This window comes from Daucus carota, chromosome 4 (genome assembly GCF_001625215.2).
Source record: "Daucus carota subsp. sativus chromosome 4, DH1 v3.0, whole genome shotgun sequence".
NCBI classification, from domain to species: domain Eukaryota; kingdom Viridiplantae; phylum Streptophyta; class Magnoliopsida; order Apiales; family Apiaceae; genus Daucus; species Daucus carota.
This window is the reverse complement of record NC_030384.2, coordinates 20,635,222-20,707,310: the sequence shown is the minus strand read 5'-3', so window position 1 is coordinate 20,707,310 and position 72,089 is coordinate 20,635,222. Positions and strand designations below refer to the sequence as shown.

The 72,089-nt window shown below is 35.3% G+C and overlaps 1 protein-coding gene across 4 annotated transcripts; it reads right to left on the bottom strand.

Moving 5' to 3' along the window:
* Window positions 1-42,111: 42,111 nt before the first annotated feature.
* LOC108216842 (MADS-box protein SOC1) lies at window positions 42,112-50,453 on the bottom strand. Of its 4 annotated transcripts, none has more exons than XM_064091107.1 (8): window positions 50,389-50,453; window positions 49,538-49,744; window positions 45,108-45,189; window positions 44,688-44,749; window positions 44,486-44,585; window positions 43,951-43,992; window positions 43,714-43,755; window positions 42,112-42,459 (listed from the first exon to the last, which is right to left on the bottom strand). In XM_064091107.1, the coding sequence occupies exons 2-8, from the start codon at window positions 49,717-49,719 to the stop codon at window positions 42,334-42,336; spliced, it is 636 nt and encodes a 211-aa protein (XP_063947177.1). In that variant the 5' UTR covers window positions 49,720-49,744; window positions 50,389-50,453; the 3' UTR covers window positions 42,112-42,333. The 4 variants fall into 4 exon arrangements, with proteins under 4 accessions (XP_063947177.1, XP_063947179.1, XP_063947176.1 ...); XM_064091109.1 differs by lacking the exon at window positions 50,389-50,453 and adding an exon at window positions 50,048-50,296; XM_064091106.1 differs by lacking the exon at window positions 50,389-50,453 and adding an exon at window positions 49,898-50,041.
* Between the last annotated feature and the right edge of the window lie 21,636 nt (window positions 50,454-72,089).

The following is a 72,089-nucleotide window of genomic DNA, read 5'->3' as shown; positions in this document are numbered from 1 at the left end:
TTCTAAACTATACGAACATCATATAAAAATTATATAATTTACAACAGTTTTGACTATGTTTATTGGGTTGTTTATATATGGATTTATAGGTCTCCTTTAATTATAATATGTAAAAAAATATATATTTTTTAACATTCTCATTAAAACATATATATTTGACCTAATTTAAAATTAACTATTTGAAGAATTTATTCAGCTGCTAAATAATTTTTTTATTTAATCACGTTATTCTATCATAATTTTACTTTCAATAAAAATTAGTTAAATCTAAAATATAAATCTTTATTTGACTGAAAAATTTTAATTTATTCTTTGTAAATTAAATTATTTCACACCATCTAAAATATATTCAAAAATTCATAACTAATTAAAAAGCACCCGTGCAAGGCACGGGCTATAAGCTAGTATTATCAATTAGCACAGTACTGCAATCTCGTCCAACTCGTACTCGATGGCCACTTTCCTAAAACATAGATGCAATGCGTTCGAAGTCCATCTTCTTTAATAATAGACACAATTTTTTATCTTACAAAATAAATCAAACCACACTTATTAAAAATAAATCAAATCAAACCACAAAAATTGTTACTCATTGTTTAATACGTATATCCGGGAGTTTGAATTTATATTAAAAAATTATATATATTGAGCATTAATAATTTAAAAGAACGGTCCTAGATTCTGATCATGAATGCGTGAGACTCTTAGACTGTTGGATGAAATAGCATGAGAGAAGAATGAATTGAAAAATTATATAGAAATATTATGGAGAAATAACGTTCAGATTTCTTGCCATCAAACTTACAACAAAATATGATATAGAAATAAAATTGAGCATTATTTTCAAAACATCTTGATTAGAATTCTAGTTAAAATAGTAGAAATAAATGAATGAAGAAATAAAAATTATATACATTTTTTATAATCAGCACCATATTAAAATATAAAATTCATTTCATTCTATGTGCATTCTATTTTATCCGAGTGGACACAACATCTTGTACTTGTAATTTGTCCCCATAGCAACTTGAGAAACTTTAATCTGATAAAATTGTGAAAACAAATGAGAGTGAGAGGAGCAGGACCCTCAAAAGAAACCCTAAGTAGAATAACAAAGTATTTGTTTATTGTTAAAAAGTAAAAGCATACATAAATCAAGGTTGGATTTGATAAATGTAACTCAAAGTTGGCGCTGACACATTCTACTAGCACTTAAGCAAGTGGGTATAATTTTCAATTGCTCCCTTTTATGTGCCTCGACCTAGGTTTCTCCGGTTACGCATCTCCACTTCCTTGCTATATATACTTGATTATTATCGATTATTATGAATTTCAATTTTAGCCAATCATTGCTAGCCTTTGTTCCCTTGCATGTATCTATAAATACATGCTTACATAATTTAATACAACTATGATCCCTGTATCAGGGGTAGATATCATGCTGCTGTTACCTCCATCTGTTTCACCTTTGCCTTTCTAGCGGGGTGTTATTTAGCGTGCGTTCAAAATATAATTTGATATGAAGAAAGGATATATATAGAACCCCACTTATCTTATACTCCATAACCCGTGTAGTTCTTGTGCGAGCTCGAAAGGCCATGGTGCCATATTACACTCCCAGTGTACCTCAAAATTTTATTTTGATAACCATCAAAATATAACTAAAGTTCTTACCCTTAGCTCTACCTCTCTTTTTCTCCCTTCCTCCCTCTTCCCTCTTTCCTATTTTCTTTGGCTCCAATCTTCTCCGTGACCGTAATCTCGATCTGTATAAGGTACATATAAATAATAGAGTCAGTTTTCATATTTATTTGCCGATTCATGGCCACGTTTTTCACCGTCAGAATCATCTGCCGTCACCGCCGCCAAGCTCTACTTCCGGTCTATCACCGCTCTACCGCTTAAACGAGTCAGGTCATTGATCTTTCAGTTGCCATACTTTATTCTGATTTGGGGTTCTTTCAATATTTATTCTCCAACGACCATGATAAACACGTCCTCTGATCGTACTGCTATGACTCATTTATGTGTCAAGATTTCGACATTCAAAACAAAGGTGTATCCCTGATTCTTAACTTATATGTTTATGTGACTTATTTTTTTTCAGTATATTCAATATATTGTATGTTTTTGAAAATGTTGATGTATATACTCGGATTTTTTCATTAGTTTTGTTTTTATGCTCGATAATCAATTATTGTAGGTGTTGTTCTGTGTTTTTATTTTATATTTTTTGTTTTATCTAGAAGATGAGAAAGTTGGTGAGGTGTGGTCAAACTTATATTGTATATTTTGTTCATGATATGTTGTGAGTCACAAGTTTTACATGCAATCGTGTTTCTGAGTTTGTAGGGGTTATAAAGTTTGTTCATCGTTATTGCTAGCGATAATGACGAGATTGGGACGGTTCAATGTCGGTGATGATGAGATATCACTATCAATTAGTGTGATTTTGAACATGAATTTTCTTGAATAATGTTCTTGCATGATTAAAGATTTTCTTGTTTAATTGGTAAGTTTATTGCCTAACTTTATTTTATTGTATTGGCTTTAATAGTAGTAATGATTATTTAAATTTTCTTTATTTTCAAATGGTAAGTTGACTCGCTTGATTGAAGCTCATTTTGAATTTTATTTTGTTTCTCGAGTAATTGCTTATATATGCTCTAAATGCTTTAATCATGTTTAATGCTGATTAATGACTTTTATTGTACCATTTTTGGATGACCATGATTGATGGCGTATAGTCTTGGCCTAGTATACGGCAATTTGGTGCCATTTTGTTGGCTTGTTTATTATATTTAATCTGTTTCTTACATTTTTAGATATTATTTTCAAGATGTTTTATATTTCAACATTTGTATTTTAATACTTATATTATTAACTATATTCTTAGTATTTATTTAGCTTGTTATATATCTAGCCAAAGGGTCCCTTTGGTTAGATATAATTTTTCTATTTTCTTTTTTATTTATCTTCTTTTGATAAATTATTTTGGATTTATCTTATTTTGAGAATCTATACTGATTTTAATAGTTAAATTAATTATTATTATTTCCTTGTTATTAATGGATTGTATTTGTTTCAGGTAGCGTGGTCTTACAAGTTGAGATGTTTTCTTTTCGGACATTAAGTTTTATTGTCTAAACTTCCGGACACATTTTCATGTCTTTTGGTCAGATAATAAGCTTTTTGAATAAATGAAAATCCTCAGAGTATTGGTGTATCTCGTTACGGGCAAGTGCAATTCTTTTAAAAAAAACTTATACCCCGTGCAATGACCGGAAACTTTTTAATTATTATATAAATTTTTATATTTAATGTATTTAGAAAGAAGAAAAAATTATTTATCAATAATAAATTATATAATTAAATAAAAACAAAATATTGAATAATATTTTTTAAGTCAGCACTACTTGTGAAGTACTAAGCTCTTGTCTAGTCCTTGGTCATGCTTTTTATTTTTTATGTTTAATTTCGTGCTTATTTAGTAGCATTATTGTATTATTCACGACATCATTTTTTACGACAATTTCTTTATTGATCATCTTATATATCTTTGACATATTCTTAATCACATATCACATGTTTTTTTATCTCTCTAACACATTCATATTTTGATATTAACAAAATTTTATATAATAATTTTTACAGATGAGGAGGAAAGTTGGTGAGCCTGATGTGGAGTATGAGATGGTTTTATATATTTGTATTTGTGTCAAATTATCTATCGGTAGTTGGAGCTGACCTATTTGCTGTATCACTTTGAGATACAGGTTCTTATGTGACTAGAGGCTTCTCAGTAGCAACTGCCTCATTTTGAGAGACATGTTCTTGTGGGCTGGCCTCAGCAACTGCAGGATTTGCTACATCCCTTTAAGATGCAGGTACTTGTATAATCCCAGACTGTGTAAAATCTTCTTCATCCCTTTGAGATGAAGGTTCTTGCAGGATAGATTATTCTGCAGTTGGCTTCTGATCATGTTGAAGACCTTGTGATTTAAGCTTAGCAAGCAGGTCTGCTACATTTTTTTTATTCAGATAATTGTAGTGGCATGTGTAGATTGCTTGTCAGGAACTGATGGTGAGAGAAAAATCACATCAGTATTTAGTTGTGCATCAAAAGACAACTTTTCAGATTTGAGTGGAGATGAAGATTGATCTACAGAATGTTTCCTCTTTCGAAGTGCAGAGAGTTTAGCTGCAGACTTCCCAATTGCTCTTGAAATTATAGATGACGGGGTGGCATTTTCATCACCATCATCATAAATAGTGATAGGATGAGTGATCATCCTGCGCAGTCCATCCTTGCATGTGACTTCTTTCGATCGTGAAGAGGTGTCTGTAGGGGCCTTTGATCCTGATACATGATGAGTATCAAATCGATAAGCCTTTTTAGATTTTACAACTGATGACTTTTAAGAGACATCAGAGGTGGATAAGTGTTTAGTTGACTGTTTATGTGGGATGCTTGGGTTGGACATTGGAGGTGTGGAGTCCAATGTGCTAGCATCAGGAGCTGATGGAAAGGCATTAGAGGTAGCCAAACCATATTGGTTAGGCAATCTTGACTGTAAAAGATGCCTAATGTGTTAGGAACGACACACTGGTATTTAAAACAAGTTTTATTTTCCCCACTAACTAAAGCCTTAGTGCTTGTATCAACAATTTTAAAAACTAGCAATAATTCATCATTTTGAAAACAGCATTTGGACAAAAATGATCAAAAATGAGTTGCAAAAACCAAGTATAACAAATATTTCCAGTTTTATCCTCCTTTTCTGACTGCCAGGAGCTCAACCAAAAAGGTATCATAATCAAAAGGAGTGTTATGAATAAGAGAGTACCCAATTTGAAGAGATCCTGATGGTAGAGCATCAAAGTTGGAAACTTTATTTAAGAAGCAGTAACTGATGTAGTCAAAGAAAAAGTTCCATTCTTTCTTTACGAGCGATCTTTGCAATTAGCCAATTTCGGCAGCATCTCCAGCATAACCTAGAGTTTCTAGAAATCTAGCAGTTTATCATTGGTTAGCTTAGTAGGAGTAACTATACCAAGTTGGTGAAGGTGAAGGAAATCAGTAGGAACATCAATAGATTCTACTCTTACCCTTGTTGAGAGTTTTATAGTTTTCAGTAAAATGACATTTATTCTCTCGGTTCTTACTGTTCAAAAATCATTAGGTTTGTTGAATTTTACCTTTTTAGAGTTGACACCTAAACCAGCTTTTGGCAACCTATCATTGCCCTTCACTTTTATTGTTCAAGAGGTGTCAGGTTCTCATATCTATTCTCAATACTCATTTCCTTTTTGAAAGGCATATGTTCAGCCTATTTGTATTTAAAGAGCTACAACTCAACTCAGATAAGAAAGCTCTGTAAATAGCAATTCATCGGAATCCGTACGAAGAACGTCAAATGATTTATGGGAATTATATGTCAGATAAATTCCAGGATGCTGCTGCACGCCACTGAAAGAAGTTCATTAATATGTTCAAGCCTCAGTGCACAAATAATCTTTTGTGGCACGTCCAGGAGTTCAGAAGACATAAAGTTTCTATACTTTATTTTATCAGAAGATTCCATTTAATGAAGAAGTACTTACAAGACGAAGACTCGACGAACAAATCAAATTCTTATTGTTTATTTGACGAAGAATATTTGATTTAACTAGATACAGATGAACCAGACAGTACATCTGTGTATCAGTTGTTCAAATTAAATATTTGAAGTCATGCAGAAGTGGTAGTTCGTTCGTTCGACAAATCAAGAAGAAGTTATTAAAGTTTAAAGAAGACAGGAAGCAGTTCTACTGAAGATTGGGTGATTAAATATTTAATAGACTATTATTTCACTTCTCAAATAATTATATTAATTATGTAATTTATTTATTAAATTAATTCACTCTCGAATTAATTTAATTTATGAATTTATATGATTAACTTAATTAAGTGAATAATTTTCTATTTTATATATTCTACAATATTACATTCTTTATCACCAAAACAAGCCCAGCAAGACAATCAGTGATTGTCTTACTGATCTGGCCACATGGGATGAAGTCAGTGTGCAAGACAATTCAATTGTCTTGTCTTGCCGAGTGATCTATGGTGTGCAAGACAATTCAACTGAATTGTCTTGCCGAATGACTTAGTTTGGCAGCAAGACAATTGGTTTATCTTGCCGAAGTTATCACCTCTGCCAAGACAATTGGTTTGTCTTGCCGAGAGTTTCTTCTCTGCCAAGACAATCCTTTTGTCTTGCCGAATGCTTGAAGGTGTGCAAGACAATCTTGAATTGTCTTGCCGATTCTAGTGATTGTCTTTCTGTCAATAGGATTGTCATACCTTCCCTTCTAATTGTCTTTCTGACTTGGTTAAAGCTTGGTAGATAATCTGTAATTGTCTTTCCTTGCCTTGAATTGTCTTGCCCAAGCCTAGATTGTCATACCCTCTTTGTATTTGTCTTTCCTAGCTTGTAATTGTCTTGTCTAGTGATTGTCTTTCATGTACAAAGCTTTGCCTATAAATATGGCTTAGTTTCTTCATTTGAAAGTGTTCATCACTTTGATATTCAAAGCATTTGTAAAGCTTTCAAGTTGTTCGTAACTTGCTTGATCGTTATATCCACAGTTTTCTGTGCTTTGATAAACCGGTTGTTTTAATCACTAAATCTAGAATATACCCTGTCGAATTTATTCTACGAACTTTAGTGGACATTAAAACTGAACCATATTAATTATATAACGACTTCAAACATTGTTATATTAATTAATTATAATCTGATTAACAAGTTATATTCAATCAGATTCACTTCCGCGATTATTTTGTATCGATTGTATTCAACCCCCCCCTTTACAATCGTATCTGGACCTAACAATTGGCATCAGAGCGGTTGATACCATTTTTCCGTATCAGATCCTATACACACTCTGTAACGTTCAAATATTTTTTATTCAAATTAATTTTATTTCAAAAATTAATTTTAATTAAAAATATTTTTCATTCAAAAATCCAAATCTCATCCAAACACTATTCACTTCAAATCTAAATATTTTAATTCGAATTAATTTTTGATTTAAAATATTTTTCTTTCAGTAATCCAAATCTCATCCAAATACTATTCACTTTAAATCATTAAAAATGAGTACACAAAAGATTAGTAGCATTAAAATCCCACCGTTCAGCAAAGAACACTTCGGCCTATGGAAGAGGCACATGTTACTATTCCTCCGCACTGCGAACAGGAAATACATCGGGATTTTGAACAAGGGTGTTTCAACTCCGATGAAGCTTATAATAGCACACGAAGAGGATGGTGTGTTAATGCCTCATAAAACTGTTCCGAAAGAACTTTCTGAGTACACGGATGAAGAGAGTGAACAGATGAACCTTGATGACACTCTTCAACTGATCTTAGTTGAATCCCTAGATCCTGTCATGTACAATGCTGTTGTTAATTGTACGAATGCGAAGCAAATCTGGGATACGCTAGAAATCATCAATGAAGGCTCAGAAGAAGTAAGAGAGAACAAGAAAGAAATACTGATGGCTCAGTATGAACAGTTTGGTTCCAATCCCGGAGAAGGGATTTCAGATGTATTTATCAGACTTAATAATCTGATTAACAACTTAAATCTGAATGGAAAATACTACTGAAAGGCATATGTTAAGCCTATTTGTATTTAAGAGGAATCAACTCAACTCTGATAAGAAAGCAAGTAAATAGCAAGTACTGTTATCCGGAATCCATACGAAGAACGTCAAATGATTTATTGAAGATTTTATGTCAGAAGAATTTCAGGATGCTGCTGCAAACCACTGGAAGAAGTTCATTAATATGATCAAGCCTCAGTGTACAAATAATCTTTTGTAGCACGTCCAGAAGATCAAAAGGTATAAAGTTTCAATACTTTATTTATTCAGAAGATTCCATCATTGTGTCTACAAATGAAGAAGAACTAAGAAGACGAAGAATCGACGAACAAGTCACAGCTTAATTGTTTAAATGACAAGGAATATTTAATTGAGCTAGTTACAGATGAACCAGACAGTACATTTGTGTATCAGCTCATCTGATTAAATATTCTACGTCAAAAGAAAGTGGTCGTTCACTCAAGTCGAAGATCTTAATTGTCTACAGAAGACTGAAGACTCTGAAGAAGAAGAAAAGGGATAATTGATTATCTAATTATTTAATCCACTTCTCAAAATAATTATATATGATGTGTAATTTATTTATTAAATTAATTCTACCTCAAATTAATTTAATTTATGAATTTATGCATTTAATATAATTAAGTGGATGTTAATTGGTTAATTAATTAAAGGAATATAAGCAATTGTCTTGTTGGTTCAAAAGGAAAGACAATTACTATGATTGTCTTAAGAAATAACAAGGTAAGACAATCAAACAGATTGTCTTACCGTGCCATTTCCTTCCTCCAACACACGGTAAGACAATCCCACAGATTGTCTTACCGTCCCATGCAATTGTCTTACCGTGCAGATGGCAAGACAATCATTCTGATTGTCTTACCGTGTGGCTACCATGGCAATCAGGATGATTGTCTTACCGTTTGGAGTGTAAGACAATCCTACAGATTGTCTTACCGTGCCCTGATTGTCTTACCGTGTCCCTGAGATTGTCTTACCGCTTCTGATTGTCTTACTAAGCTATAGACAATGCTTACGATTGTCTTACCTTATGTTTTTCAGCAAGACAAAGTGCCAAATTGTCATAGCAACCACTAGATTGTCTTTGCCACCATTGTCTTGCCTAGTTCTTGAGATTTGCCTATAAATATGGTTCATTCTCATTCATTTGTAAGTGTTCAAAGTGCTTGTAAGCTTTCAAGTTGTGCTAAACTTGCTATTCGTTAAAACCACAGTTTACTGTGCTTTGATCATTCGGTTGTTTTGTTCCACTGAGTTAGAATACTTTCTGTCAAATTTATTCTACGAACTAGTGGACATTAAAACGAACCATATTAATTATATAACGACTTAAAACATTGTTATATTAATTAATCTTAATCTGATTAACAAGTTACATTCCAATCAGATTTATTCCGCCGCGATTATTTTTAGTGACGATTGTATTCAATCCCCCCCCGCTTCTACAATCGTTCCAGGACCTAACAACTACGACAATAAAGAGGTCAACATGAAGTTTCTCTTAACCCTTCCTGAACATCTGGAACACAGGATCACTACAATCAGGGAAAGCAGAGATCTGAATGAGATATCTCTGGAAAGACTCTACGGAGTCCTGAAGACTTATGACCTGGAACAAGCTCAGACAAAGCAGAGATATGGATGGGGTAAAACACAGAACCATTCAAGAGCTCTAGTTGTTGAATCACCTACACCGGAAGAAACGAAGGATGTTGTTGTTCCTTCTAAAACCACTCAGGAGTTTGTTGTACCTGAGATGGGTCAGACTGCTTCTTCCAGTGGTGATGATGAGTTCTATACAATGGAAGAGTTAGAACTATTAGAAGATCAATCTTTGTCACTGTTTGCCAAGAAGTTTGGAAACATGAGATTCCGGAAGAACCCTTCCTACAAATACAAACCTACTGCTAGTAAGTTTCAGAAGGGAGGTTATTCATCTTCTACAAGCAAAGGAGGATACAAGACTGGGATGGTGGATAGAAGTAAATTTAAATGTTTCAACTGTGGTGAACCTGGACACTTTCCAACTGAGTGCAAGCAGCCCAAGGTTCAAGGAAAGAGAAAGGATTCCTACGATGAGCTGAAACAGAAGTATGATGCCTTAGTGAGAAAGCATCAGGGAACTTCTGGAGGTCAAAACTTCAAAAGCAAATCTTATCTGGCAGAAGGCAAAAGCTGGGATGATACAGATAGTGATGAAGAGGAGCAGCTAGGGAATAGAACTTTGATCAACAAGGATCATATGAAAACTCCATTTCAGCTGTATGACAACAAGAAACCATATGTTAAACATCTTCATGTCTTTGGAGCCAAGTGTTATGTTCTCAAGGATGGTGAAGAGAACTTGAACAAGTTTGAACCAAAGGCATCTGAAGCAATTTTTGTTGGTTATACTAATAATGCTTATAGAGTTTTTGTAATTGATACTCTGTCAGTGAAAGTTAGTGTCAATGTTACATTTGATGACACTAAACTTCCAAGTATACAATCTGCTGATCCATCTGAAACTCTGAAGTTTGACAACTATCCAGATTCTGATTCAGATGATTATGTGCCACCTGAGGTTGCAACAGGTGATGACAACAATGATGATAATGATCCAGGCAATGGTGGAGGAAATGGCAATAATGCTGGAGATTCCACTGATGCTAGTGGTGGATCATCAAGTCAACCTGGCAACAACTCAGGGGGAGCTGGTGGATCAACTAGTCATACACTTCAGCTTACTGACAATACAGCTGAATCATCTAGGACACAACTTCCAAGGGAAAGGATTTGGAGCAGAGATCATCCCTTTGATCTTATAATTGGTGACCCTGATGTTGGTGTAAGGACTAGAAGTGCTACGACAAATGAATGTCTATTCTCTGGTTTTCTATCACAATTAGAACCAAAGAAAATAGATGAAGCACTTGCTGATCCTGATTGGGTTCTTGCCATGCAAGAAGAACTCAATCAATTTGAGAGACAAGAAGTCTGGTCCCTAGTTCCAAGGCCAAAAGGAAAGTCTACAATTGGAGCTAGATGGGTCTTCCGTAACAAGTTAGATGGTGATGGCATTGTTGTGAGAAACAAAGCCAGACTGGTCGCAAAGGGTTATTCTCAAGAAGAAGGAATTGATTACGATGAAACCTATGCTCCAGTTGCTCGTCTTGAAGCCATCAGAATATTCCTTGCATTTGCTGCACACTCCAACTTTAAAGTTTATCAGATGGATGTGAAAAGTGCATTTCTGAATGGAAAGCTGGAAGAAGAAGTATATCTGGAACAACCCCCTGGCTTTGAAAATCCAGAATTTGTTGATTTTGTTTACTTCTTATTCAAAGCTGTCTATGGGCTCAAGCAGTCACCAAGAACATGGTATGACACTCTCTCTGAGTTTTTAATTGAAAACAATTTCACTAGAGGTGTCATAGACAAAACTCTCTTTTACAAATTGCATGATAATAATATGATATTTGTTCAAATATATGTTGATGATATTATATTTGGTTCTACTAACGATAACTTGTGCAAGAGGTTTGCTAAGTTAATGCAGAGCAATTATGAAATGAGTATGATGGGTGAGCTGTCCTACTTTCTTGGTCTTCAAGTAAGCCAAAAGGAAGATGGCATCTTCATTTGCCAGTCAAAGTATGTCAGAGATCTTCTGCGAAAGTACAATCTAGAAGACTCTTCTCCAGCAAAGACACCCATGGCCACTGCCACAAAGCTTGACCAGGATAAATCTGGTAAGAAAGTTGATATCTCAAGCTATCGAGGTATGATTGGCTCTTTACTCTATCTCACTGCTAGTAGACCAGATATTATGTTTGCAACATGTTTGTGTGCTAGGTTCCAAGCTGATCCTAAAGAATCACATCTTATAGCCGTCAAAAGAATCTTTAGATATCTTAAGGGTACACCTGGTTTAGGTATTTGGTACCCTAAGAACACTGGTTTTGACTTAACCGGCTATACAGATTCTGATTATGCAGGATGCAGGATTGATAGGAAAAGTACGTCTGGAAGCTGTCAATTTCTGGGACGTCGATTGGTTTCCTGGTACAGCAAGAAGCAGCATTCAGTGTCTACTTGCTGAGTATATAGCTGCTGGAAGCTGCTGTGCTCAGATACTGTGGATCAGAAACCAATTGAATGATGATGGGATTTCTGTCGACAAAATTCCAATATTCTGTGACAACACAAGTGCCATAGCCATTTCCAACAATCCGGTTCAACATTTCAGAACCAAGCACATAGATATCAGGTATCATTTTATTCGAGAACATGTCATGAATGGTACGGTGGTGTTACATTTTGTGCCCACGGCTGATCAAATCGCTGACATCTTCACTAAACCACTTGATGAATCCACTTTCTCTAAGTTGGTTTGTGAGCTAGGGATGTTAAATATGACATGATTCTCTTTATAAATATTTTTAATATGCTTTATATATTTTTTATATAATTTTATGAATTTTCTGTGTATTTATAGATATTTTATTAGATTTTATATGATTGTCTGTATATTATTTGATAATTATCTGTGTAATAATGCATTTTTATATGTTTACCTGTAATTTTCTAAATGCCTGATTACTCCCCTGTATTATTCTCTAAGCATTTAGATAATTATTTGTATTTATTTTGTATTTTTCAAAATTAATTAAGCATAAATATTTGAATTTAAGTTAATTCATTTTCATGGATTAAAGTTAAGTTCATAAGTATTTATATTTAATTAAAGTTGAATTTTACAAAATATTTGTGTATTATATAATATTGTTCTTAAATTAGATTTTTGATTTAATGTGTAAAACATTTTATCTTTTAAAATAAATCAAAAATCATAATTTTACTATTTTTTCTTTAATTTTCTGGATGAAAAACGCGGCAAGACAATTCGATTAATTGTCTTACCGTGTTTTTAATACCATTTTCCTTTTATTTTCGTTTTTAGTTACACGGCAAGATAATTTCTCAAATTGTCTTACCGTGTTTATACTAGCTTCTTGTGTACGCTTCAACGAAACGGCAAGACAATCTCACGGATTGTCTTACCGTCCCATTCACCACTCCACTACCGTTTTTCGGCAAGACAATCTCGCTGATTGTCTTACCGAGTTTTGAATCGGCAAGACAATCAGCCAGATTGTCTTACCGAGATTCAAAACGGCAAGACAATCATATATATATATTGTCTTACCCACCTCCATTCTCATCTTCTTCAACTGCCAAACACTTATACACGCACATATACACGCACGAGCTCGAGTTTTTCAAGTTTTGCTTCATAAACTTGCGATTCCTTGTTTTCAAGTGTCATACAACTTGCTGGTTACGATTTATCTCTGAAATAAGTCGAAGTGCTGCTCGTTTTTTTTTACCGTTTTTTCGACTCGATTTCTCGAAATCGAACTGGGTTTTTCTCGAAGCTTTAGAGTCGCGATCGAACTGAAGTGTTGTGTGTTTACAGTCGATTTGGGGGGACTTAACTGCTGTTTGGAGTTCGAATTAAGATTTCAAACCCTCAATTTTGATTTTTGGGACTTTTCGAAATTAGGGTTCTTGAGTTTGATTTGGATTTCGAATTTTGTGGAGTTGTGGGAGACTATTGGACTGTTTAGGACCCTTGCATTGCATTTTGGATTAAACTTTGATTTACAACCGTTATAAATTAATTAAATTTTAATTCGGAATTACTTAATATTTCGAATTATTAATTAATTAATTAATCGTTAAATTAATTATTACGTGAAATTTGCGAGACATTTGAGAATTATTATTTTATTTGAAAAATTCTCGCTTAATTCACCTTTTAATTAACAAAATGGTTGGTAAATTCAAAATTATGGAGACGAACTACAACGGATTTCAAGACCCTGAAGCAGTTGCTGCCCGATTCAGACCATGGGTTACATTTCTGAACGAGCAATGTCTTGCTAGTACTGCTATCACGGCCTCAGCAGAATTACAAATCCAACCGTTGTATGACTTCTACTCCACGGCTCTAAATACTACTCTTCTGGACAATCATAGAGTTACGGGAGATATAAGGGTAGGTGACGTGAATGGACGAAGGACGATCACAATCTCTACTGATGATGTGAATCGTGTTTTGGGTTTCCCCCGTGCTAATTTTGTTAATCCTCCTGAAGAACCTGAGTTGATGCAGTTCTTCGAAACTATTCAATATCAAGGGGAAATTCCCTTGTCAAAGATGACGAAGGGAAAACTGAAGCCAGAATGGGAGATCTTCTTCGACACGCTTGCTAAGGTGTTCTCTCCCACTGACAGGAGAAATTTTCACAACATATCCAACATACTGCAAGTATTTGGAGTATGTATTGCTTTTACTCGTCAAATTGACTTTGGCACAACTATTCTGAAGGAGATTCTGAGGAAGATGGGACCACTTGGAAGTCGGAACGTGGAAACTAATGATAAAGTTGAATGCTTTTATCCACGATTCCTGATGTTGCTGTTAAATGATAAGATGACTGAAGCCGACAAGAACTTCTACTTCAATGCTGAGAGACTCAATGTCAAACAGACAAGTCTCAAGCTGATCAACAAATTGGCCAAAGGCAATAAGTACAACGAGGTTCCACTTATTGTTACTCCTTTCATGTCGGAAAGCTTTAATGCTCAACGTGTTCCCTACCAAGTGCAAGTTGCTCAACCACAACAACATCAACAACAACAACAGCAAGATCAGCAACTTCAACTCCAACAACCACCTCAACCTCAAGTTCAACAACAACAATCACCAGATCAATCACCTGACCAATCACCAGTTCAATCACCCATCCCCCAACGACAGTTTCCATCATATGAAGATGAGCCTCTACCTTTTGACTTCTTCGAAGCTCAACCATCTTCATCTGCACCCACAAAACCTACTGCTCAACCACAATACTCTCCACAAACACAATCAACCTCACAACCACTGCCATCAGATTCAGCTATCAATCCTGATCTTCAGGAATTCAGAGATAACTTACAGGTAGCTCAGGTACTTACTGACTTCTCATCTAACTTTAATGTTGATATATCTGATTATGGTTGTAACTTGACTTGTTTTGTCAGCCTGCCAGCAATGAACCTGACAACACACAGGTTCATAACCCTGCTGATGATTCATTTCAACCAACTATCTCTTCTCCAAACACTTCAACCAACACTACTTCAAAACCTGTTAAGAAGGTTGCCAGAAAGAGGAGTTTGAGTAGTTTAATGGATCAACCCGCAGCTCTGTCTTCTCAAAAGAAACAAAGAGTAGAAGCCTCGGAGACAACTGCAGCCACATCCTCGCCTTCCCAAAAGGGCTTGGACACTGATATGGCAATACAGTCTCTAGATTCATTCTCTCAACAGAATGAAGCCATTGAAGTTGACCGTCCAGCCACGGTATCCTGTACAGAGTCTAGCACTGCTCTAGCACTCACGCTAGTGCAAAATCAAGCCAATACACAGGTTACTACACTTTCTGAGAGCACAGTTTTTCAAAATCAAGTTACTATGCATGAAAACTTTGCTGATCACCCTTTCTTTCATGATCAGGAACTGCTTGGCAATGTGCAAGTAGATTTGCCGTCATTGGCTTCCGGAGGATAATTTGTTCCTCCACTACCTTTGAACCCATTTCAGGGAACATTGGTAGTATACACAGGTACAGCTGGAAGTGTGAATGAAACGAGTGACGTGAGGCAAACACCGAGCGATACACATGCACGTGAGGCTAGTGAAACAGCTTTGAGTGTACGTGAGGTGAGTGCACACACTAACCCAGCTCTGTTCGAGGAACAAATTGCTAAGTTACAAGCTGAACTTGCCCGGATGATTGCGGAGAATGAGAAATTGAAAGGTGCACAACTGGTCACCTTAGAAAAGAAAGCAGAGGAGGAGCCATCCAGTTCTTACAGGGATGAGCTCAAAGCTGATATTCATTGTTTGACTGTCGAAATGAGATCCAACCATCAGATTTACATGTCTAAATTTGATGAGATCGACAGCAAACAGGATCACCTTCTCAGGAACTCCAAGTCTGATGCTCCAACCTCCGGAGAGGATCCCTCAACTAAGGGGGAGAATAGAGACAAGGGAGGAGAAGACAAAGGAAACAGCTCCAACCAGAGTAACAAAGGGAACACAAACACCAACACTTCTGATTCTGCACCTGGCAGAGAAACTGAAAAGTCAAAAGGCAAGCAACCCATGCATCAACAAGAAGACAATTATGATGTCTTTCCTAAGGAAATGGATGATGATGATGTGTTTGATGCCACTTACTGCCAAAATCATGAAGATGGTGCATTTTATGAAGCTTATGTGTTCCAGACTGAAGAGGAAGCTGTGGATCAAGAACATGAGGAGCTTGTGAGAAAGTTTAAGCAGGAGAATGAAGCTATAAAGAGAAAGCTCAGGGACTTTCAAAAGCTTCTGGAGGACAAGCTCATTACAGAAGAGGAAATCAAGAAGGAAAAGCAAAAGATCTATGATGCTGCCTGTGTGCAGAAGAATCTTGATGTGAAGCATAAAGTTGGTAAGAGTTGGGACATTGCTCGCAGAATTTTCAATGGACCTCAGAGGGAACCCTTCGATGACAGGAAGTTCATGTCTCTTATCTATGATCTAAGGGAGATAAACCCTGATGAGGATTTATTCATGCATGCCCTTTCTCTGGAGTTGTGGTACATTACTGTTGCAGTCAGGAATCTGCTAGATCAATGGGAACTCATCATATACACAAGGAGAAACGGGACATTCAGACTCTCAGTTGAATTCTTAAAGTCATTTACAGTAACTGAGCTCTGGGTGCTTCGTAACAAAGTCAAGCGAAGCTCTAATTTGAATGAACTCCTTCGAGACAAGCTGATGGAACATGCTGATTTCAATAGCCCTCAGATTGCCAAGAATCCTTACTGTCTGAAGTTCATCAATGACGACGTCTTAAACACCTTGTATCTGAATGATGAGTCCTTTCCCAAGTACCCTGTGAACCAACTGATCCTTGCATCTACTCTCCTGAGAACCAAGGGATTCGCTTCAAAAGAAAAGGCTGATGCTGATAGTGTAATAGCTGACTACTGTCTTCGGAATGGTATTTCTAAATACACAAGGAAGATGAAGCAAGTCAAGAAGACTCAGCCTGCTGACTTTCAGGAGGACCCTGTGGATTTGGAAGTTATGCACCAACTGGCTCTGTCTAATGAAAGGAAGAAACGTGGTGAAGCCACTACTGCTGCTCAGCCATCCAGGGAAGAACCTTCAACTCCTATTCTTCACAGTTCTGATACTGAAGAAGGAGAAGTTGATCTGTAGATTTATGTAGGGTATTGTAATATATGTTCTAAATGAACACCCCTTTTGTAATCTACTTATTATGTTTGAATCTGGTAAATGTTTAATGAATACCAGAAACTTTTGCTATTTATCTTTCAATGTTTAATCCTTTGTCTTATCAGTTAGTTGAGTTATCCTCTCGATAATTTGCATGTTATATTAACAAACAAATAGGGGGAGATTGAAAGGCATATGTTAAGCCTATTTGTATTTAAGAGGAATCAACTCAACTCTGATAAGAAAGCAAGTAAATAGCAAGTACTGTTATCCGGAATCCGTACGAAGAACGTCAAATGATTTATTGAAGATTTTATGTCAGAAGAATTTCAGGATGCTGCTGCAAACCACTGGAAGAAGTTCATTAATATGATCAAGCCTCAGTGTACAAATAATCTTTTGTAGCACGTCCAGAAGATCAGAAGGTATAAAGTTTCAATACTTTATTTATTCAGAAGATTCCATCATTGTGTCTACAAATGAAGAAGAACTAAGAAGACGAAGAATCGACGAACAAGTCACAGCTTAATTGTTTAAATGACAAGGAATATTTAATTGAGCTAGTTACAGATGAACCAGACAGTACATTTGTGTATCAGCTCATCTGATTAAATATTCAACGTCAAAAGAAAGTGGCCGTTCACTCAAGTCGAAGATCTTAATTGTCTACAGAGGACTGAAGACTCTGAAGAAGAAGAAAAGGGATAATTGATTATCTAATAATTTAATCACTTCTCAAAATAATTATATATGATGTTTAATTTATTTATTAAATTAATTCTACCTCAAATTAATTTAATTTATGAATTTATGCATTTAATATAATTAAGTGGATGTTAATTGGTTAATTAATTAAAGGAATATAAGCAATTGTCTTGTTGGTTCAAAAGGAAAGACAATTACTATGATTGTCTTAAGAAATAACAAGGTAAGACAATCAAACAGATTGTCTTACCGTGCCATTTCCTTCCTCCAACACACGGTAAGACAATCCCACAGATTGTCTTACCGTCCCATGCAATTGTCTTACCGTGCAGATGGCAAGACAATCATTCTGATTGTCTTACCGTGTGGCTACCATGACAATCAGGATGATTGTCTTACCGTTTGGAGTGTAAGACAATCCTACAGATTGTCTTACCGTGCCCTGATTGTCTTACCGTGTCCCTGAGATTGTCTTACCGCTTCTGATTGTCTTACTAAGCTATAGACAATGCTTATGATTGTCTTACCTTATGTTTTTCAGCAAGACAAAGTGCCAAATTGTCATAGCAACCACTAGATTGTCTTTACCACCATTGTCTAGCCTAGTTCTTGAGATTTGCCTATAAATATGGTTCATTCTCATTCATTTGTAAGTGTTCAAAGTGCTTGTAAGCTTTCAAGTTGTGCTAAACTTGCTATTCGTTAAAACCACAGTTTACTGTGCTTTGATCATTCGGTTGTTTTGTTCCACTGAGTTAGAATACTTTCTGTCAAATTTATTCTACGAACTAGTGGACATTAAAACGAACCATATTAATTATATAACGACTTAAAACATTGTTATATTAATTAATCTTAATCTGATTAACAAGTTACATTCCAATCAGATTTATTCCGCCGCGATTATTTTTAGTGACGATTGTATTCAACCCCCCCCCCCCCTTCTACAATCGTTCCAGGACCTAACAACTACGACAATAAAGAGGTCAACATGAAGTTTCTCTTAACCCTTCCTGAACATCTGGAACACAGGATCACTACAATCAGGGAAAGCAGAGATCTGAATGAGATATCTCTGGAAAGACTCTACGGAGTCCTGAAAACTTATGAACTGGAACAAGCTTAGACAAAGCAGAGATATGGATGGGGTAAAACACAGAACCATTCAAGAGCTCTAGTTGTTGAATCACCTACACCGGAAGAAACGAAGGATGTTGTTGTTCCTTCTAAAACCACTCAGGAGTTTGTTGTACCTGAGATGGGTCAGACTGCTTCTTCCAGTGGTGATGATGAGTTCTATACAATGGAAGAGTTAGAACTATTAGAAGATCAATCTTTGTCACTGTTTGCCAAGAAGTTTGGAAACATGAGATTCCGGAAGAACCCTTCCTACAAATACAAACCTACTGCTAGTAAGTTTCAGAAGGGAGGTTATTCATCTTCTACAAGCAAAGGAGGATACAAGACTGGGATGGTGGATAGAAGTAAATTTAAATGTTTCAACTGTGGTGAACCTGGACACTTTCCAACTGAGTGCAAGCAGCCCAAGGTTCAAGGAAAGAGAAATGATTCCTACGATGAGCTGAAACAGAAGTATGATGCCTTAGTGAGAAAGCATCAGGGAACTTCTGGAGGTCAAAACTTCAAAAGCAAATCTTATCTGGCAGAAGGCAAAAGCTGGGATGATACAGATAGTGATGAAGAGGAGCAGCTAGGGAATGTTGCTTTCATGGCTAATACTGGATCATCTTCACCTCCTCCTGCTGGAAGCTTTCAGGTAGATCCTACATGCCCTAAACTGTTTATGCAATTAGGACTTGAAAGAGATGATGCTATTAAGAAGTTGAAAGCTGCCAATCTTAAAATTGATACGTTAGTCTTAGATATTCATGCTTATAAAATGAATGAGATGAATGTATTGAAACCTAAAATTGAACAACTGACTATGGATTTAGGATTACAAGTTGCTAAAGTCAGAGTTCTAGAAAAAGGTGAGATTGCTTTAAGACTTCAGCTAGACGAAGGGAAAGTAAAATGTAAAGCCTTTAAGGATGCCTCCACTATAGTTAAAAAGCTTAATGATAAACAAGAGATCAAGATAACTGTTGGAATAGGCTTTGACTATAACAAATCTGTAGGTAAGGCTAGTAACATTACTCCCTTTAAGAAGAGTGCTGAGGAGAGAGGAATTCCTTTTGTTTTGAAAAATTCCCCTCATCCTTTGTTTAAATCCTCAGTAGCTGAACCTCTGTTAGAAACTCCTGTTGTCATTAAATATGAACTCAAACAGGAAGACCTTAAAATGAAAGAGGGTAATGAGATGAGAGATGAGATTCTGACAAACCTGAAACCAATCAAAGTGAAAGGCAATGTTAGGTTGCCTAAAGCTGGTTTAGGTGTCAATTCAGAAAGAACTAAGTTCAACAAGCCTAATAACTTTGTGAATAGTAAAAACAGAAACAATAGATGCCATTCTACTGAGAACTTTAAAACTGTTAACAATGTTAGAGTAGAATCTGTTGATGTTCCTGCTATTGTGACTGATATTCCTGTTGCTCCTGTATTTGATGCATGCCATAAATTTTGTGGTGTTGATAATTGTATGCTATGTGCTTTCAATACTATGTCTCCTTATTTTAAGAATTTACATGCTAAAAATGAAAACACATCACCAAGACAACACAAAAACAAGAAGTATGTTAGGGCAAAGACTGCTAGTCCTCCTCGTGTTAGGAAGGAGACTTATGTTCCAAAGCCTAAAACTAAGGTTTATAAAGCTGTTGTTAAGGAAGTAAGTTCAGTCAAGTCTGAACCAAGTATCAGTCCAAGAGGCTCTGTTGTTACACCTGATAGAAATCAGTTCTTTAAGTTTGCTGGACCCAATCAAGTGTGGGTCCCAAAGAATGTTTAATCAAGTTGTCTTTTGCAGGGTGCCAGTGGAGTTGTTCGAGTTGTTTGGGTGCTTGACAGTGGAGCGTCAAGGCACATGACTGGCAATAGATCCCTGCTGATTGAAGTGAGAGAGGCAACTAGACCTACAGTAACTTTTGCTGATAATAGCAAGGGTCGTACTATTGGATATGGCAAGTATAAAGTTGGAAGGATCATCATAGAAAGAATTGCACTAGTTGAAGGACTTCAACATAATCTCCTTAGTGTCAGTTAGTTTTGTGACAATGGTTATTATGTTCACTTTGAAATGGAAATATGTATAATCAAGCATACCAAGGATAAACGTCCTTCACTATGTGGCATCAGGAAAGGCAACATATTTGTAGCTGATCTATCTACTGGACCAGGAAATGAATATCACTGTTTCTATGCAAAAGCATCTTCTGAAGATAGTCAGTTATGGCATAAGAAACTCTCACATCTAAATTTCAAAACTATAAACTCTCTGGTCAAGAGAGATTTGGTGAGAGGTTTGCCTTCCCTTGAATTTACATCTGATGATCTCTGTGAAGCTTGTTAGAAAGGAAAAGCGAAGAGAGCATCTCACAAAAGCAAGACCATCAATAGTATCACTGAACCATTGCACCTGTTGCACATGGATTTATTTGGCCCAGTGAATATTACTTCAATTGATGGAGGAAGATATGCTTTGGTCATTGTGGATGACTTCTCAAAGTTTACTTGGGTTTACTTCCTAGCTTCCAAGGATGAAAACTTCTCAAAGTTTTCTGTGTAATTATAAGTATTTTATTAGATTTTACATGATTGTCTGTATATTATTTGATAATTATCTATGTAATTATGCATGTCTATATGTTTATCTATAATTTTCTAAATGCCTGCATACTCCCCTGTATTATTCTCTAAGCATTTAGATAATTATTTGTATTTATTTTGTATTTTTCAAAATTAATTAAGCATAAATATTTGAATTTAAGTTAATTCATTTTTATGAATTAAAGTTAAGTTCATAAGTATTTATATTTAATTAAAGTTGAATTTTACAAAATATATGTGTAATATTTAATATTGTTTTTATATTAGATTTTTGATTTAATGTGCAAAACATTTTATTTCTTAAACTAAATCAAAAATCACATATTATATAATTTTTCTTTTATTTTTCGGTTGAAAAACGCGGCAAGACAATCACTTAGATTGTCGTACCGATTATTTCTTCAAGACTTTTTGAGTTTTTGTTTATTTAATTAACTCGGCTAGACAATCATATAGATTGTCTTACCGAGTTCTGTAGCTTCCCTGATAAGCTAAAATCAGCAAGACAATCTATACGATTGTCTTACCGAGATTTTGACTCTTCTCTTTTCAGATTCTCGGCAAGACAATCTATACGATTGTCTTACCGAGATTTGAACTATTAAGACAATCTTTTATATTATCTTTCTAGCCTCCATTATCATCTCCTTCGACTACACACACATATACACGCATTGCTCTTCGTTTTCAAGTTCGTAAAATTTGCTGATCTGTTTTCAAGTGTCATATAACTTGCTGGTTTGCTTAAAATATGTGATTTCTAACCATTACGCTGTCGAAATTTTTACTCGAAATCGCCGGAATTTCAAACCGGTTTTTGCTTGAATCGTGAGTTCATCGAACTGGAGCTTTGGGATAGTGTTTTCACTGGAATTCATGTGTATACAGTCGAGTTGTCTGGACTAATTTGCTGTTTGAGTTCGAATCAGGGATTGGAATCGGTTTTTCGAATTGGGGTTTTCGAATTTAGGGTTCTTGATCTTGTAATTGGGGATTTTCGAAATTAGTGGGGTTATTTGGAGATATTGAACTAATTTGGGATTTTTGGTTCAAGTTGGATTGAATTTTCACACCATTAAATTAATTAAATTTTAATTCGAGATTAAATCAATATTTCGAATTCTTAATTAATTAATTAATTATTAAGTGAAATTTGCGAGAATTTTGAAAAGTATCGTTTAATTTGATAAATTCTCGCTTAATTTATTTTTTAATTATAAAAATGGTTGGGAAATTTGTAATCCAAGAGACCAACTACAACGCGTGTTTGGACCCTGAAGTCTGCCTGAGCCGGTTCAAGCACTGGGTGAGATTTCTCAACGAACAATGTATAGCCAACACTGCCCTCACCGCATCTGCAGATCTACAGATTCAGCCACTCTATGACTTCTACTCAACCGCATTGAACTCTACACTGCTAGAAGAATACAGGTTGATCGGAGACATAAGGCTTGGTGATGTGAACGGTCGGAATAGTATCTTGATTACATCTGATGATGTTAATCGTGTTTTGGGTTTTCCTAGGGGCAACTTTGCTGAAGTTCCCGAAGAACAAGAGTTGGTACAGTTCTTTGAGACCATACAGTACCAGGGAGATATCAATCTGCCCAAGATGTCTAAGGGTCATTTGAAGCCTGAATGGGAGATTTTCTTTGACACCTTGGCTAAGGTGTTCTCCTACCGATCGTCGGAACTTCCACAACATCTCCAACATCCTTCAGGTTTTTGGACTTTGCATTACTTATAATCGTCCAATTGACATTGGAAAGATTATCCTCAAGGAGATTCTGAGGAAAATAGGACCACTGATGAGTCGATCAGTGGAGAATAATGATAAAGTTGAATGCTTCTACCCTCGGTTTCTGATGCTGCTTCTGAATAACAAGATGACGGAAGCTGATGAAAACTTCTATTTCAACTCTGAACGAGCTTTGGTTAAGAGGGCCAGTACTAAGTTTGTGAATAAGCTCGCAAAATCTACAAAGCACAACCAAGTTCCACTTGTAGTCACTCCATTCATGTCTGAGATGTTCAACGCTCCGTTGGCACCTCTTCAGTTCAATGTGGCTCAACCTGAACCTCTGCAACAACAACAACCTCAACAACAGCAACAACCCCTGCAACAGCTACTTCCACAACAACAACAACAACCTGAACAACAACAATCACCTCAACCATCACCTCAACAATCTGTTACATATTTGATGATGTCACGGGTATTTAACTTGTTTAGTGTGCAGAAATGAAGATCAGAGTTTAATCTAGAATCAGAGTTTAACGACTGCCAGCTGGATCAGAGTTTGTATGATGATCAGAGTTTGCAGGCGGCTGATTTCTAGGAGAAGATCTGGATAAGCAAGGAAAGAGAATATCAAGGAAGATATGCAAATCAGAACAGGGAAAAGGATAGCTACTGATTAGATTATTTTAGGAAGCAGATAAGTGTAAATCAATCAGTAGATATCATGTAACTGTGTATATAAACACAGCTTAGGGTTTACTCTAGATGAGTTAATCAATTGAATATCATTCGTGTAACCTAGCAGCTCTTAGTTATAAAATATAAATCACTAAGAGATTATTTGTAAGCTACTGTGATTTGTGAATAAGAGTTTAGTTGAATTATTCTCTTATACTGGTGTTCTGTTATTGATTGTGTTCACTATATTATCTTATATACTGAGTTTATTTGGCCTAACAAGTGGTATCAGAGCCAGCTCTGTTGATATACCTACAGTGAGATCTTAATCACACAATCATGTCTGAGATATCACAAACCAGTAGATATGAGTCACTTAGGGTTCCGATCCTCAAGGCATCTGAGTATCCTATCTGGAAGGTCAGAATGACTATGTTTTTGGAATCTACAGATCCAGAATACCTGGACAGGATTTATGATGGTCCACACATGCCAACAAAGCTTTCTGTTGCAGTTGGAGATGAACCTCAGAAGATGATCCCCAAAGAGAAGAAAGACTATACTCCTGAGGACATCTTATCAATCAGTAAAGATGCAAAAGTGAAGCACTTGTTGCACAGTGCTCTTGATAATGCTATGTCAAATAGGGTGATTGGCTGTAAAACTGCAAAAGAAATATGGGATGCTTTGGAAGTCAGATGTCAGGGAACCAAAGCCATCAAGAAAAACAGAAGAACCATACTTACTCAAGAGTATGAACACTTTGATGCAAAATCTGGTGAATCACTGACTGATCTTTATGACAGATTTGTCAAGCTGCTGAATGATCTGTCTCTAGTGGATAAAGAGTATGATTTAGAAGATTCAAATCTTAAATTTCTGCTTTCTCTTCCTGAAAAGTGGGATTTAAAAGTAACCACTATAAGAGACAATCATGATCTTGAAGACATGTCTCTGGATGACATCTTTGGAAGACTGAAAACTTATGAACTTGAAATGGAGCAAAGGAACAAACGACATGGTGGAAAACCCAAACCAGTTGCTCTAAAAGTTCAAGAAGAAACAGCTGTGAAAAACAAGGGAAAAGAACATGTCAAAAAGTCTGAAATTGTGTCATCAAACTCTGAGGATGACTCAGACTCTGATATACCTTCAGACTCTGATGACAGTGAAACTGAGATGATGCAGCTGGCAGCACTGATAGTGAAAAGCTTCAAGAAGATGGCTTATAAGAACTTCAACAAAGGGAAGAAGTTCTCAAAGAAAGACAGAAACTCTGATAGGAAGGTCTTCAAAAGGAATGAAGGCAAAGAAGAAAAATCTGGAAAATCTGATAAGTCTAAATACACCTGCTTCAATTGTGGAGAGAAAGGCCATTTTGCAACTGAGTGCAAGAAAGCTAAGAAAGAAAAAGAACAAGCCTTTATCACAAAGAAAGGAAGCTGGGCAGACTCATCAGAATCAGAGGAAGAAGTCAACTATGCTTTGATGGCAAACATGGACAACAGCACTGAGACTGTTGAAACTAAGGTACCTCATTCCACTCTTGCTTTTGATACTGAGGATATAACTGAGTTAAGATTGTTTCTTAAAACTCTGCATGTTAGTTATAGAGATCAGACTTTAGAAAATGAAAGACTAAAATCTGAGAACTTAGATGTCAAGAAAAGGAATGATTATCTTGAAAAGGAACTAGTTCAGATGCTAGAAGTTCAGAAGGAAAGAGATGACTCTATCTTTGTTAAAAATGAACTCTTAAAGAAAAATGCTTCTCTTGAATCAGAACTAGTTAAGGAAAGAGAGATAATCAGAACTTGGACTAACTCAGGGAAGACTACTCAGAATATTATAGAAAGTGGAAACTGGAAGAAAGGGTTAGGTTACTCTGATAAAAATGAAGCTGAGTCATATAAACAAGAAACCATTAAAATTGAAAAACCTAGGGTAGTTCCAGTAAGATTTGTTGCAGAATCAAAGACTCAGGACAAATCAAAGACTGATATACCTAAACAGGTTAACATTGGTTTGATGACTCAGAAAAAGCTTAAGCATAAGCTAAAGGAGGTTAAGAAAGAAAACAGGATTATGGAACCTAGGAAAAATAGGAATGTAAAGGTTGGAATAAATAAAAGCAACAGTTATATGCCTATTCCAAATGCTCCTAGAAAAACTTGTCATAATTGTGGTAATCCTAATCATCTTGCTTCTTTTTGCAGGAAAAATAAGGACATAAATGCTATGTCTCCAAAATCAGAAGTTAAGACTAGGAATACTAGATTTAGACCAGAAAATCCTTGTTTTCATTGTGGTAGTTTATGGCATTCCATTTACACTTGTAAGGAATACCATAGTTTATATTATGACTATTATGAATTGAAACCTTCTTTGAAGAAAAAGATTGATTCTTCTAGTTCAACATCTGTTAAAAAGTCTGTTAGCACAAACTCTGATTTAAACTCTGATAAATCTTCCGCTGCTAGTGTTAACAAACTTAACAAGAACAAAGGATCCAAGCAAGTCTGGGTCCTTAAAACTAACCATTAGTTGTATATGTGATTGCAGGGCAACAGGGAGAACATCCTAGTTCTGGACAGTGGATGCTCAGGACATATGACAGGAAATAAAGCCCTGCTATCAGACTTTGTGGAGAAGGCTGACCCAAATGTTTCTTATGGAGATGGCAACATAGGGAAAACTTTGGGATATGGCAATATCAATCTTGGAAATGTCATCATTCAATCTGTAGCTCTGGTCTCAGGACTTAAGCACAATCTGCTGAGCATAAGTCAAATCTGTGACAGAGGATATCATGTTGATTTCCTGGAGGAACACTGTGAGGTTATCAGTAAAACCACTGGAAAAGTTGTTGTAAAAGGATATAGACATGGGAACATCTATGAAGCCAAGCTATCTTTAAACTCTGAAAGCTCTGCAATCTGTCTACTTGGCAGAGCCAGTATTGAAGAAAGCTGGAACTGGCACAAGAAATTATCTCACCTGAACTTCAATAATATAAATGAGCTTGTGAAGAAAGATCTTGTGAAAGGACTTCCAAAATCAGTTTTTACTCCAGATGGACTCTGTGATTCCTGTCAGAAAGCAAAACAGAGGAAGTCTTCATTTAAAAGTAAAACTGAGTCCTCAATTCTTGAGCCATATCATCTGCTTCATGTTGATCTTTTTGGACCAGTAAATATAATGTCCATTGCAAAGAAGAGATATACTCTGGTCATTGTTGATGAATTTACCAGATATACATGGGTATATTTTCTACACAGCAAGGATGAGACACCATCTTTATTGATTGAGCATGTCAGACAGCTGGACAAAATCTCTAAAGATGCAGTAAAGATCATCAGAAGTGATAATGGCACTGAGTTCAAGAATTTCAAAATGGAGGAGTTCTGTAAAGCAAATGGCATTAAACAGGAATTTTCAGCACCTGGAACACCTCAACAAAATGGTGTTGTAGAAAGAAAGAACAGAACTCTGATTGAAGCTGCTAGAACCATGTTGGAGGAAGCAAAGTTACCAACCTACTTCTGGGCTGAAGCTGTGCAATCTGCCTGTTTCACACAGAATGCAACTCTGATTAACAAGCATGGAAAAACTCCATTTGAAATGGTCAAAGGCAGAAAACCAAATCTCAAATACTTCCATATTTTTGGATGTAAATGTTTTGTTCTGAAAAATCATCCTGAACAGCTAACCAAATTTGATTTAAAAGCTGATGAAGGAATTTTTGTTGGTTATCCTTTATCAACAAAAGCCTTCAGAGTTTACAATCTGAGAACAAGGGTAATCATGGAATCCATTCATGTGTCCTTTGATGATAAGAAAATTACTGGAATGGAAGATTTTGAAGATCATGAGCAACTGAGATTTGAAGATGAAGATGCATTCTCTGATTCCATAAACTCTGACTCTGAGACAATATCAGAACATGTCACTTCAACTCATCAACCTCAAGCACATGTTGAGGGAGAGCACTTTCAAAATCAAAATCTGGATGAAAATGTTGCAGACTCGGCAGAAAACTCAAACTCTGATTCTGACTCCTCAAACTCTGATCATTCTGCATCAGAGAATCATGAGAACACATCTTCAGGGGGAGCATCAGAAACTCAGAATGCTCATGGAGATAACATGAATAATGGGCGAGAGGCATCAGAAGAGAATCAGAATGATACTGGCATGGATTATGGGGGAGGATCTAGTTCCAGAAATCAACTGCCACATGAAAGGAAGTGGACAAAGTCTCACACACCAGATCTGATCATTGGAGATCCAGATGCTGGAGTACAAACCAGAACTGCAACAGCAAATGAGTGTTTATTCCATTCATTCCTATCTCAGACAGAACCAAAGAAAGTGGAAGAAGCTTTAAAGGATGCAGACTGGGTAACAACAATGCAGGAGGAGTTAAATGAATTTGAGAGAAATAAAGTCTGGACGCTTGTACCAAGACCAAAGAACAGATCAATAGTTGGTACTAAATGGGTGTTCAGAAACAAAACAAACAGTGATGGAGTAATCACAAGAAATAAAGCCAGACTGGTAGCCAAGGGATATTCTCAACAGCAAGGAATTGACTATGATGAGACCTTTGCTCCAGTTGCCAGATTGGAAGCAATCAGAATTTTCTTGGCTTATGCAGCACACAAGAAATTCAGAGTTTATCAGATGGATGTAAAGAGTGCTTTTCTCAATGGGGAGCTGGAGGAAGAAGTATATGTTGAACAACCTCCAGGATTTGTGGACACAAAATTTCCAGATCATGTCTACAGATTGGATAAAGCACTGTATGGACTAAAGCAAGCACCAAGAGCATGGTATGAAACTCTGGCTCAATTTCTTTTGGACAGTGGTTTCAACAGAGGTACAATTGACAAAACTTTATTCTATCTCAACCATGGTAATGATCTGCTTTTAGTTCAAGTTTATGTAGATGATATCATTTTTGGATCTACTAATCCTAAACTCTGTGAGAGATTCTCAAAGCTTATGCAGTCCAGATATCAGATGAGCATGATGGGAGAGATGAGCTATTTTCTGGGACTTCAAGTCAAACAGACTGATGAGGGTATTTTCATTAATCAGTCTAAATATACCAGAAACTTGCTAAAGAAATTTGGCATGCAGGATAGCTCAGCTGCTACCACTCCAATGGCAACTGCCACTAAGTTAGATAAAGATACTGGTTCACCAGTAGAAATTACTAACTACAGAGGTATGATAGGCTCACTACTATATCTGACTGCTAGCAGACCTGATATCATGTTTGCAACCTGTCTCTGTGCAAGATTTCAAGCAGATCCAAGAGAACCACACCTTGTAGCAGTCAAAAGGATTTTCAAATATCTCAAAGGAACAGTTGAGATGGGACTCTGGTATCCCAGAGAATCAGACTTTACACTGATTGGTTACTCTGATGCAGATTTTGCAGGATGCAAAATAGACAGAAAAAGCACAAGTGGAAGCTTTCAATTTCTTGGAGGAAGACTGGTTTCCTGGTTCAGTAAGAAACAAAAGTCAATTTCTACATCCACTGCAGAAGCAGAGTATATTGCTGCAGGAAGCTGCTGTGCTCAGATTTTATGGATGAAGAATCAACTACTGGACTATGGGTTAACTCTGACTCAAATTCCTATTTATTGTGATAACCAAAGTGCTATTGCTATGACAGGAAATCCAGTACAGCATTCCATGACCAAGCATATCAACATAAGATATCATTTTATCAGAGAGCATGTGATGGAAGGGACAGTAGAACTTCATTTTGTCCCAACAGATCAGTAGTTGGCAGATATCTTCACTAAAGCTCTGGCTGAAGCAACATTAACAAGACTTGTAAACGAATTAGGGATGATTACTGGTTCTCTCTAAACTCTGATACATTGCATGATATTATATCTGTTAGTAATTGTTGTTAATATCTTGATATGCAACTGCCTCTGTTATTCTCTGATCTAAATTCTGATGATTATGCACTGATATGACAAACTCTGATAGTTAATCTCTGACCCGACAAACTCTGATGGTTTGAATTTTTACTGATATGAGATATTCTTGTGCAAAATGTTTTGCAAATATTTGAATTAAATCATGAAAAACTCTGAAGTCTGACTTTTGGGACATTACATATGTGGAAATTCTTGTTACACAAATCATGATTTAAACTTGTTACCTAGACTGCCTTACTTCTTAAATATTAGATAAGTATTCAGTGAAGAACTTGTTTTATTCCTCTTATGAGCTAAGAGTAATCAGGTCTCAGATATGGATCACATATTGGTTTTCTCTCAGAAAAGAAAAGAAAAGAAAAAGAAAAGAAAAGAAAAATAGAAAAAGAAAGAAAATTATTTCAGGTACTCCTTTGAGATCTTAGAAATTCTGTGAAAGGAAAGAACCATGTGCAATGCTGGTATTAAGCAAAATGCATCAGAAAATTATTTTTCTTGGTGACCTTTTACATTCTCTGATTACTGGAGAAATACTCTGATAAATAAAATCTGATAAAGGTTATAACTCACTTACCCTGAGAAGTTTCCTTTCAGAAGATACTTGTCTTACAAAAGAAGAGAAATCCTAAACTCTGATCCTTATTATGAGACACTCGGCTTATGAGATGGTTAAATCATTTTCTGTACATCTGATTCTTTATAATTTTATTTGAGAAATTTGTCAATCTCTGTTACAATTAGAATAATCATGACAACACACACCTCTCACTCCACATCTGTGATTAACAAAAATTTATGACATTGAGTGATTTTTGATTAAATTCAAATAATTGTTTGCAAACTCTGAGGAAAAATTGGTTGCCAGATTTTCCTTATCTCTAATCAATGCAAAATTTTATGACTAATCGTTGTTTGGTCTTATAATCTGCCATTTATTTAAACTCTGGTCAATAGTCAAATCTCTGATTCAAGTCGGAGTTTAAAATAAATATATTTTGGTCAGATAAATATCAGATTTACTGTCAAACGGTACAAAATCCTCCAATTCCAACATTCTCTCCAATCAGAGATTCTTCACCTGTCAAAGTTCCTTCACCTGTCAGAGATTCTTCACCAGCTCCTGATTCTACAATTCCTCACTCTGTGTCTACAAAGAGCAAGGTCTGTACATTAACTTACTCCAGGAATATGCACAGAGCCCCATCCTCTTCTGTGGAAGCCAGGCTGTCTTCTATTGAATCCACTCAGAGATCAATGCAGCAAACTCTGGCTGATTTGAGCTCCTCTGTGGCTCAGCTGGTCCAATTTCTCAACTCTAATGCTTTGAACTCTAATGATGTCAAAAAGGGGGAGAAAGTGCTTAAAGACAAATGCAAGATTGATCAGCAACAGAGAAAGCCAGATGATGAGGAGGAGGATGAAGAAAAGAAGAAAGCTGAAAAGTCTGAAAATACAAACTCTGACATGGTCTTACACACTCAGACTGAGGGAAATAGGAGAGATAAGGTTGGAAGCAGCTCAGCTACTCAAACTCAGACTACCAAATCTCAACCTCTAATACCAGCTGACAGTAAATCAAGAGCTCTCTCTGAGCAACTAATTGAGCTTGGTAATCCTGAATCTAAGATTTTGAGTCACATAGTGAAGATTCAGGGAGAGGAAACAACCTTATTCTACAAAGCTCCTACACAACTGGATTTTGATGAAGCAGTTGCAAAGAATATATTTGAACAAGAAAATCCAGGGGTGTCAATTGAAGATATTAGAAATGAAGAAGAAAGGTTGGCTGCTGAGAAGAAGAAGATCAGCAAATCTAAGTCTGATGAAAAGGAAGCTAAGATTGATGAAAAGAAAGCAAAGTCTGATGGAAAGAAACAGATCACTGATTCCTCCTCAAAGAAATTACCATCTTTAAAAAGAAAAGGAATAGTGATCAGTGAAGTCAATTATGCTGATATCAATAGGCCCAGAGTTTATCAGAAGAAGTCTGACTCTGATTCCAGTGGAAAAGGGAAAAATGTCATAGATGGTGCTCCATCTAAGAAGAAGGATGAATCAGAAGTAAAACAAACTCTTGCAACTATTCCTGAGTCTATTGATCAGAATTTAGCCTCTGACACTGCTCAAGCTAAAAATATGAAGGAAGATCAGCTGGAGTCAGCTGAAGTAAAAGCTACCTGGATAAAGTCAACCTCTGACAAGGCTCAAGTTGATACAGTTGAACCAAAGAAGAAGAGCCTATTTGGAAGCCTTGGTACAGGACAGTACAAGGAAAGCTCTTTGTTCACTCAAATCAGAGACAAAGGAACAAGAGGAAAGGAAGCAAAGGACACAACAGGTCTAGGTCATAAGAAAGAGAAAATCCAGACCAGTGCTGCAACTGTCTTCAGAGATCCATATCCTCTTACTGAAAAGGCTGGAGAAGTTGTTACACAGAAAGATCTTGACAAAATAGAGTCAGTACAAATTCTGATGGATACTCATGATGGACTAGAAGATAAAGAGAAAATTGCTATATTTTTGGAATCTGGCAGAGTTTACAGAATTTCTGAAGCTGATCTATTAATAAAGTCTCTAAGGGAACTTGAGCATATTCATTATATGCTTGAGAGTAAGAATGAAGCAACCAAGAGATGGTCTGAAAGGCTGAAGAGAACTATCCAAGAAAAGAGAAGATTTTATGGGATAAGTTCTGATGCTGAATATGTTCCTAAGATAACTCAAGAAGATGGTTCAGAGATTGATATGATCAAAAATAGCTCTGTTATGGAGACTATAGCTGGAACCAGAATTTTGGGTTACAATACTGAAGCTGACAGACCAGGAGCTATTCAGTTGGGAGAAGCTATGAAAAGATGCAAGGCAAGAGCCTTGAGATCAGCCATATATCAGACAGGAGAAGACAATGAAGAGTTAAAGACTGTCAAAGCTCAGATGATACAGACTCTGAAACAGATTGAAGAAGATTTGATCACTCTGTTTGTCAAGGAGAGCTATGGATATAGACTGATTGGCTAGTTAGCTTCTGCTAGTTCTGTAAGTTGTAATTAGTTCTTCTTGTTCTGAAAGTAATAATTAATTTTTGCAGATTAGTTACTTCATGCATTTGTCCTTGATTATTTTTGACATCATCAGTATATATATAGAACTTGTTCATTCTGTCTAATGTACAAGTTGGGGGAGATTGTTACATATTTGATGATGTCACAGGTATTTAACTTGTTTAGTGTGCAGAAATGAAGATCAGAGTTTAATCTAGAATCAGAGTTTAACGACTGCCAGCTGGATCAGAGTTTGTATGATGATCAGAGTTTGCAGGCGGCTGATTTCTAGGAGAAGATCTGGATAAGCAAGGAAAGAGAATATCAAGGAAGATATGCAAATCAGAACAGGGAAAAGGATAGCTACTGATTAGATTATTTTAGGAAGCAGATAAGTGTAAATCAATCAGTAGATATCATGTAACTGTGTATATAAACACAGCTTAGGGTTTACTCTAGATGAGTTAATCAATTGAATATCATTCGTGTAACCTAGCAGCTCTTAGTGATAAAATATAAATCACTAAGAGATTATTTGTAAGCTACTGTGATTTGTGAATAAGAGTTTAGTTGAATTATTCTCTTATACTGGTGTTCTGTTATTGATTGTGTTCACTATATTATCTTATATAGTGAGTTTATTTGGCCTAACACAATCACCTACTCAATCACCTATCCACCAACAACAATAATTCCATTCATTTGAAGATGAACCCCTGCAGTATGACTTCTTCGAAACTCATCCATCTTCATCTGAACCCATAATACCACTCAACCAAACACAATACTCTCCACAAACACAATCAACCTCACAACCACTGCCATCAGATTCCGCTATCAATCCTGAACTTCAAGCCTTCCGAGACGACTTACAGGTACCTCAGGTACTTACTGACTTCTCATCTAACTTTAATGTTGATATCTCTGATTATGGTTGTAACTTTGACTTGTTTTGTCAGCCTGCCAGCAATGAACCTGACAACACACAGGTTCATAACCAAGCTGATGTTTTTATTCAACAAACAACTTCTTCTCCAAACACAACAAACATCACTACTACGAAACCTGTTCGTAAAGTAGCCCGGAAGAGGAGTGGCAGTGCTTTTGTGTCTGAACACACAGGTTCTTAACCAAGCTGATGTTTTTATTCAACAAACAACTTCTTCTCCAAACACAACAAACATCACTACTACGAAACTTGTTCGTAAAGTAGCCCGGAAAAGGAGTGGCAGTGCTTTTGTGTCTGAACCCGCAGCTCTGTCTTCTCAAAAGAAGCAAAGGGTGGAAACCTCTAAGACAACTGCAGCCTCATCCTCGCCTTCCCAAAAAGGCTTGGACTCTGATATGGCAATACAGTCTCTGGATTCATTCTCTCAACAGAATGAAGCTATTGAAGTTGACCGTCCAGCCACGGTAATCTGTACTGAGTCAAGCACTGCTCTAGCACTCACGCTAGTGCAAAATCAAGCCAATACACAGGTTACTACACTTTATGAGAGCACAGTTTTTCAAAACCAAATTACTATGTATAAAAACTTTGCTGATCACTCTTTCTTTATGATCAGGAGCTGCTTGGCAATGTGCAAGTACATCTACCGTCAATGGCATCCGGAGGACAATTTGTTCCTCCACTACCTTTGAACCCATCTCAGGGAACATTGGTAGTATATACAGGTACAGCTGGAGGTCTGAGTAAATCGAGTGATGAAAGGCAAACACCGAGCGATACACATACACGTGAGGCTAGTGAAACAGCTTTGAGTGTACTTGAGGTGTGTGCACACACTGACCCAGCTCTTTTTGAGGAACAAATTGCTAAGTTACAAGCTGAAGTTTCCAGAATGATTGCGAAGAATGAAAGATTGAAAGGTGCACAACTTGTCACCTTACAGAAGATAGTGGAGGAGGAGCCATCCAGTTCTTACAGGGATGAGCTCAAAGCAGATATCCATGGTTTAGCTGTCGAGATGAGATCCAATCATGAGCTTTATATGGCCAAATTTGATGATATCGACAGCAAACTGGATCAACTTCTCAGGAACTCCAAGTCTGATGATCCAACCTCCAGAGAGGATCCCTCAACTAAGGGGGAGAATAGAGACAAAGGAGGAGAAGACAAAGGGAACATCTCCAATCAAAACAACAAGGGGAACACAAACACCAATACTTCTAATTCTGCACCTGGCATAGAAACTGAAAAGTCTAAAGACAAGCAACCCATGCATCAACAGGATGACAATTATGATGCTTATCCTAAGGAGATGGATGATGATGATGTGTTTGATGCCACTTACTGTCAGAATTAGGAAGATGGAATGTTTGATGAAGCCTATCTGTTCCAGACTGAGGAGGAAGCTGTAGATCTTGAACATGAAGAGTTGGTAAGGAAGTTTAAGATGGAAAATGAAGCTAGGAAGCGAAAGCTCAGGGACTTTCAGCAGCTCCTAGAAGATAAGCTGATAACAGAAAAGGAGATCAAGAAGGAAAAACAGAAAATCTATGATGCTGCCTGTGTGCAGAAGAATCTTGATATCAAGCACAAAGTTGGTAAGAGTTGGGACATTGCTAGAAGAATCATTAATGGACCTCAAAGGGAACCCTTCGACGACAGTATATTCATGTCATTAATCTATGATCTGAGGGAGGTAAACCCTGATGAAGATGTTTTTATGCATGCCCTCTCTTTGGAACTCTGGTACTTAACTGTGGCTGTCAGGAACTCATTGGATGAATGGGAGCTTATCATTTACACAAGGAGAAACAGAACATTCAGACTCTCAGTTGAATCTCTCAAGTCATTCACTGTAACTGAGCTCTGGGTGCTTCGTAACAAAGTCAGGAGAAGCTCTAATTTGAATGAACTCCTTCGAGACAAGCTGATGGAACATGCTGAATTCAATAGTCCTCAGGTTGTCAAGAATCCTTACTGTGTGAAGTTCAATAATGACGACATCATAAACACTGTGTATCTGAATGATGAAGCCTTCCCAAAGTACCCTGTCAACCATCCGGTGTTGGTATCCACTCTCTTAAGAACCAAGGGCTTCGCTTCTAAAGCCAAGGCTGATGCAGATAATGTTATAGATGACTATTGTCTTCGGAATGGTATTTCTAAATACACAAGGAAGATGAAGCAAGTCACGAAGACTCAGCCTGCTGACTTTAAGGAGGACCCAGTGGATCTGGAAGTGATGCACCAACTGGCTCTAGCTAATGAAAGGAAGAAACGTGGTGAAGCCACTACTGCAGAACAGCCAACCAGGGATGAACCTTTAACTCCTGTCCTTCACAGTTCTGACACTGAGGAAGGAGAAGTTGATCTTTAGATTATATAGGGTATTGTAATATATGTTCTAAATGAACACCCCTTTTGTAATCTATCTTTAGTGTTTTAATCTGGTAAATGTTTAATGAATACCAGAAATTTTTGCTATTCATCTTTCAATGTTTAATCCTTTGTCTTATCAGTTAGTTGAGTTATCCTCTCGATAATTTGCATGTTATGTTAACAAACAAATAGGGGTGGATCGAAAGGCACATGTTTAGCCTATTTGTATTTAAGAGGTATTAACTCAACTCTGATAAGAAAGCAAGTAAATAGCAAGTACTGTTAACCGGAATCCGTACGAAGAACGTCAAATGATTTATTGAAGATTTTATGTCAGAAGAATTTCAGGATGCTGCTACAAACCACTGGAAGAAGTTCATTAATATGATCAAGCCTCAGTGTACAAATCATCTTTTGTAGCACGTCCAGAAGATCAGAAGGAATAAAGTGTAAATACTTTATTTATTCGGAAGATTCCATATTGTGTCAACAAATGAAGAAGAACTTAAAGAAGACGAAGAATCGACGAACAAGCCACAGCCTAATTGTTTAAATGACAAGGAATATTTGATTCAGCTAGTTACAGATTAACCAGACAGTACATTTGTGTATCAGCTCGTCAGATTAAATATTCTAAGTCAAAAGAAGGTAGTCGTTCAATCAAGTCGAAGATCTTAATTGTTCAAAGAAGACTGAAGACTCTGCTGAAGAGGAAAAAGGATAATTGATTATCTAATTAATTATTTCACTTCTCAAAATAATTATATTGGATGTGTAATTTATTTATTAAATTAATTCTATCTCGAATTAATTTAATTTATGAATTTATGCATTTAAAATAATTAAGTGAATATTAATTGGTTAATTAATTAAAGAGAAATTGGATCGTCTACTTGAAAAACACAAGGAAAGACAATCTATTTGATTGTCTACTTGAAAAACAACAAGGAAAGACAATCTAATTAATTGTCTAAGTGTTAAACCACAAGGAAAGACAATCCAAGGCTTTATCTTGTTAAAATCAACAAGGTAAGACAATCTAAGGGAATGTCTTGTTGATTTAAGCAAGGTAAGACAATCCAAAAGATTGTCTTACCGCTTTTCCCCCTTGTACCACACTGCAAGACAACCTTTCAGATTGTCTTACCGCCTGTAGCCATTGTCTTGCCTTGGTAGCTTGCAAGACAATCTTTATGATTGTCTTACCGATTGAAGTGCAGCAAGACAATCTGAGAGATTGTCTTACCGCACTTCCAGATTGTCTTACCGACCCCTAGATTGTCTTGCCCATGGATTTGATTGTCTTATTAGTTGTAGACAATCTATTTTATTGTCTTACAAGGCCTAAAACACCAAGGCAAAGTGCCAGATTGTCTTAGCAAGCTAGGGATAGTCTTTGCCACCATTGTCTTACTAGTTCAAGGGTTTTGCCTATAAATATGGATCTCCCTCATTCATTTGTTCTAGTTCAAAGTATTGTAAAGCTTTCAAGTTGTGCTAAACTTGCTATTCATTAAATCCACAATTTACTGCACTTTGATCATTCGGTTGTTTTGTTCCGCTAAGTTAGAATACTTTATGTCAAATTTATTCTACGAACTAGTGGACATTAAAAAGAACCATATTAATTATATAACGACTTTCACATTGTTATATTAATTAATTAAAATCTGATTAACAAATTTATATTCAATCAGATTATTCCGCCGCGATTATTTTGTGACGATTGTATTCAACCCCCCCTTCTACAATCGTTCCAGGACCTAACAACATTATTCACATCAACTAACATATTCTGAAACCTCACATTATCGATATTATGTCATTTTATAACATTATTTATCTAATTTGGTTGATGAAACATCACTGTTTTTATATTTCAACTTTTTTAAAAGAGTGAAGTTCTGATATTATAAAAAGTTATTATATTTTACAGTATTCCACCACTTTCTCAAGTTTATTATCATTAATTGAAAAGTATTTAATAACGTCACAGTTTTTTAGTTAAGGTTGATTACTTCTTCTACTGATCTTCAGGGACAAGCGATGAAAATGAGAGGTAAGGAAGACGTAGCTTTCAAAATCATTTTTATTCTCTTTTATTATTTATGGAAATGAATGAGATAATATTTATTTGCCAAAAAAAATTATTTTTACTAGTCGGGTACTTCCAAAATAGAAATTTGTTATCTTTTAGGAGTGGTCATAAACTGCATAAATCACCTGCACCGCATCACCGAGTGTGTTTTTTAATTTTCATGATGCGGTTACAGATTGAATTTTTGACAAACTACACGATACACATACAATATAGGTTGTGATTTGATATATTATTAATGCGGTTCGAACCGTACTGTCCCATCAATAACATATATAAGCATATTTGTAATTATTAAATAAAATTATATTATATACGTATATTATTTGTAATTATGTTGGGCATATATTTGTTAAACAAAATAATAATTAATTATTATGTTATAAATTTAGCATTATTATTATACTAAATTTTCGTAAAACAATTATAATATAATAATATGTCTCTTAGTACTCATTGATATTATATTTACATTTTTGTATATATTTTTTATAGTCGTTGTAACTCTGAAATAAACAACTCTTTTCTCGAATAATAATCGCTATGTGGATTATTAGCTAGGTCAAATCACTGGATAGAATTAATCATGACTTACTTGGAAAAAATTTTCTAAGGTAAAAAACCAAAAGCTACCCGAGTTCAATTTTGAGCTATCTCTTACTTGGAAAAATTTTTCCAAGGCAAAAAAGCAAAAGCTACCCCGGTTCAATCATGACTTACTTGGAAAAAAATTTCAAAGGCAAAAAACCAAAAGCTACCCGGGTTAAATTTTGAGCAATCTCTCACTTGGAAAAATTTTTCCAAGGCAAAAAAGCAAAAGCTACCCCGGTTCAATCATGACTTACTTGGAAAAAATTTTCTAAGGCAAAAAACCAAAAGTTACCCGGGTTAATTTTTGAGCTATCTCCTACTTGGAAAAATTTTTCCAAGGCAAAAAAGCAAAAGCTACCCCTGTTCAATCATGACTTGCTTGGAAAAAAATTTCTAAGGCAAAAAATCAAAAGCTACCAGGCTTAAATTTTGAGCTCTCTTACATGGAAAAATTTTTCCAAGGGAAAAAAGCAAAAGCTACCCCGGTTCAATCATGACTTACTTAAAAAAATTTCAAAGGCAAAAAACCAAAAGCTACCCGGGTTCAATTTTGAGCTATCTCTTACTTGGAAAAATTCTCTAAAGCAAATACATGTAAAGCAATCCCGTCCAGAATCATGTCAAGCAATCCCGTCCGGACTCATGTCAAGCAATCCCGTCCGGATTCATTCATACTCTATTACTTAGAAAAAAATTTTAAGACAAATATTTGTAAAGCAATCACGTCCGGACTCATGTCAAGCAATCCCGTCCAGACTCATGTCAAGCAACCTCGTCCAGACTGATTCATACTCTATTACTTAGAAAACTTTTCTAAGGCAAATATTTGTAAAGTAATCACGTCCGGACTAATGACAAGCAATCCCGACCGGACTCATGTCAAGCAATCCCGTCAGGACTCATGTCAAGCAATCTCGTCCGGACTCATTCATACTCTATTACTTAGAAACCATCTATAACGACCCGGATCAGATGATGAGAGCAAAAATCTCCCCTTGTCCAGACCAACCCAGACTAAAGGCAAAAAGCAAAATCTCACCTCTTGTCCGGATCAACCTGGACTGGGGGGGGGGCAAAAAGCAAAGCTTCACCTCTTGTCCCGATCTACCCGGATTGGGGGGCAAAAGCAATCTACCACCCCTATTCCGGATCGACCCGGAATTGGAGGGCAAAATAAATCTAACTCCCCTAGTCCATATCAACCCAGATCAGGGCGCAACAGAAAATTACTACTCCTAGCCCAGATCAGTCCGAATTAAGGAGCCGAGGTAAATTTTTGCTCCTACTCCATTCTCGTCCAGATTGAAGATAAGATTCGCATTATTCTCTACTCCTTCACACAGAAAATCTGAATAAGGGAGTGGGGGGCAAATGATAGTATATAATCCAACCCGGCTGTATTCTCGAGGTCCTAGGCCAAGTCTGGTCCAGACTCAGCAGAACCCTGGGAGAATAGTCCACCCACTCTAGAACATGATCATAAAGAAGCACCAATTCGGATTGGTGAGAATAGTTCAACCATGTCCTGACAAGTATCCCAATCCGGATTGGGTTACCTCAATCCCGCCAAGAACCGGGAGCAAGACCAACTCCAACCTCGGTTCGAGGGACCAACAATGCAAGGACGCAATCCCGGAGGTGCACCCAACCCGAAGAGAATTCCATGACCTTGGAGAGGCAATCAACCCGGGTTGGTGGACACCAGTCCTGCCAGAACGTAGTCTGGATATGAACCGGGATCCAAGCTCAATGGTCAGCTACTGACACTATGAAGACAAACCTCAGAACACTCCAAAATACTATTCCTTAGCTGACACCTGCACAGGTGTTAAGCATCCAAGCCCTACAGATGGACGGCAGGATCCAAGGTACACATCCTTAAACCCTAATCCTTGGCCTATAAATAGACCAAGGATGAGAGGCTTAAGGATCTTCTTTTCCACACTCTCATATTTCTCACACACTCCAAGCCACCATATACAGCAGCCATACACCTTCACCCACCACACATAGATAGCTCATTTCCCGTCTATCTATTTTCCGATGCCTGTACTCATTCTCACGCCGGAGGCGCCGCGGGGCTCAAACCCCCCTCCGGTGTTGTTTTGCAGACACCCGTCCAGCAGCTACACCGCAAGACACCACCAGAACGGGATTTGGTGTTATCACCCAGAACTTCTGAAATGCTCATTTAGATATGTAAGATTCTGAATATGTAATTCCATAAGGGGTCTTTCTAGCTTATTAAAACAGATTAATTAATTTCTTATGCGATGAAAAGTTTTGATTGGTGGAGATTAGTTATATGTCACTTGCTCAAAAGTCTGTTGTTTGTGTGCGACTAGGGATGGACATTCACCCCGCCCTACTAGACCACGATCCGTTCCGGGCGGGGGAAGTTCCATAAAAAATTCGAGGATCGGGGGTCGGGGATTCGTGTCTTCCCGCCCTGATCCCCGACCCCGATCGCATATATATAAAAATAGTAATATATTTATACCAAATAAATTATTAAAAATAGATAACTTTTATAATATTATTAAAATTAAAAAATAATCTTTATTTTTATTGACCGATTATAATTATATTGTAATATAATATATATTTTAAATTTTTAAAATTATCTTTTATTTATATTATAAATCGATTTAATATGATTTGATGTTGAAAATATGAGATAATATTATTTTATTAGTATATAAGGAGTTAGTAGTTTATTTTTTTATTGAAAAAATATATTATATATTATAAAGTTAATTATTCTTTTAATTAAAAAATAAAATTCCCCAAATTCCTGCGGTGATCCCCGTTCCCCGTTCAGGGCAGGGATCGGAGAGAAAAAAAAAATCCACGTTAGAAGTACGAGACATGGTCGGAGATGTGTATTGAATTCAGGGATTGGGGACGGGGATAGCACTCCCCTACCCCGAAGTGCCCTCGTGCCCATCTCACGTATGACCACAAACATAGAGACACACATTATAAAATCAGTTCCATAAATAATATAACGAATTTTCTATGGTGTGCCCACGGGCACACAATAGTCACTAACTTTCATGAAAATACTAGCTCCTGATTGGTGGATAGGTAATAAATGTTTGTGGCCTCCCTACATTCACACTAATTCCACCAATCAAAATAGCCCATTTTCATAAAAGTTTGTGATTATTGTGTGCCCTTGGGCACACATTAGAAAGACCGATAATATAATTGCATTACATCAGCTGGCAGACTAGCATTATTTATTATTATATCTGCAGCTGATAATACTTAAGATAAAAATACTAGGTCAGGGGCAGAACATAACATCACTCAGCAGACTATCTGTTATCTTTAAACTGAGTAGTGAAATTCAAGTACTTTTTCTTGGATGTTCCAAAACTTGATTTGTGAAAAGGGAAACAGGTGCAAGCCCACTTTCACAACCAGCTGACCTTATTTATCATCTGTCATATATATGCTACATGCTTGATATCTTCTTTCTAAGTCCAATGTAGAGTTCAGTTTCCACATCTGAATTTTCAGTCTCGGTGGAGGGAGAGTATTCCTTGTCTTCGTTTGATTCTTGCGGTGGTTGAAGTTCACACTGAAATTAAAGTTCATAGAGATCAGGTAAGTGTTTCGACTGCACGATTACACTAGGTAATACAAGAGCAGGATAATTTAAGTATATTCCACTTGGAAGCTTGAGAGGAAACAATTTTGTAGGCAGACATTATCTTATTATTCTGGTTTCGCAGAGGCCCCGGGCTTGTGATAATTGTATTGATTATAGTGATCAAGCGTTGCAGAATCTCTGAGAATTTTTTAAAGCTAGCTGTATGTATTAGCTTTGTTCTGTTGCTCAGTTCTGAAACCACAGGTAATTGCCACAGTATAGATGATATCTACAGTTCTACTTCTGTATTAGTTTGTATTATACAGTGTATTTATTTTAAGGATTAATTTGAATATGCACTAAGACTTTCATACAGTCATTATTTTGTTCAGTTTAAGACAGAAGAATCTTTACATGATCTCTTTTGGCTATGACATGTTTTTTTTTTTTTTTTTGAGGAATTATTGACTATGACATTAATCAATGTTTCAGAAAGATCACTTAAGCCCGAGGTTTTACCAAATTAGTTTATATGCTCGAGAGCATTCTCTCATCCTACCCCAATCCTGGTGCTTGTATTCTTACTAAAAATAGTAACATTTTAAGTTTATCATCTAAAAACTTACTACATCCCATTCCCCATTTCTATCTCTATAATGTTTTCAATTACTTCATTTTCTCACTTCTCTTTGCAAATTTATTTTATTTGTATTTTTCAAAATGCTTACATAGCATAGCGTTCTACGTTATGCAAGAACATAACTTACATAGCACATCATTAAATACCATAGGATTTTAAAGCATAATTTAAAATCCCAATTGAATACCACGAGATTTTGTGGCATAATTTGAAATCCCAATCGAATACCTCGAGATTTTAATGGATTTCAAACAATCCCAATCGAATACCCTCGGATTTCATGAATGCAAAAAAATGCTTTAAAATCCCAATCCAATACACGCCTCTAAGCAGTGTCACTTAAGCACCATTAAGCACCCTTCTGTAGTAGTACACCCTATCATTTCTCACTCCTCTTTTATGTATAAATATTGTTAAGATATGAAATGGGGATGAATAGTAAGTCCCCAAATTTGGGGACTCATTTTTTAGTCTTTAAAAATTTCTGAAATATAGAAAACATGATATAAACTCGTCTTCAGCTAAAACTCATAATTTCATAAAAAATATAGGGATGGGGAACCCAATAAGAATGCTCTGATTGAGGTAATATATACATTTACCTTGGCGGATAAGATTGCATTATCTGCTGCTAGGGTCTTCTCCTGCAAATTTATCAGGCAAAACTGAAGGTGTTAGAAAAATTAGCTATAATTAAACTGCCTTAGCTATAATTAGCTATTAATTATCACTTCCAGGTAAAAAAAAAAAATTCAAGATTAGTTTTTGGAATCTAAAACTTTGAAGAAATGAATTAACTGGTACTGTAAGTTTCTGTTTTTGCCTTTATTACAGTTTACCTTTTCCTTAAGTTGCTCAATCTGTTCATTGTAGACCTTCATCTGTAATGCAAAAGTACAGACAATGAGGAAGACATATTTAGATGTACATGATATTCAATGACCAAAGCTACAGTTCATGAACTATCAAACCTGAAATATGTGATTATATTAGAATTTAAATCTAAAACTCTATAGCATACTTGAATCTTTCAATTTGGCTTGGCCTTTTTCAAAATGAATAAATTGTCAATACTTAGTTTACTTCAGTTCTAACAGTACTCAAAGCAGGCGAAAAAAGACCAAGTTACTAAAGCTGGGAAAATACGTTCAACATGTATAATCAAGATCCGAGGTTATGTTAATCAATATGCATGTTCTTCAGGACGAAGGCGTACTTGCTCTTAGTTGTGTTGCCCTCACTCCATTTACATGAGGTCAGAGGCAAGTGTTCAACGATAAATCGACAGAGTTTAGAAGTGTAAGTTTTTTTATTTGATCTAAGAGCATCTCTATATGTAACATTGTTAGAATAAATAACAAGAGGAATAATAACCTTTCTATCTCTTATGGTGCACACACTCTTCTCTAATTGTTGTTCAACTTGCTGTATCTCTTCTAAGGTGCATGATCCCAGACCTTCTCCCAATAGCTTACTGCAATATTTAATTTTAATCAAGCTTGAGGAGAAAGTAGGTGATTTTCATGAAAACATAGAAAAACCAAAATTATTAAAGTAGGGTAGATTAATTATGTACCGCTTTGCAACTTCAAGAAGCTCTATCTTCTTTGCCAAACAAGCTGTTTCAAGCTTCAAATGCTGTCATTTTGAGGAAAATTATTCTAAGAAACATCTCTAGCTAGCTACTTTCAAATATCACAAAGACCTATCAAAGATTTATCCATATGCGGGGTATATATATATATAGTAAGAGGCATAGGGGGTCACGTGTACCCTCTAAAATTTTTTTTAACAATTTTCACCATTCTAAATTTTACAAAATTATAGAATTACTCTAAGGACATTTAAAAATTTATAGGTGTTTTCTCAAAATTTGTTTGGTGCCCTCAAACTTTGCATCCTAGATCAGGCCCTGTCCATATAGAATGATTATACTAAATAGTCCTTAGCAAAATATCAATATATGATCAGAGGCCCATTGATAGCAAACACTGACCTGCATATCTTGCACCACAGGGGTCTTGTTACTGTGAACATCTTTGGTGCACTTCCTGTAGCGCTCTATCATGTCGTGCATGCTGCAATACTTTCACATTTAGTACATACTTGAACAACCGATAATGAAAAGAAAAGCGATCAAGAAGTTCGCAGAAATATTTTTATTCCTAATAGAAGTTGGTTCAGGGACAAGTAGAATCTATTCATCATATATATTATTCATATAATTTATTTACTCCCTCCGTCCCACCCATTTCTTATCGAATGGGTTGGGCACAGAGGTTAAAGAAATATCTATAAAGTAATGGAAAAGAGGAATAAAAGTGGGTAAAGTGGTGGGACCCATTGAATGTATAAAAAGAAGATAGTGGACTAAAAGTAGTGTGAAAAGGAAAGAAAAGTGGAGAAGTGGTGGGACCCCTTGACTATTTTTGTTAAGTTTTGAAATGTAAAGAATTGGGTGGGTCCCACCCCAAAAGGAAAGTGTAAAGAAATGGGTGGGACGGAGGGAGTAATATATATTTATTAGAGAAAAAGAAAGATTTATTATATTAATATTCAAGGATAAGCTACCGGCTAGTCGGCTACTATGAAGGTGCTGCATGAACTTATGTATATATACTGTGGATATATCCCTTTTATCCTCCATAGGGTGACTAATTCAGTAATCGAATAAGCAAAAGGAAATTATTCCTTCTTACACCAGCAAATCTATCCATAACCTTTACATGACAAGTGAGATTTTTTTTTCTTACATCAATATATTTCAAAATAGAGGTAATTGCAATTCGGACCTCTTAACTTTCGTTCAAAAACGATATTGTGGCATATTTTTGGAAACTCAAATCGCACGCACTATCTTTACATTTCAAGAACGATACGCACCCTCTCCCATATATTCCGATAACTTCCATTAAAATAGTCCTTCCGTCTCAATTTACATGTCCCTTTTACTTTTCGAGGAGTCAAATTGACTAATTTTTGACCAACTATTAGAAAATATTTATTTATTTTTTTAGGAAATAGAAAGTTACATATTAAAATAGAGTAGATTTGCTTTTTTGATGATATTTTTTTAAAATTTTATAAATTTTTATTCTTACTATATTTAAATGGGAGAAAAATTTATTGCCAATAATAAATCATAATTTTAAATTAAATAAAAATAAAGTAGGAAGTTGTGTTAATTTTTAAAGCAGGACTATTTGTGCAATACTAACCTATTGTATCGTCCTTTTGGTTACGTCTTAATTTTGACCTTTGTTATCGTGCTTATTTAGTAGCATTGTTATATTGTTCGCAACATCATTTATTATGTTCACCTCTTTATTAAACTTATATGTATTTTTGAAATATATTTGATAAAATCGTATGCTCCTTTTTTATCCCTCCGATATATTTATATTGTGAATAAAAAAAATTTACAAAATGATTTTTACAAAGATGAGAGGAGAAATTGGTGAGCCTTTATAGAGTGATTTATGTTCAAGATCTTGGTGAGTTTTAAATTTAAAAGATTTTAGTGTTGTCCCGGATGTTGAAGATTCTGCTATGTATAATATTTTTGGTTAATTTGTATTTGTATGCTAGAGTTTTGTATGTAACATAAACTTCTATTATGATAATTTCATGTCTTTCTTTTAAATTTTTTTGTTGATATGTATTTGTGTAGTAGAGTTCTATACATGTGGCGTCAACTTCTATTAGATTATATTCATAAATGTATTTTTATATTAGAAATATGATACCTAATGTGATTTATTTATTTTTCTAAAAATTTATATGGTCTTGAATTAGAATTGATAAACATATGTTTTGAATTAAGAAAAGAAATTATAAACATGCAAGCAGAAAGTAAAATTTGTTTTGGATTAAGAAAAGATTTTTGTGTTCGTTCATCACATAAATTCGGCTTATAAATTTAATATTGTGCATAATACTTTTTTGTTTAATATGTTGTTAAAGAAAATATATTAAAGAAAATAATTTTGTGACGGTGCTATTTATATGCTTTTACAATTAAAACTGGTAGGAAATATTTATTTTGAATTAAAAAAATCATAAATATGTGAAAGATAGAATTTGTTTTGGATTAAGAAAAGAATTATTAGTATGCAAGTAGATATCGATTGCCTTATATAGAATAGAACATATTTTTGTTCTAATATAACGGTACTATTTGTTCTGTATACGATCTAACAGATGATAAACTTTTAGTAGTAAGAAGACCATGCAACCATACAACCAAATTATCTCCCTTACGCTTATTATATATAAGTATATAATAAGGGAAAATAGATTTTTTTGCCACCCAACTTATTGTGTCTTTAGAAACTTACCACTGAACTAAAGTTTTTTTCCTTTTACTCACTGATGCTAGGTTTGGATTTTATTTTAGTCACTTACTTAGTTTCAGATTTGATTCCTGGCATTAGGATAATTTTTTGCGGCATCATTAATACAAAGTGATAGTATGTAATATTTTGATAATGTTATGAATATTTATATCTTTATATATAACAATAATAACATAAAATGAGCCAATAAAAAATTAAAATCATGAGAAATCATATTAGAATTCTAGAAATCCATTAAATCATCCATTTGGAATCAATGACTTCAAAGAATACATCCTCTCTAATAAGATAAAGTCAAATTGAGTGATACACATGCATCATCTTTCACTATTAAAGCCTAAGATCTCTCAAAATTTGTCATCGTAAATTTTAATTACTTTATCTTATGACAATTTTGAAGATAAAGATAAATAAATAGAGAGTAAACTTAATCTTCAATGATTGTCTTCTATAATGCATCATTTTATGTTATTATTACTCCGTCCGTCACTCTCATTTCTTTAGAAAAATTTCTATTACTTAGCACGCACGTTAAGACTCTTATAAAATATAGTTTTAGAGCTTTATTTTTGAGAGTTTCTTTTTGTGTATAAAAATTGAAGCTCTAAATTTTTATTCGGAAGAAAAGATAAAATAATTAATAAACTACATCTTTTAGAAGCCGTAAAATGCGTGTCAAACTCTTATTACCCAATGTAAATGACCTTTGGGACATAAAAAGTACTATATATGAAGATATAGAAATATATCAAATCATCAAAATATTACAGACTACCACTATATTTTAATAATGCTTCAAAGTATTTATAATGCTAATAATTAAATCCGAACCTAACTTTAGGGACAAAAAAAAATATGAACCTCACATTAGTGAGTAAAATAAAAAAATTTATAGTTGCATGGTAAGTATCTAAAAAAAACAATAAGTTTTGTGACAAAAAAAATCCATTTTCTCATCAAATACGGATTTATGGTGTGTCCTTTTTAACTAGTTGGACTTGGATTATTTCAAGATATTTATCTTCCTTGTGACATTTCTGATACTATAAACTTTAAAATTCAGGAGAATATGAATTTTATTTAACTCATCGACGTCTTTGGTAAAAAGTGTTGGATTTAAATGAATCCAGAATATGCAAACAGCCTAATTATACACATAATACAACTGAGTCATCTGAACACCGCAACAACCATGAAACTATTGTGAAGGTCAATTGTAAAGTTATCATTTTCGGAATTGATGTAGGCTGGATTACTCGAGAAGCCTTTGTATTCATTTTCAATTTGAAGAATTCTTGGATTCAGTGTGTTAAGCAGTCTGGAAACAATGCGGCTATTTGTTTAGCTCGTTTTATTGTTTATCAGCGTGATTGCATGGGATTTGTCCCAACTAGATTTGTTTTAATTTAATGGAATGAATTTGCATTTTGTCAAAAAAAATATACATATAATACTTTTTTTAAAAAATAAACTATATGATTCGAAATTGATATATGAAATCAAATCAAAGTTTTAGACGTATGAAAATGAAATATTCATACAAATTATTATAAACTTTTTCAAACACAACAAAAAAGGATTCTCTAAAAGCTATGGCTCATCAATACAGGACTCTCTTTTCTAAAACTCAAGTCTTAGAAGTATATATGGTCTGAGTACCAATGTCTTAAATCAATAAATCTCAACCTGCTAGTGTGCGGGGAAGCAAGTTTTGTAAGACAGGGCTTTATTAGAGCACACAAGATGGAGAAGCACTTGTAACTTGAACATTTGGAAATACAGTGCACTTTCTTATTATTACTTAAATATAGATGTCATATCAAAATAAGGCAAATCTAATTAAACTTAAAATGTCTGAGAAAAAGAAGCAAGAAAATATCATATAATTTTCATATACTGCAATCTATTTATTTAAGATTAATATGTATGATATGCACAGCTGTTGCATGCGAATGCACTTATTCATGGAACTTACTAACAACTAAAGGACATAAATAATAAACAATTGATCTCATGTAATCTATGAAGGTTTATACACAAATAGAGAGACAAGCATATAACATATACATACCTTGAACTGGCAAATTCAAAAAGCTTGCCTCTAGTTGAGAAGATAATCAAAGCAACCTCAGCATCACAAAGCACAGAAAGCTCAAAAGCTTTCTTCAGCAGTCCGTTTCGCCGCTTGGAGAAGGTCACTTGCCTGCTTGTAGCATTCTCTATGCGCCTCATCTGAGTCTTTCCCCTCACCATTTTCACTTGACTTCTATATACACACCTTCATCAAAACCAAAGCCAAGATTTGTAAATGAAATCGAAATTTACAAGAAATTAAAATGAAACATAAGACACAAACAAAAATAACAAATATCAACAACACAAGAGAACCAAATGATGAATCATAAGTAAAGCTTACACAAGATCTAGCTACCTATATGTAATATATCTATAAATAGATATAGAGATATATTTATGCTAGAAGAAGTAGCAGAAAGAGAAGAAGGTTTTGGAAAAAACTAGGAAGAATAGGGCTTAAAAAGGTAAGGTTCACAGAGAGAGAGAAAAAGAAAGCTAAATATACCAAGATATATACACACAGTAGGCCAAGAATGGGTGAAAGAATAGGTGTATATGCAGTGATATCGGTGCTTTTTACCAAATATTTATTGTTATCTGAGCTCAACTGTTCTTAATCATTCACTATACCAAACCATCCATCCACTCCACCCAATAAAACAGACTATATATTTAGAAAAGATTTCTCCGGCTAAGGCTAAAATATTTATTACGGAATTTATAACAAAACATGCTATTTGCGACGTAACATATTACAAATGATCAAGAAAAAAATGATAACACATCAAACAAAAAAGGAGATGGAGTTATGTGTGTTTGTGTGATGGAAATCTGGAAGGGGCTAACCTTTAGCTTTTTATGGAGAAACAAAGATAAGAAAAAGAGATGGAAATGGAAGGGACTGAATGAATACAAACATAAATAAGGAAAGGCAAAAGAGGGCATAATCAAAAAAAATCTGTGTCCGTACGAGAAGAGCTTGTGGCATGTTTGGAAGTTAGAGATTTGGGGTAAAATTAGAAGTTTGGGGTGGTTTAGAGGCTTGACCATTTAGAATCCGCTAATATAAGTGTTTGGTAGTTGGCGGATTGAAATAGAGGTTTGGATCCAAAAAGCTAATTTTGAAAAAACTATTTTGAAGAGTTTTTTGGGTTAGAGTATTTGGTTTGTGTCAGAAAAAACTAATCAATCAGCTATTAATCAAACAATTTTATGAGAAACAGCTAATTCAATCCGCTAGTCAAAACATATATTTCAATCTGCTAATCAAAATATCGAATTGAATCCGCTAACAGCTAACCGCTAATCTCCAAACAAGGCATGTGTGTCTAAAAAGTGACAGTACAACGTAGGTAGCCAACTGGACCAAGGGGAGGTCGAAAACGCATTGTGGGGTTTTTATGGTTTGTTAATGGCTTGTCAACATTTGTGGGACCGGAGGGGAAAAAAGGACATACATGATACATGTGGGTTGTGGGTAGACCCGGCCATTCGGGCGGGCCGGGGCGGTTCGGGCCGGTTCAGACGGTTTTCAAACCGTCACCGGTAGAACCGTAACCGGCACGCCAATACTGGCGGTCCGGTTCGGGCCGGGCCGAGCTGGAAATTTGGAAACCGTAACCGTGAAATACGGTTCACACGGTTCTGGCGGGCTGGCTGAATCACGGTTCACGCGGGTTGCCTTCTGAGCTGTGGCCACTCAATTTTCTTCTTAAATACTTTGTCATCTTGTGGCCACTGAATTGTTCGTTGATGACATGGACGAGCTAGTATGCTAATAGAATATACCGTCTTCATCACTTTTTAATAATGGAGGAATAATTAGAGGTTTACAAATTCTGATGAATTATTATTTTTAATTGATTTTTTTTGAATTAAAATTTTGATTAAATATATTTATTCGGAAAAATAAAATTTCGAAAATAATATTTATAACTACCCGATAAAATCACTTAAAAGTATGTGCCAAAAAGTCAAACGTCATATATTAAAAAATAAAAAGAGTATTTACTAAATTGGTAAAAAAAAAATCAACTAATCTTGAATATGTGGGTAATTTACTTAAGATCGGTGCGCTCTTACGTGCAAAGTTTCTGCAGCTTATTAATAAACAAGTTTGGATGTGAAATGTGTCAACTGTAAAACAAGATACTATTTGAAAAGTTCCATAATCATCTTTATTATATGGACTAATGAATCTGTAGCCCACGCGGGTCGCGGTTCACCGCGGGCTTGCGGTTCGACGTGGGTTACCGGTTTTGACGTGCCGGTTTATACGGTTCGCGAATCGAAGATTTTGGAACCGTAACCGGCTCGTCGTCAACCCCGGTTCGTGCCGGTTCGTGCCGGTTTCAAACCGGCACATGAAAATGCGGGCTAAAAGGCGGTTCGGTCCGGTTCGGGCCGAGCCAAACCGCCCGAATGGCCGGCTCTAGTTGTGGGGGCCTGCTGTAGTACTGGAAACCCTAAGTATGAGGTCCTGAGAGCTGCTGCCTCCTTTCTTAATCTGGTTGTTTTCCAAATCAAGATGCTAACTGAGATGTACACTTCTACTTGCGTCCCAACAATTACTAGGAGGCTTAAGTCATTTCTCCTTTTATCTGAAAAATATCTATTTGTGTAATAAGTCAGAAGTTTTAAGCCATAAGTTAGTTTGAGGTATTTTTCCGATGGCTAAATTTTTTTAAACTTTTTTCTTGATAAAAATTACTTCAATATCATAAGTTACTCATAAATCATTTATATTTTTATTATTATATTTTTAATAACTCATAAGTTATTCATAAATCAAAATTACCAAAATAGACATTTTAAGTTGCCAGCTTATATCAAATAAGTCACGTTGAGTCATAAGTCACGTTAAGCCATAAGCTGAGACAAACAGGCTCTAGGTGGAATCAGCTCCGGACTCAGCATGTATTTTAAAATTTATAAATTTAATTTATTTTTAACAACATTTGAATAAAAAAGATTAAATATTAAAATTTTATTTATATAAAAAATTTAGAAATTAGATTATAAAATTATATGTTGTATAAATTTTAAAATACATGTGTTCTAAATGAGGAAGTAGTTTTTTCTTTTTTGTGTTGTCGGCTAACCATGTATATCTTGTTTTATATGTGTATCATATTTTCAGGTTTCCCCTGGTCTAATAGTTTAACCTGCAAGTCCTGTACTCCGGTAGTTTTAAATAAGAACACGTTTTCTTACAAAAAAAAATAAAAAAATAAGAACACGTTTATACGCAACACATTGTCGTGAGTCGGTAATATCATATACGATCATCGGTTTTGTATTGCAATCATTTCTATTTAAATATCTGGACTCTGGTTAATTTATTTCAAATTTGAATGATTTAAGCTTGGTTTTTTTTTTTTTTATCAAACTTTTTTTATATCCATAGTATCTGTTCGATACCTGAATTCTGATATAGGTGAAAGTCGAACCAAAGACTTTGGAGACGATTGAAGTATGACTTTTATTTAAATCTTAAATAAAAGTTAAAAGTGAAAATTACATTATGGATCGGTCACTAAGGTATTTGTTTTATCTTTTCTTCTAGTTCCAAGATTGAAAATCAGATAGTCCCGCTTTCCGAATCCGAAAATAAGCCGAAATAAACTGGTCCAACCGCAATAATTTGGATAATCCACAAGTCCACCACAGGTCCCATATTGATTTGTTGGTACAATTAGTAGTAGTTATTTGCTTATAAACCAAACTAAGGGGTCGTTTGGTTGGAGTGAGGGTATGGGGTTAGAATGAGGAATCGGGTTGAGGTGGTATGGGGTTGAGGTATCATTTTTAATATTACTAGCTTATAGCCCGTGCAAGGCACAGGAGCTTTTTAATTATTTATAAATTTTTTAAATATATTTTAAATGATGTGAAAAAAATTAATTTATAAATAATAAATTAAAATTGTATATATCATGCCAAAGTATTAAATTCTTTCTATCAAATTTTAAATTATTTTAAGTAGAATATGTGACGCCAACTCCTATTAGATTATATTTACAAATGTATTTTATATTAGAATTATTATAATGTCATTTAAATATTTTTTTTAAAAATTTTTATGGTTCGAGATTACATTTGATGAACACAATTTGTTTTGAATTAAGAAGATGAATCATAAACGTGCAATAAGATGGTAGAATTTGTTTTGGATTAAGAAATATTTTCTGTATTTGTTCCTCACATAAATCGGGCTTATTAATTTTGAAATATATTAGGTAAAAATAATTTTGTGACTGTGCGATTTATATGATTCTACAAATAAAATTGGTAGAAAATATTTATTTTGGATTAAAAAAAATCATAAACACGTGAAATACTGAATTTGTTTTGGATTCAGAAAAGGATTTATAAACATGCAAGTAGATATCAGTTGTCTTATGGAACAAAAGTTAATTTTGTTCTAATCCAACGGTGCTTATTTGTTCAATATTCGATCCGATGGATAAAAATAATTTTGTGATGGTGTGATTTATACGATTCCACAATTAAAATCTGTAGAAAATATTTATTTTGGATTAAAAAAAAACCAAAAACACATGAAAGACAGAATTTGTTTTGAATTCAGAAAAGGAATTATAAACATGCAAGTAGATGTCAGTTTCCTTATAGAACAGAATTTAATTTTGTTTTAATCTAACGGTGTTTATTTGTTCAATATACGATCCAACGGATGATAAGCTTTTGGACCACAGGACCATGCGACCAAATTATCTCCCTTACGCTTATTATATATAAGTATATAAAGTATATAATGTGTTTGGTTAAGTGCTGGAATGAACATATCTAATTTAAATATTTTTAAGTGATTAATTATAATTAATTTAAAAATATTCTTGAAATAATTTTTTTATATATATTTAAGTCATCAACTTCATTTGGTACTAATAATTTGAATTTAATGACATAAATAAAAATAAAAATAAGACAAACAAAGTTGATTCCTCAAACCTATGTTTCATACCCACCTCCTCTTTTGGGTATGATTTCTCATACCTTGTAGGTTTGAGGTATGGGTTTGAAGGAAAATAAAATCTAACCAAACACCAGGCATGAGTTTGGAATAAATGAAACCCATACCTGATACCAAAAAGGCGTGAACCAAACGACCCCTAAAGTCTCCACGCTCCTCGATGTGGGACTGGAGTGTTACAATTATAAACATAAAAAATTTATCCAAACACATAAATTAAAAATCATGTCTGACTTATAATTAAGCTCTTATTTATAAATAATAAATAATTATTTTAAGTTAGGTCGCATGGTCCCGTATGTTTCCCAGCCCCTCTACTCCCAGGTTTATTGACCTTCTGGTACATATTGTAGCCCAGGAATGAATCGGTCTGTCCAACTCAATTTAATCAATTAGCACAGTACTGCAATCTCGTCCAACTCGTACTCGATGGCCACTTTCCTAAAACATAGATGCAATGCGTTCGAAGTCCATCTTCTTTAATAATAGACACAATTTTTTATCTTACAAAATAAATCAAACCACACTTATTAAAAATAAATCAAATCAAACCACAAAAATTGTTACTCATTGTTTAATACGTATATCCGGGAGTTTGAATTTATATTAAAAAATTATATATATTGAGCATTAATAATTTAAAAGAACGGTCCTAGATTCTGATCATGAATGCGTGAGACTCTTAGACTGTTGGATGAAATAGCATGAGAGAAGAATGAATTGAAAAATTATATAGAAATATTATGGAGAACTAACGTTCAGATTTCTTGCCATCAAACTTACAACAAAATATGATACAGAAATAAAATTGAGCATTATTTTCAAAACATCTTGATTAGAATTCTAGTTAAAATAGTAGAAATAAATGAATGAAAAAATAAAAATTATATACATTTTTTATAATCAGCACCATATTAAAATATAAAATTCATTTCATTCTATATGCATTCTATTTTATCCGAGTGGACACAACATCTTGTACTTGTAATTTGTCCCCATAGCAACTTGAGAAACTTTAATCTGATAAAATTGTGAAAACAAATCAGAGTGAGAGGAGCAGGACCCTCAAAAGAAACCCTAAGTAGAATAACAAAGTATTTGTTTATTATTAATAAGTAAAAGCATACATAAATCAAGGTTGGATTTGATAAATGTAACTCAAAGTTGGCGCTGACACATTCTACTAGCACTTAAGCAAGTGGGTATAATTTTCAATTGCTCCCTTTTATGTGCCTCGACCTAGGTTTCTCCTGTTACGCATCTCCACTTCCTTGCTATATATACTTGATTATTATCGATTATTATGAATTTCAATTTTAGCCAATCATTGCTAGCCTTTGTTCCCTTGCATGTATCTATAAATACATGCTTACATAATTTAATACAACTATGATCCCTGTATCAGGGGTAGATATCATGCTGCTGTTACCTCCATTTGTTTCACCTTTGCCTTTCTAGCGGGGTGTTATTCAGCGTGCGTTCAAGATATAATTAAGATATATGGTATTATCGGTGGGTTTTTTGTATCTTTTTTGTTTTATCTAGAAGATGAGAAAGTTGGTGAGGTGTGGTCAAACTTATATTGTATATTTTGTTCATGATATGTTGTGAGTCACAAGTTTTACATGCAATCGTGTTTCTGAGTTTGTAGGGGTTATAAAGTTTGTTCATCGTTATTGCTAGCGATAATGACGAGATTAGGACGGTTCAATGTCGGTGATGATGAGATATCACTATCAATTAGTGTGATTTTGAACATGAATTTTCTTGAATAATGTTCTTGCATGATTAAAGATTTTCTTGTTTAATTGGTAAGTTTATTGCCTAACTTTATTTTATTGTATTGGCTTTAATAGTAGTAATGATTATTTAAATTTTCTTTATTTTCAAATGGTAAGTTGACTCGCTTGATTGAAGCTCATTTTGAATTTTATTTTGTTTCTCGAGTAATTGCTTATATATGCTCTAAATGCTTTAATCATGTTTAATGCTGATTAATGACTTTTATTGTACCATTTTTGGATGACCATGATTGATGGCGTATAGTCTTGGCCTAGTATACGGCAATTTGGTGCCATTTTGTTGGCTTGTTTATTATATTTAATCTGTTTCTTAAATTTTTAGATATTATTTTCAAGATGTTTTATATTTCAACATTTGTATTTTAATACTTATATTATTAATTATATTCTTAGTATTTATTTAGCTTGTTATATATCTAGCCAAAGGGTCCCTTTGGTTAGATATAATTTTTCTATTTTCTTTTTTATTTATCTTCTTTTGATAAATTATTTTGGATTTATCTTATTTTGAGAATCTATACTGATTTTAATAGTTAAATTAATTATTATTATTTCCTTGTTATTAATGGATTGTATTTGTTTCAGGTAGCGTGGTCTTACAAGTTGAGATGTTTTCTTTTCGGACATTAAGTTTTATTGTCTAAACTTCCGGACACATTTTCATGTCTTTTGGTCAGATAATAAGCTTTTTGAATAAATGAAACTCCTCAGAGTATTGGTGTATCTCGTTACGGGCAAGTGCAATTCTTTTAAAAAAAACTTATACCCCGTGCAATGACCGGAAACTTTTTAATTATTATATAAATTTTTATATTTAATGTATTTAGAAAGAAGAAAAAATTATTTATCAATAATAAATTATATAATTAAATAAAAACAAAATATTGAATAATATTTTTTAAGTCAGCACTACTTGTGAAGTACTAAGCTCTTGTCTAGTCCTTGGTCATGCTTTTTATTTTTTATGTTTAATTTCGTGCTTATTTAGTAGCATTATTGTATTATTCACGACATCATTTTTTTCGACAATTTCTTTATTGATCATCTTATATATCTTTGACATATTCTTAATCACATATCACATGTTTTTTTTTATCTCTCTAACACATTCATATTTTGATATTAACAAAATTTTATATAATAATTTTTACAGATGAGGAGGAAAGTTGGCGAGCCTGATGTGGAGTATGAGATGGTTTTATATATTTGTATTTGTGTCAAATTATCTATCAGTAGTTGGAGCTGACCTATTTGCTGTATCACTTTGAGATACAGGTTCTTATGTGACTAGAGGCTTCTCAGTAGCAACTGCCTCATTTTGAGAGACATGTTCTTGTGGGCTGGCCTCAGCAACTGCAGGATTTGCTACATCCCTTTAAGATGCAGGTACTTGTATAATCCCAGACTGTGTAAAATCTTCTTCATCCCTTTGAGATGAAGGTTCTTGCAGGATAGATTATTCTGCAGTCGGCATCTGATCATGTTGAAGACCTTGTGATTTAAGCTTAGCAAGCAGGTCTGCTACATTTTTTTTATTCAGATAATTGTAGTGGCATGTGTAGACTGCTTGTCAGGAACTGATGGTGAGAGAAAAATCACATCAGTATTTAGTTGTGCATCAAAAGACAACTTTTCAGATTTGAGTGGAGATGAAGATTGATCTACAGAATGTTTCCTCTTTCGAAGTGCAGAGAGTTTAGCTGCAGACTTCCCAATTGCTCTTGAAATTATAGATGACGGGGTGGCATTTTCATCACCATCATCATAAATAGTGATAGGATGAGTGATCATCCTGCGCAGTCCATCCTTGCATGTGACTTCTTTCGATCGTGAAGAGGTGTCTGTAGGGGCCTTTGATCCTGATACATGATGAGTATCAAATCGATAAGCCTTTTTAGATTTTACAACTGATGACTTTTAAGAGACATCAGAGGTGGATAAGTGTTTAGTTGACTGTTTATGTGGGATGCTTGGGTTGGACATTGGAGGTGTGGAGTCCAATGTGCTAGCATCAGGAGTTGATGGAAAGGCATTAGAGGTAGCCAAACCATATTGGTTAGGCAATCTTGACTGTAAAAGATGCCTAATGTGTTAGGAACGACACACTGGTATTTAAAACAAGTTTTATTTTCCCCACTAACTAAAGCCTTAATGCTTGTATCAACAATTTTAAAAACTAGCAATAATTCATCATTTTGAAAACAGCATTTGGACAAAAATGATCAAAAATGAGTTGCAAAAACCAAGTATAACAAATATTTCCAGTTTTATCCTCCTTTTCTGACTGCCAGGAGCTCAACCAAAAAGGTATCATAATCAAAAGGAGTGTTATGAATAAGAGAGTACCCAATTTGAAGAGATCCTGATGGTAGAGCATCAAAGTTGGAAACTTTATTTAAGAAGCAGCAACTGATGTAGTCAAAGAAAAAGTTCCATTCTTTCTTTACGAGCGATCTTTGCAATTAGCCAATTTCGGCAGCATCTCCAGCATAACCTAGAGTTTCTAGAAATCTAGCAGTTTATCATTGGTTAGCTTAGTAGGAGTAACTATACCAAGTTGGTGAAGGTGAAGGAAATCAGTAGGAACATCAATAGATTCTACTCTTACCCTTGTTGAGAGTTTTATAGTTTTCAGTAAAATGACATTTATTCTCTCGGTTCTTACTGTTCAAAAATCATTAGGTTTGTTGAATTTTACCTTTTTAGAGTTGACACCTAAACCAGCTTTTGGCAACCTATCATTGCCCTTCACTTTTATTGTTCAAGAGGTGTCAGGTTCTCATATCTATTCTCAATACTCATTTCCTTTTTGAAAGGCATATGTTCAGCCTATTTGTATTTAAAGAGCTACAACTCAACTCAGATAAGAAAGCTCTGTAAATAGCAATTCATCGGAATCCGTACGAAGAACGTCAAATGATTTATGGGAATTATATGTCAGATAAATTCCAGGATGCTGCTGCACGCCACTGAAAGAAGTTCATTAATATGTTCAAGCCTCAGTGCACAAATAATCTTTTGTGGCACGTCCAGGAGTTCAGAAGACATAAAGTTTCTATACTTTATTTTATCAGAAGATTCCATTTAATGAAGAAGTACTTACAAGACGAAGACTCGACGAACAAATCAAATTCTTATTGTTTATTTGACGAAGAATATTTGATTTAACTAGATACAGATGAACCAGACAGTACATCTGTGTATCAGTTGTTCAAATTAAATATTTGAAGTCAAGCAGAAGTGTTAGTTCGTTCGTTCGACAAATCAAGAAGAAGTTATTAAAGTTTAAAGAAGACAGGAAGCAGTTCTACTGAAGATTGGGTGATTAAATATTTAATAGACTATTATTTCACTTCTCAAATAATTATATTAATTATGTAATTTATTTATTAAATTAATTCACTCTCGAATTAATTTAATTTATGAATTTATATGATTAACTTAATTAAGTGAATAATTTTCTATTTTATATATTCTACAATATTACATTCTTTATCACCAAAACAAGCCCAGCAAGACAATCAGTGATTGTCTTACTGATCTGGCCACATGGGATGAAGTCAGTGTGCAAGACAATTCAATTGTCTTGTCTTGCCGAGTGATCTATGGTGTGCAAGACAATTCAACTGAATTGTCTTGCCGAATGACTTAGTTTGGCGGCAAGACAATTGGTTTATCTTGCCGAAGTTATCACCTCTGCCAAGACAATTGGTTTGTCTTGCCGAGAGTTTCTTCTCTGCCAAGACAATCCTTTTGTCTTGCCGAATGCTTGAAGGTGTGCAAGACAATCTTGAATTGTCTTGCCGATTCTAGTGATTGTCTTTCTGTCAATAGGATTGTCATACCTTCCCTTCTAATTGTCTTTCTGACTTGGTTAAAGCTTGGTAGACAATCTGTAATTGTCTTTCCTTGCCTTGAATTGTCTTGCCCAAGCCTAGATTGTCATACCCTCTTTGTATTTGTCTTTCCTAGCTTGTAATTGTCTTGTCTAGTGATTGTCTTTCATGTACAAAGCTTTGCCTATAAATATGGCTTAGTTTCTTCATTTGAAAGTGTTCATCACTTTGATATTCAAAGCATTTGTAAAGCTTTCAAGTTGTTCGTAACTTGCTTGATCGTTATATCCACAGTTTTCTGTGCTTTGATAAACCGGTTGTTTTAATCACTAAATCTAGAATATACCCTGTCGAATTTATTCTACGAACTTTAGTGGACATTAAAACTGAACCATATTAATTATATAACGACTTCAAACATTGTTATATTAATTAATTATAATCTGATTAACAAGTTATATTCAATCAGATTCACTTCCGCGATTATTTTGTATCGATTGTATTCAACCCCCCCCTTTACAATCGTATCTGGACCTAACAATTGGCATCAGAGCAGTTGATACCATTTTTCCGTATCAGATCCTATACACACTCTGTAACGTTCAAATATTTTTTATTCAAATTAATTTTATTTCAAAAATTAATTTTAATTAAAAATATTTTTCATTCAAAAATCCAAATCTCATCCAAACACTATTCACTTCAAATCTAAATATTTTAATTCGAATTAATTTTTGATTTAAAATATTTTTCTTTCAGTAATCCAAATCTCATCCAAATACTATTCACTTTAAATCATTAAAAATGAGTACACAAAAGATTAGTAGCATTAAAATCCCACCGTTCAGCAAAGAACACTTCGGCCTATGGAAGAGGCACATGTTACTATTCCTCCGCACTGCGAACAGGAAATACATCGGGATTTTGAACAAGGGTGTTTCAACTCCGATGAAGCTTATAATAGCACACGAAGAGGATGGTGTGTTAATGCCTCATAAAACTGTTCCGAAAGAACTTTCTGAGTACACGGATGAAGAGAGTGAACAGATGAACCTTGATGACACTCTTCAACTGATCTTAGTTGAATCCCTAGATCTCGTCATGTACAATGCTGTTGTTAATTGTACGAATGCGAAGCAAATCTGGGATACGCTAGAAATCATCAATGAAGGCTCAGAAGAAGTAAGAGAGAACAAGAAAGAAATACTGATGGCTCAGTATGAACAGTTTGGTTCCAATCCCGGAGAAGGGATTTCAGATGTATTTATCAGACTTAATAATCTGATTAACAACTTAAATCTGAATGGAAAATACTACTGAAAGGAATATGTTAAGCCTATTTGTATTTAAGAGGAATCAACTCAACTCTGATAAGAAAGCAAGTAAATAGCAAGTACTGTTATTCGGAATCCATACGAAGAACGTCAAATGATTTATTGAAGATTTTATGTCAGAAGAATTTCAGGATGCTGCTGCAAACCACTGGAAGAAGTTCATTAATATGATCAAGCCTCAGTGTACAAATAATCTTTTGTAGCACGTCCAGAAGATCAAAAGGTATAAAGTTTCAATACTTTATTTATTCAGAAGATTCCATCATTGTGTCTACAAATGAAGAAGAACTAAGAAGACGAAGAATCGACGAACAAGTCACAGCTTAATTGTTTAAATGACAAGGAATATTTAATTGAGCTAGTTACAGATGAACCAGACAGTACATTTGTGTATCAGCTCATCTGATTAAATATTCTACGTCAAAAGAAAGTGGCCGTTCACTCAAGTCGAAGATCTTAATTGTCTACAGAAGACTGAAGACTCTGAAGAAGAAGAAAAGGGATAATTGATTATCTAATTATTTAATCCACTTCTCAAAATAATTATATATGATGTGTAATTTATTTATTAAATTAATTCTACCTCAAATTAATTTAATTTATGAATTTATGCATTTAATATAATTAAGTGGATGTTAATTGGTTAATTAATTAAAGGAATATAAGCAATTGTCTTGTTGGTTCAAAAGGAAAGACAATTACTATGATTGTCTTAAGAAATAACAAGGTAAGATTGTCTTACCGTGCCATTTCCTTCCTCCAACACACGGTAAGACAATCCCACAGATTGTCTTACCGTCCCATGCAATTGTCTTACCGTGCAGATGGCAAGACAATCATTCTGATTGTCTTACCGTGTGGCTACCATGGCAATCAGGATGATTGTCTTACCGTTTGGAGTGTAAGACAATCCTACAGATTGTCTTACCGTGCCCTGATTGTCTTACCGTGTCCCTGAGATTGTCTTACCGCTTCTGATTGTCTTACTAAGCTATAGACAATGCTTACGATTGTCTTACCTTATGTTTTTCAGCAAGACAAAGTGCCAAATTGTCATAGCAACCACTAGATTGTCTTTGCCACCATTGTCTTGCCTAGTTCTTAAGATTTGCCTATAAATATGGTTCATTCTCATTCATTTGTAAGTGTTCAAAGTGCTTGTAAGCTTTCAAGTTGTGCTAAACTTGCTATTCGTTAAAACCACAGTTTACTGTGCTTTGATCATTCGGTTGTTTTGTTCCACTGAGTTAGAATACTTTCTGTCAAATTTATTCTACGAACTAGTGGACATTAAAACGAACCATATTAATTATATAACGACTTAAAATATTGTTATATTAATTAATCTTAATCTGATTAACAAGTTACATTCCAATCAGATTTATTCCGCCGCGATTATTTTTAGTGACGATTGTATTCAACCCCCCCCCCTTCTACAATCGTTCCAGGACTTAACAATTGGCATCAGAGCGGTTGATACCATTTTACCGTATTAGATCCTATACACACTCTGTAACGTCCAAATATTTTTTATTCGAATTAATTTTATTCCAAAAATTAATTTTGATTAAAAATATTTTTCTTTCAAAAATCCATTTCTCATCCAAACACTATTCACTTTAAATCCTTAAAAATGAGTACCCAAAAGATTAGTAGCATTAAAATCCCACCGTTCAGCAAAGAACACTTTGGCCTATGGAAGAGGCATATGTTATTGTTCCTTCGCACCGCCAACAGAAAATATATCGGGATTTTAAACAAGGGTGTTTCTACTCCGATGAACGTCATATTAGCACACGAAGAAGATGGTGTGTTAATACCTCATCAGACCATTCCGAAAGAACTTTCTGAGTACACAGATGAAGAGAGTGAACAGATGAACCTGGATGATGCTCTTCAACTGATCTTAGTTGAATCCCTAGATCCTGTTATGTACAATGCTGTTGTTAATTGTACGAACACGAAGCAAATCTGGGACACTCTAGAAATTATAAATGAAGGCTCAGAAGAAGTAAGGGAAAACAAGAAAGAGATACGGATGGCTCAGTATGAACAGTTTGGTTCCAATACCGGAGAAGGGATTTCAGAAGTATTTATCAGACTCAATAATCTGATTAATAACTTGAATCTGAATGGGAAATACTACGACAAGAAAGAGGTCAACATGAAGTTTCTCTTAACCTTTCCCGAACATCTGGAACACAGAATCACTGCCATCAGGGAAAGTAGAGATCTGAATGAGATTTCTCTAGAAAGACTCTACGGAGTTTTGAAAACTTATGAACTTGAGCAAGTTCAAAGTAAGCAGAGATATGGCTGGGGTAAAACACTGAACCATTCGAGAGCTCTAGTTGTTGAATCACCTACACCGGAAGAAAAGAAGGATGTTGTTGTTCCTTCTAAGACCACTCAGGAATTTGTTGTACCTGAGATGGGTCAGACTACTTCTTCCAGTGGTGATGAAGAGTTCTATACAATGGAAGAGCTAGAACAGTTAGAAGATCAATCTCTATCACTGTTTGCCAAGAAATTTGGAAACATGAGATTCAAGAAGAACCCCTCCTACAAGTACAAACCTACTACCAACAGGTTTCAAAAAGGAGGTTACTCATCTTCTACAAGCAAAGGAGGATACAAGACTGGGATGGTGGATAGAAGCAAGTTTAAATGTTTCAACTGTGGTGAACCGGGACACTTTGCAACTGAATGCAAACAGCCCAAGGTTCAAGGAAAGAGAAAGGATTCGTACGACGAGCTGAAGCAGAAGTATGATGCACTAGTGAGAAAGCATCAGGGTACTTCTGGAAGTCAAAGTTTCAAAAGCAAGTCTTATCTGGCAGAAGGGAAAAGCTGGGATGATACAGATAGTGATGAAGAAGAGCAGATAGGGAATATTGCTCTCATGGCTAATGCTGGATCATCTTCACCTCCTCCTGCTGGAAGCTTTCAGGTAGATCCTACATGCCCTAAACTTTTTATGCAATTAGGACTTAAAAGAGATGATGCTATTAAAAAGATGAAAGCTGCCAATCTTAAAATTAATACGTTAGTCTTAGAAATTCATGCTTATAAGATGAATGAGATGAAAGTATTAAAGCCTAAAATAGAACAACTGACTATGGATTTAGGATTACAATGTGCTAAAGTCAGAGTTCTAGAGAAAGGTGAGATTGATTTAAGACTTCAGCTAGACGAAGAGAAAGTGAAATGTAAAGCCTTTAAGGATGCCTCCACTATAGTCAAAGAACTCAATGATAAACAAGAGATCAAGAGAACTGTTGGAATAGGTTTTGACTATAACAAATATGTAGGTAAGGCTAGTAACATTACTCCCTTTAAGAAGAGTGCTGAGGAGAGAGGAATTCCTTTTGTTTTGAAAGATTCCCCTCAACCATTGTTTAAATCCTCAGAAGCTGAACCTCTGTTAGAAACTCCTGTTGTCATTAGATATGAACTCAAACAGGAAGACCTTAAAATGAAAGAGAGTAATGAGATTAGAGATGAGATCCCGACATCACTGAAACCAATCAAAGTGAAAGGCAATGTTAGGTTGCCTAAAGCTGGTTTAGGTGTCAACTCTGAGAGAACTAAATTCAACAAGCCTAATAACTTTGTGAATAGTAAGAACTAGGGATGGGCATTCGCCCCGCCCCGCTCGACCCCGATCCGATCCCCGCCCCGTTCGGGTCGGGGATTCGGGGAATTTTTCGGGGGCGGGGCGGGGATCGGGGAAACTTTTAGAAAAAATTCGGGGATCGGGGCGGGGTCGGGGATTGATGTCTCCCCGCCCCGATCCCCGACCCCGATTGTGTATATATAAAAATAATAATATATTTATATATATTATACCAAATATATTATTAAAAATAGATAACTTTTATAATATAATAAAAATTAGAAAATGATCTTTATTTTTATTGATTGATTATAAATATATTGTAATATAATATGTTTTAAATTATCGTTTATTTATATTATAAATCAATTTTAATATGATTTGATATTGAAAATATAAAATAATCATATTTTATTAATATATTAGGAGTTAGTAGTTTGTTTGTTTATTAAAAAATATATTATATATTATAAAGTTATAATTTTTTTATTAAAAACAAAAATTCTCCGAATCCCCGCGGGGATCCCCGTTCCCCGTTCGGGGCGGGGACCGGGGAGGAAAATAATCCCCGTTCGGGGTTCGGGTCGGGGTCGGGGATGGATATTCAATTCGGGGATCGGGGTCGGGGATAGCACTCCCCGCCCCCGAAGTGCCCCCGTGCCCATCCCTAGTAAGAACAGAGACAATAGATGTCATTCTACTGAGAACTTTAAATCTGTTAACAAGGTTAGAGTAGAATCTATTGATGTTCCTACTACTATGACTGATATGCCTGTTGCTCCTGTTTTTGATGCATGTCATAAATGTTGTGGTGTTGATAACTGTATGCTTTGTGCTTTCAATACTATGTCTGCTTATTTTAGAAATTTGCATGCTAAAAATGAAAACACATCACCTAGACAACACACAAACAATAAGCATGCTAGATCAAAGACTGCTAGTCCTTCTCATGTGAGAAAGGAGACTTATGTTCCAAAGCCTAAAACCAAGGTTTACAAGGCTGTTGTTAAGGAAGTAAGTTCAGTCAAGAGTGAGCCAAATATCAGTCCAAGAGGCTCTGTTGTATTACCTGATAGAAATCAATTCTTTAAGTCTGCTGGACCCAATCAAGTGTGGGTCCCAAAGAATGTCTAATCAAGTTGTCTTGTGCAGGGTGCCAGTGGAATTGTACGCGTTACTTGGGTGCTTGACAGTGGAGCGTCAATGCACATGACTGGCAATAGATCCCTGCTAGAAGACATAAGAGAAGGAGCTGGCCCAACAGTCAGTTTTGCTGATAATAGCAAAGGTCGTACTGTGGGATATGGCAAGTACAAAATTGGAAGAATCATCATAGAGGATGTTGCTTTAGTTGAAGGACTTCAACATAATCTCCTGAGTGTCAGTCAATTTTGTGACAAAGGATATTATGTTCACTTTGAAAAGGAGATATGTATCATCAAACATATCAAGGATAAACGTCCTTCACTATGTGGCGTGAGGAAAGGCAATATATACGTAGCTGATTTGTCTTCAGGACCAGGAAACGAAGTTCACTGTTTCTACGCTAAAGCGTCTGCTGAAGATAGTTGGTTATGGCATAAGAAGCTCTCACACCTCAACTTCAAAACCATGAACTCTCTAGTCAAGAGAGATCTAGTGAGAGGTTTGCCTTCCCTGGAATTCTCAACTGATGATCTCTGTGAAGCTTGTCAGAAAGGAAAAGCGAAGAGAGCATCTCACAAAGGCAAGACCATCAATACCATTACAGATCCACTCCATTTACTGCATATGGATTTGTTTGGCCCCGTAAATATTGCATCAATTGATGGAGGAAGATATGCCTTGGTTATTGTGGATGACTTCTCAAAATTTACTTGGGTTTACTTCCTTACGTCTAAGGATGAAACTCCGTTGACAGTGGTTGATCATATAAAGTTAGTTGAATTGGATAAGGGTGTGCCAGTGAAAGCTGTAAGGTCAGATAATGGCACGAAATTCAAGAATCAAACTCTAATCAACTTTTACTCTGAAAAGGGAATTAGAAGGCAGTATTCAGCACCAAGGACTCCTCAGCAGAATGCAGTCGTCGAAAGAAAGAATCGTACATTGATTGAAGCTGCAAGGACTATGATTGCTGAAGCAAAGCTTCCTCTGTACTTTTGGGCTGAAGCTGTGTCTACTGCCTGCTATACCCAGAATAGAACTTTGATCAACAAGGATCATATGAAAACTCCATTTCAGTTGTATGACAAAAAGAAACCATATGTTAAACATCTTCATGTCTTTGGAGCCAAGTGTTATGTTCTCAAGGATGGTGAAGAGAACTTGAACAAGTTTGAACCAAAGGCATCTGAAGCAATTTTTGTTGGTTATACTAATAATGCATATAGAGTTTTTGTAATTGATACTCTGTCAGTGAAAGTTAGTGTCAATGTTACATTTGATGACACTAAACTTCCAAGTATACAATCTGCTGATCCATCTGAATCTCTGAAGTTTGACAACTATCCAGATTCTGATTCAGATGATTATGTGCCACCTGAGGTTGCAACAGGTGATGACAACAATGATGATAATGATCCAGGCAATGGTGGAGGAAATGACAATAATGCTGGAGATTCCACTGATGCTAGTGGTGGATCATCAAGTCAACCTGGAAACAACTCAGGGGGAGCTGGTGGATCAACTAGTCATACACTTCAGCTTACTGACAATACAGCTGAATCATCTAGGACACAACTTCCAAGGGAAAGGATTTGGAGCAGAGATCATCCCTTTGATCTTATAATTGGTGACCCTGATGTTGGTGTAAGGACTAGAAGTGCTACGACAAATGAATGTCTATTCTCTGGTTTTCTATCACAATTAGAACCAAAGAAAATAGATGAAGCACTTGCTGATCCTGATTGGGTTCTTGCCATGCAAGAAGAACTCAATCAATTTGAGAGACAAGAAGTCTGGGCCCTAGTTCTAAGGCCAAAAGGAAAGTCTACAATTGGAGCTAGATGGGTCTTCCGTAACAAGTTAGATGGTGATGGCATTGTTGTGAGAAACAAAGCCAGACTGGTCGCAAAGGGTTATTCTCAAGAAGAAGGAATTGATTACGATGAAACCTATGCTCCAGTTGCTCGTCTTGAAGCCATCAGAATATTCCTTGCATTTGCTGCACACTCCAACTTTAAAGTTTATCAGATGGATGTGAAAAGTGCATTTCTGAATGGAAAGCTGGAAGAAGAAGTATATCTGGAACAACCCCCTGGCTTTGAAAATCCAGAATTTGCTGATTTTGTTTACTTCTTATTCAAAGCTGTCTATGGGCTCAAGCAGTCACCAAGAACATGGTATGACACTCTCTCTGAGTTTTTAATTGAAAACAATTTCACTAGAGGTGTCATAGACAAAACTCTCTTTTACAAATTGCATGATAATAATATGATATTTGTTCAAATATATGTTGATGATATTATATTTGGTTCTACTAACGATAACTTGTGCAAGAGGTTTGCTAAGTTAATGCAGAGCAATTATGAAATGAGTATGATGGGTGAGCTGTCCTACTTTCTTGGTCTTCAAGTAAGCCAAAAGGAAGATGGCATCTTCATTTGCCAGTCAAAGTATGTCAGAGATCTTCTGCGAAAGTACAATCTAGAAGACTCTTCTCTAGCAAAGACACCCATGGCCACTGCCACAAAGCTTGACCAGGATAAATCTGGTAAGAAAGTTGATATCTCAAGCTATCGAGGTATGATTGGCTCTTTACTCTATCTCACTGCTAGTAGACCAGATATTATGTTTGCAACATGTTTGTGTGCTAGGTTCCAAGCTGATCCTAAAGAATCACATCTTATAGTCGTCAAAAGAATCTTTAGATATCTTAAGGGTACACCTGGTTTAGGTATTTGGTACCCTAAGAACACTGGTTTTGACTTAACCGGCTATACAGATTCTGATTATGCAGGATGCAGGATTGATAGGAAAAGTACGTCTGGAAGCTGTCAATTTCTGGGACGTCGATTGGTTTTTTGGTACAGCAAGAAGCAGCATTCAGTGTCTACTTCTACTGCTGAAGCTGAGTATATAGCTGCTGGAAGCTGCTGTGATCAGATACTGTGGATCAGAAACCAACTGAATGATGATGGGATTTCTGTCGACAAAATTCCAATATTCTGTGACAACACAAGTGCCATAGCCATTTCCAACAATCCGGTTCAACATTTCAGAACCAAGCACATAGATATCAGGTATCATTTTATTCGAGAACATGTCATGAATGGTACGGTGGTGTTACATTTTGTGCCCACGGCTGATCAAATCGCTGACATCTTCACTAAACCACTTGATGAATCCACTTTCTCTAAGTTGGTTTGTGAGCTAGGGATGTTAAATATGACATGATTCTCTTTATAAATATTTTTAATATGCTTTATATATTTTTTATATAATTTTATGAATTTTTTGTGTATTTATAGATATTTTATTAGATTTTATATGATTGTCTGTATATTATTTGATAATTATCTGTGTAATAATGCATTTTTATATGTTTACCTGTAATTTTCTAAATGCCTGATTACTCCCCTGTATTATTCTCTAAGCATTTAGATAATTATTTGTATTTATTTTGTATTTTTCAAAATTAATTAAGCATAAATATTTGAATTTAAGTTAATTCATTTTCATGGATTAAAGTTAAGTTCATAAGTATTTATATTTAATTAAAGTTGAATTTTACAAAATATTTGTGTATTATATAATATTGTTCTTAAATTAGATTTTTGATTTAATGTGTAAAACATTTTATCTTTTAAAATAAATCAAAAATCATAATTTTACTATTTTTTCTTTAATTTTCTGGATGAAAAACGCGGCAAGACAATTCGATTAATTGTCTTACCATGTTTTTAATACCATTTTCCTTTTATTTTCGTTTTTAGTTACACGGCAAGACAATTTCTCAAATTGTCTTACCGTGTTTATACTAGCTTCTTGTGTACGCTTCAACGAAACGGCAAGACAATCTCACGGATTGTCTTACCGTCCCATTCACCACTCCACTACCGTTTTTCGGAAAGACAATCTTGCTGATTGTCTTACCGAGTTTTAAATCGGCAAGACAATCATCCAGATTGTCTTACCGAGATTCAAAACGGCAAGACAATCATATATATATATTGTCTTACCCACCTCCATTCTCATCTTCTTCAACTGCCAAACACTTATACACGCACATATACACGCACGAGCTCGAGTTTTTCAAGTTTTGCTTCATAAACTTGCGATTCCTTGTTTTCAAGTGTCATACAACTTGCTGGTTACGATTTATCTCTGAAATAAGTCGAAGTGCTGCTCGTTTTTTTTTACCGTTTTTTCGACTCGATTTCTCGAAATCGAACTGGGTTTTTCTCGAAGCTTTGGAGTCGCGATCGAACTGAAGTGTTGTGTGTTTACAGTCGATTTGAGGGGACTTAACTGCTGTTTGGAGTTCGAATTAAGATTTCAAACCCTCAATTTTGATTTTTGGGACTTTTCGAAATTAGGGTTCTTGAGTTTGATTTGGATTTCGAATTTTGTGGAGTTGTGGGAGACTATTGGACTGTTTAGGACCCTTGCATTGCATTTTGGATTGAACTTTGATTTACAACCGTTATAAATTAATTAAATTTTAATTCGGAATTACTTAATATTTCGAATTATTAATTAATTAATTAATCGTTAAATTAATTATTACGTGAAATTTGCGAGACATTTGAGAATTATTATTTTATTTGAAAAATTCTCGCTTAATTCACCTTTTAATTAACAAAATGGTTGGTAAATTCAAAATTATGGAGACGAACTACAACGGATTTCAAGACCCTGAAGCAGTTGCTGCCCGATTCAGACCATGGGTTACATTTCTGAACGAGCAATGTCTTGCTAGTACTGCTATCACTGCCTCAGCAGAATTACAAATCCAACCGTTGTATGACTTCTACTCCACGGCTCTAAATACTACTCTTCTGGACAATCATAGAGTTACGGGAGATATAAGGGTAGGTGACGTGAATGGACGAAGGACGATCACAATCTCTGCTGATGATGTGAATCGTGTTTTGGGTTTCCCCCGTGCTAATTTTGTTAATCCTCCTGAAGAACCTGAGTTGATGCAGTTCTTCGAAACTATTCAATATCAAGGGGAAATTCACTTGTCAAAGATGACGAAGGGAAAACTGAAGCCAGAATGGGAGATCTTCTTCGACACGCTTGCTAAGGTGTTCTCTCCCACTGACAGGAGAAATTTTCACAACATATCCAACATACTGCAAGTATTTGGAGTATGTATTGCTTTTAATCGTCAAATTGACTTTGGCACAACTATTCTGAAGGAGATTCTGAGGAAGATGGGACCACTTGGAAGTCGGAACGTGGAAACTAATGATAAAGTTGAATGCTTTTATCCACGATTCCTGATGTTGTTGTTAAATGATAAGATGACTGAAGCCGACAAGAACTTCTACTTCAATGCTGAGAGACTCAATGTCAAACAGACAAGTCTCAAGCTGATCAACAAATTGGCCAAAGGCAATAAGTACAACGAGGTTCCACTTATTGTTACTCCTTTCATGTCGGAAAGCTTTAATGCTCAACGTGTTCCCTACCAAGTGCAAGTTGCTCAACCACAACAACATCAACAACAACAACAACAGCAAGATCAGCAACTTCAACTCCAACAACCACCTGTTAGGTCCAAAGTATCGTAGAAGGGGGGGTTGAATACGATACTCACTACAATTTAAAATTCTTTCGAATCTTGCGGATAAACAAATTGCAGTCCTGTAATGGGTTTCGTGTTCCGGATATTTATCGGGTCGGTTTCTGAGGATATGAAAATATTAAACCAACACACAATATTTTCCAAGGTATATCTGTATATTGATAAATACCTCGAAGGGTGCTACAAATCCAAACCCGAAGGTTCGGCTACAATGGCCACTACTCTCAATA

Coding starts and splice junctions, on each gene's coding strand:
- LOC108216842 (XM_064091107.1), bottom strand. CDS start 49,719: ATGGTGAGGGGAAAGACTCAGATGAGGCGCATAGAGAATGCTACAAGC. Junction 45,190..49,537: donor TTTGAATTTGCCAGTTCAAG/GTATGTATATGT, acceptor AAAGTATTGCAG/CATGCACGACATGATAGAGC. Junction 43,756..43,950: donor TTGAGCAACTTAAGGAAAAG/GTAAACTGTAAT, acceptor ATAAATTTGCAG/GAGAAGACCCTAGCAGCAGA.